A 72,089-nucleotide genomic window follows, 5' to 3' on the forward strand; every position below is an offset into this window, starting at 1 on the left:
AACAACATCTTGAAGCATACAATTAGAATTCAAAAATAACTTCATATTCCTATATTTTCAAACACTCTAAGAAATAGTAATGAATCGAGGAAATAAAGTGGAAACAGATTGCATCAAAACCTATACCAAATCAAAATAATTACCAATAGTCCTAAAAGAAGATAGAACAAAAGGACAACATATTGCTAGCAAGATTTTCACATCTGGGCAGCCCCAAAAAGTGTGACACTAATCTTCTACTATCAACATACAAAGAGCACAAACCACACTAGAAAGAACGCTCCCCCTTCAACAAATTCAATTTTGTCGGTATCCTTACAAGTACGGCATCCAAATTTTTTAACTTTATTTGGAAGATTTATGATGCTTGAGGAATAAGATGAGATGAGAAATTTGTGAATAGTATTGAAAATATTTGAGTTATAATTTTTTTATGAGATTTTGTGAAAGAAGAGAAAAGTTGAATAAAAATATTATAAAGTTAAAATATTGTTAGAATATAAATTTTTAATATTATTTTTGTTTTAAAATTTAAAAAGTTGATTATTTTTTATATTTTGTTTGAAAGTTTGAGAAAAGTATAATGATTAGATGAAAAAGTTAAAGATTTGAAATTGAAGAATATTTGTGTTTGAATAATGTTTGAAAAGGAAATGAGATGAGATGAGATAAAATGAAACCATCCCATCTTCCAAAGAAGCCCTTAGATTCCATAATTGACACCAAAAGGGTGAAGAACAATGATGATGAGAACTTTCATCACCAATAGTAGAATAAAATAATCTTACAACAAGATGATATCCTGATTTTGCCAAATATAAACCATTTTTAGTACATGTCCATACACCTTATCTTTCCATACTCTCGAAAGTAAAGGAAGCTGTATAATAGCATTAGCAATAAAATGAGGAAATATAGATTGTATCAAATCCACATCCTAACTCCATTATGCTGATGCATAAACATATTAACTTTCGAATCATCTTGAAGAACATGATTAGGCATAAGGGATTGTGGTAACCAGAAAATCAAGACCCATTTATCCTAATGAATTCTAACACTATTACCCTTCCTTATCTTCCAGATATCAAGAGAGATTTAGCGGCACAAATACTCTTCCATATATATGAGGGCTTCCTACCCAAATGTGAATGTAGAAAATCTGTAGTAGGAAAATACTTAGCTTTATAAACTCAAGATAATAAGGAATTATGATTTTGAATTATCCGCCAACCTTGTTATGCTAGCAAAACCTTGTTATGCACACATCTTTGACCAATGAAAACAATGTATCATCCGTTCAGATTGTTGTTATTCCCACTAGAATTTAGCAAACAAACCTTTAAGTCTTGACAAAAGGATTTTGGTAATAAAAAGCAACTCATAGTGTAGGTAGATAAAGCCTGCACAATAGCTTTTATTAATACTTCTCGGCCCGCTTGTGAAAGCAACTATTCCTTCTAGCCTTGTAACTTATTCCAAACCTTATCTTTTAACTCCTTAAATGTTTTTCATTTTGACTGTCCAATGAAAGAAGGAAGACCCAAATACCAATCATGAGGTTGTAAATAATTCATATTCCTAATTGCCATAATTGCATCAATTTCCTTAGGTTTTGTTTTAGGACTAATAAAAAGTTCAGATTTGTCCATATTTATCTGTTGTCCTTAATCAAATCCATAAAACTTGTAGTAACTGCTTCAAACTTCCATTTGGGAACAAGTAACCTGGCAAAATAATAAATTGTCATCTGCAAAAAGCAAATGAGTAACAGCAGGAGCTTTAAGACAAGTTTTGAAAAATCAATTTCTTGTGTTCAACAACCTGAAAAAGAGAAGACAACCCCTTAACACATAGAATAAAACAAGTAAGGAGATAATGGATCGTCCTGATGCTAACCCATAGATGCAGTAAATAAAGAAGTAGGCACACCATTAATCAGCACCTTATAAGAGACTGAATTAATGCAAGATAATACAAGAGACACCTATCTTCTACCAAAACCAAGCTTCAACAGGATATTCTCAAAAAAACTTTATTCCACCTGATCATACGCTTTACTCATATCCAATTTCAATGACATCACACCACTATGCCCCCTCTTCCTTTTATGGATACAATGAACAATTTCAAATGCCACAAGAACATTATCTTTTATAAGCCTACCCAGGACAAAAACACTTTGATTATCTGACACCACAAAGGTAAAATGGTTTTAAGCCTTTTAAGAGCATTCTCATTGGCCTAGGCAAAGGCAAAGCTAAAATTTGACTAACATCACATGTTTTGTCTTTTGTCTATTCCATTCACGAGACATTCTTATATTAGATTATCTATCTATTAGCCAAAATAATAAAAATATATTATTAATTTACTATTTTTTATAATTTTTTTTATCTAATTTATTTTTCTCATATTTTGCAATTTGAACCCATTTATAAATTGTATGAACCCAAGCACCTATATATATATATAATAATTAGTGATGCAATTGTTATGTAGCAACAAAATGAGAGAAATTAATATAAATTATTCAATTGAGGGTGAACAGTAACCATACAAACATACATAGTTACTATAGCTAGCAAGCAAACTATTTGCCTTTTACCTTTTCTAATATAGACCATTTTAAGGGATTGTTAGCCAAATTTTGGTTTGCATTTATATTTGGCTAAGCCAATGAAAAAGCTCTAACAATAACTTTTGCAATGATTTTGTAAATTATATTGTATAAGCTAATAGGTCTATATTTTGTAATTTTTTCAAGCCTATTCTTTTTTAGTACAAGAACAATAAAAGTCTCATTTAAGGTAGGTGGTACTACATTATTGTTTTAAGAGTCTAAAATTGGCCGTGTAACCAAACTTTCTACAATGTGCCAATATGTTGGGTAAAAAAATCGACACAAACCATCAAGTCCTGGTGCCTTAAAAGGGTGCATTTGAAATAAAGCATATCGTATCTCTTCAGTTGAATAAGGCTTCTAAAGATCACCATTCATTGCTGCCATGACCTTTGGATTGACAGCCTCAAGCACAAACTCCATACATGTTGGATTAGAAAATGCAAATAAGTGCTGAAAATATGATAATACCAAAGAATCTAACGCCCTTCCATTTGTTGAGCACCCACAATCATCTTGAAGCTAAGAAATAAAATTTTTGACCATCTTTGAGAAGCTTTTCGATGAAAGAATTTAGAATTCTAATCACCCAATTATAACCATAATGTCTTTGACCTTTGTTTCCACGTTAACTCTTCACGTTTTAATAAAAGATGAATGTCATGTCTAAGGAAAGTCAAACAAATCTGAAAAATAAGGATGGAGGGCCCGCTATTAAGTTATTTAATTCATTCTGCTTAGATTGTGACTGAGATTGAATTGTGCTAAAGCTTCAAATGTCTTTTTTTTTTTTAAAAAAAAAAAAAAACAGAAACCTCCATTCTATATTTCATAAAAAACTAACGATTACACAGTTTGTCCTGACATACAAAAGTATATATGCCCAAAGGCCCTTCTTCTACCCAACTCTTCCCTAACAGTGAGCTACTTTGTTAGTCTCTGTATAAGTATGTCTTATTTTCCAATCATGTCTATTGTATAAAATCTGTTTTATATCTTCAACTATCTGTCCATACCATTCCTAGCTGCTTCTTGAGCTATTTACAAATTTAATCACTGCCAATGCATCTCCTTCAAATATGACATTTGTCCAATTCAACTTAGCACACAACTTTAAAGCCCTCCATATAGCATGTAATTATGCAAGAGTTGGGTTACTAACCTTCTATTGCCTTGCACAAGAATACCAACACTTCTCCCTCTTCATCCCTCATCACTACTCCCATACCCATTCTCTTATTTTCTGAATCCAAAGCCACATCCTAGTTTATTTTCACAAAACCAACTTCTGACATCTTCCAACTAGCATCTCCATTTTCCACTGTCCTGCCATTTCTCTCCCTTCTACTACCAACCTGCTCTTGTTTGAACTCTAAGAGGTTTTCTTGAGCTTGTATAAACAACTCAGTAGGCCCTTTGAATCTACATTCAAACACATAAGTATTTCTTCTCAGCCAAATATTTCTCATAATTGTTGCCACAACATCTAACACTTCACTTTATAACTTTTCCTCCATCAATTGCTACAGACATAGGAAATCCCTTCATCTCGGTGCCACTTTTGTATAGGACTAGAATTCTCAGCCAACACATCTGCAGTTGCACTACAACTCCATAATACACGACAGACAGACTCCTCTTCCAGACCACACACAGGACAAAGTGAGTTTTCCACCACCTTTCTTGTATCTAAATTTTGTCTTGTAGGCAAGCTATTACTCACTACTTACCACATAAATATCTTCACAATCTCTAATGTGTTTAAATTCCACAAAATCTTCCAGCCACCCTTCCAACCTTAGAATCAGATGGACCCCATTTTCCCGTCCTCTTTCTGCACATCTCAAGGTGGTATGCATTTCTCACACTATAGATCCATTCTTTTGTGAAAGCCTAATTCATTTTATCTTGAGAATTAACTGACTAATAGAAAGACCAAACACAATTTCTGCTTCATCTTCCAACAAAGTATCTCTTACCAGCTTGTAATTCCACATACCATTCTCAATCAATTCTTTCACTTTTGCATCTGCATTAAAATTCTTAATAGGAGATTGAATTCTTAATAAAGAAGGCCTAGGAATACACTTATCTCCCCAAATACTAATTTGCTCACCATTCCCAACCCTCCAAACTAACCCCTCCTTCAACAGCTCTAAAGAACCTCACAGACTTCTCCAGGCTTTTGAAGGACCACCACCAATCTTGACATTTAAAATCTCAGTATGTCTGAAATATTTTTCCTGCAGCATCTTTGATGCAACTAAATTAGGAGTGGTAAACACTCTCCAACATTGTTTAGCAAGTAGAGCTTGGTTGAAACTTTCGAGCTCTCTAAAGCCCAGGCATCCATCAGACTTTTTCATCCCCAATTTTGTCCAGATCTTCTATTAGATCCTTCTGTCATTTTTTTTAAAGCCCCACCAGAATATGCCCATCAAAGCTACTATCTCCTTACAAAACTTTTTAGGAAGTTTAAAGACATTCATATGGTATGTAGGGACTGCTTGTATCACTGCCTTCAAAACACTTCCTTCCCCGAGAGAGAGAGAAAGAGAGAGAGGAACTGATTTTCTAGTTATTTATCTTATTCCATACTCTATCCTTTATCCCTCTAATGGTATTATATTGAGACCTCTCCGCCATTATTGGCAGCCCTAAATAATTCTCACAATTATTTTGCACCCCTACTCCAACATTCTTAACTATTTTAATTCTCTCATCTTTTTGAGTATTGGAACTGAAAAACAGGGAAGCCTTCTGTTTGTTTAAGCTCCACCTCGAGGCTTGGTCATACAACTCAAGCACACTCTTCATCCTCCTCCATTCTTGCCAGTTAGCATGTCCAAAGACAATGCAGTCATTTGCAAAGAGCAGGTGAATATTTTTGTAACCCCTCTAGCCACTGACACCCCCTTTAAATCCTCTCTAGCTTCTACTTGGCTAATCAAAGTACTCAACCTCTCTGCACAAATAAGGAACATATATGGATACAAAGGATCCCCCTACCTCAAACCCTTTGTTGGTAGGATTGTAACTTCTGGTTTCTCATTGACCAAAATTGCATACAACACATATGACACACACTGTATTATCAACTCTACCCATCTATCTCCAAAACCCAACTTGACCATCACTGCCTTCAAATACACCCACTCTATTCTATCATATGCTTTAGAGATAACATGTTTTAGGGTCATACTCCCTCTTCTGCCCTATTTGTGGAATGCAAATAGGGGCTTCGGTGGGAAGAGTGCTGGAGGTGGATGTGGCGGAGAATGGAGTGGGGTGGGGGAAGTATTTAAGGGTAAAGGTTGAATTACCTCTTCAAAAATCTATTGCTAGGGGTAGATTCATTAATTAGTATGGGAGGAAATTGTGGGTGCAATTTAAATATGAGAAGCTGCCAAAAATCTATTTCAAGTGTGGTTGGTTGGTGCATGAAGCTTCTGGTTGATTAAAAGATAGTATAGGAGTGGAGAAGGAGGAGAACTCAGTCATTCAGTTTGGTGCATGTTTATGTGCTGAGAATGGTTTCTGGCATAAGTCATCTCCTACGTCTACTGCTGCGAGCTTTGGAGGGAAGGAGGCATGCAATATGTCATTCTGTCAAGAAGAGGACTGTCAAGTGGTGTAGGGGTTCGTCAGAAGCACAGATCACGGTAGCTAGTTAAAGGTGGTAGAGAAGGAAGCATTACAGAATACACAGGGTTGTGGTAGTTATGACAATTGCGAAAATGTTGGCATTAATTTAGATTTGGTTGGAAAAGGTGGATCCGTTATGGAATTTGAAGGAGGGGAAAGAGTGGAGGATTTAGTGCGAGATAATGAAGGGTGTTGTGAGAGAATTTTGATGAATCCAGTTATGAAAGATTCTACTGTAGCTGTTTTGAATATAGCCTTTACAAATGTTTGGCGAGATAAGGGGGAGTTGGTGGGCTCTATTGGGCTTGACCTTATAACTCAGTCTACTATAAGGCCTGTTATCGATGAAGGGCCCAATTTGCAGCCTTATATGGTAACTGTCTTAACGGCTAACCAATTGAATTTGGCTCCTAACCAGAAGAAGGAAAAGGTGAATGTGCAAGCAATATCTCATAAAACTTAGAAAGGAGAAGGTAAATGGAAGAGGAGGGCATGATCTCAAGGTAAGCATATCTCTGATTTGGGTCCTTTGTCTGGTCAAAAAAGGCTGATTGATGAGACAGAAGAGTTGTTATCTGATTTGGTGTGTTTTAAGAAAGGAAAAAGTGAGGTCCATCAGAATGATGGTGATCATCATAAGGTGTTGGTGGTGGCTGGGTTCCATCCCCACCAAGTATTATGAAAATATTAAGCTGGAGCTATCGGAGGCTTTGGAACTCCGAACAGTTCAAAGCCTTCGCTTCCAAGTAAAGGCCAAAGTGCTCGAGGTGGTTTTCATTATGGAAACCAAGTTGTCTTCTAATCGTGCCAAGTTGGTTGCTAGAAAAGCCAAATATGAAGGCTGTATTGTGGTGGATGTTGTTGTTAGGATTGGAGGTTTAATGCTTATGTGGAAGCAAAATATCAAATTAGAATTGGTGAATTAATTTCAAAGACGTGTTAATGCATTTATAACTGCTAAGCTGTGTGGGACATGATGGCTTCTTACATGTTTCTATGGTCACCCAGAAGTAAGTCAAAGGAAGGTTGTTTGTGATATGTTACATTCCTTTAAACCTACTGATATGGGCTGGTGTGTTATTGGAGATTTTAATGAGATATTGTCTAATGATGAGATGATGAGGGGGGTTGAATGAGTGAGGGCCAAATGGGTTTGTTTAGGCAGGTTTTAGAGAAGGGCAACTTGTTTGATTTGGGGTGGAGAGGGGAAAAATTTATCTGGAGTAATCGACACGAGTATGCTACATTCACCAAAGAGAGACTAGACAAAGTTTTGGCTAATAAGATGTGGTTGGATAATTATGTTGAGTATCAGGTGGATAACTTAACTGCCATATGTTCAGATCATAGACCTGTTTTTCTAAACTATGCTTCTAACTGAGGTATGCAGATGAAGGGGCTTAGCAATTTCAAGTATGAAGCTAATTGGAGTAAAGAATAAGGATGCAACATTATAGTGGAAACAGAGTGGCAGGAAGGGGGAGGGGGGGTTTGTCTCAGCTAGAGAATGTGTAAGCTAAACTAGAAGCTTGTAGCAAAGGACTTCAGAGGTGGAACAAGCATATTGATAGGGAAAGAGTAAAGGCTATCAAGGAAAAGTCTAAACTTTTAAGTCTACTACAAAGGGATGAAGGGCCGAATACCATGCATGCTTAGAAACATTTGCAAAAGGAGATTGGGTATTTGTTGGATCAGGGATATGAAATGAAAGCAGAGAGCAAAGAGGTATTGGTTAGAGAAGGGTGATAGAAACATAAAATTCTGTCATGCTTGTGTTAACCAAAGGAGAAAGAAGAACATTATTAAGAAGGTGAGTGATGGTAATGATGTGTTATTGACTGAAAGTAAGGAGATTGCTTATGGGTTTTGGCAGCATTTTGTCAAGGTGTTTCTTTCAACTTACCCTTCCAAGGAGAACATTAATCAGTGTCTAAGTGGGGTGGAACCAAGGATTTCATAGGATATGAGACTAAGTTTGGAAAGGAAATTTACAAGGGAAGAAGTTCTGATAGCTTCGAAGCAGATGTCCCCTCTTAAAGCTCTTAGACATGATGGTTTTAGTGCTGGGTTCTATCAAGATCATTGGGAGACTGTTGGCAGTGATGTTTCTCAAGCAGTGTAGGATTTTATAAGAAGTGGGAGTATGCCTAGAGGTCTTAATCATACTCACATTGCATTGGTTCCTAAGGTAAATTCTCCAACTTCTATGCACGAGTTTAGACCTATTAGCTTATGCAATGTGTTGTATAAGTTAATATCCAAGGTTTTGGCTAATAGAATGAAGGTGGTGCTGTCTAAGGTTATTTCTTAGAATCAAAGTGCCTTTATTCCTGGTAGGTTAATCACTGACAATATTATAGTTGCCTATGAACTTTTACATACTATGCAATCGAGGCAAAAGAGTAGGGTGGAAAGTATAGCCAAAGCATATGATAGGGTGGAATAAGATTACTTGGAGGCAATGATGCTAAGTTGGGGTTTGGTGAAAGATGGACTGGTTTAATCATGGCTTGTGTCAGGTCTGTTAGTTATTCAATTAAGGTGAATGAGATACCAGGAAAAACCATTTTTCCTTCAAGAGGTTTAAGATAAGGTGATCCATTATCTCCATATTTATTTATCCTTTGTGCTGAGGGGTTAAGCTCTTTATTTCAACAAGCTGAGAGAAATGGGATCATTAAATGAGTGGTAGCTTCGAGAGGTGGAGTAAGAATAAACCATCTTTTATTTGCTGATGATTGTGTCATTTTCCGTAGAGCTATGCAAGAAGAGTGGTATAAAGTAGAACAAATTTTGTGGAAGTATAAATGTGCCTCTGGTCGGACTATGAATAAACAGAAAACTTCTATTATGTTTAGCTCAAATAAAAACTCAGCAACTAGAGATTTAATAACTTAGTCCACTAATGGTGTGCATTGTGGTAATTATTATAAGTATTTGGGTTTGCCAACTGTGGTAGGCATGTCTAAATACAACGCATTTAGAAGCTTAAAAGTGAAGATCTGGAGGAGAATTAGTAGTTGGAAAATTGACTTCTTGTCTTCAACAGGTAAGGAAATTCTTATCAAAAGTGTGCTACAAGCTATTCTTGCTGATATTATGAGTGTGTTCAGATTTCCATGTGTGTTGTTGAAGGAGATTAAAGCCATGTTATCTCAATTTTGGTGGAGCCATAACAAGTTTGAAAGGGGTATTCATTGGAGGAGATGGGAAAGGTTAGGCAAAGTGAAAACTAAAGGAGAGTTAGGGTTCAGGGATTTGAATAACTTTAATAGAGCTTTATTAGCAAAACAAGGGTGGAGGCTAAGTCAAGAGCCTTCATCCTTGGTGGCTCAAATTTTTAAGCATAAGTATTATCACAACTGTCAGCTGTTGGAGTCCAAAATATGGTCTTCTCCCTCTCACATTTGGAGATGTATTTGGTCTTTTCTAGAACTGGTTAAGGAAGGCACTATGTGGAGGGTGGGGAATGGTAAAAGCCTTAGTGTTTGGTATGATAGATGGCTGCCTCGACCTTCTACTTATAGGGTACAAACTCCTATGAATCTGTTGGGGCTGAAACCAAAGTTGAAGACCTGATTGATGTTGAAACTCATGAATGAAAGACAAATTTGGTGGAGGAAGTTTTCAGTCAAAATGAGGCCCAATTAATCTATAGTACTCGAATTAGTAAGAGGGGAGTAAATGACAAGTTGATCTAGGTGAAGATTGCCAAGGGAGTTTTTACAGATAAAAAGTGCTTATTTTGTGGATTGTATGATGAAGAAACAGGCTCGAGGACAGGCTTCAAATGGTGAGGATGCTGATGTTCAGTGGATGAAGCTATGGCAGTTGCAAGTTCCTAGAAAGGTGAAGCAGCCAATATGGAAGGCTCTTAATAACATTTTACCTACAAAAGGTAATTTGGCAAGAAAACAGATTATTAAAGAGGGTATGTGTCCCGTTTGCAAAAGAGAAGATGAGACAATTATTCATGTGTTATGGACATGTCCTATTTCTGTGGATGTATTAGGGGGGGGGGGGGCACATCATGCGTTATGGACATGTCTTGCTCCTAATCGAGATTGTTCATTGAATGGGCAGCTGGTTGATGATATTTAGTTCTTAATCTCATGACATTCAGGTTGGAAGCTGGTTTTTATTAAAAGAGCTGGTAATAAGGCAATGTCTCTAGATAGTGAGTCTGTTCGGTTAAAAGAAGGACCAAATAAGGTTATTTACGTTGTTTTGAGTGATAAGGCTTGTATTGTTTGATTGTGGAGCAATGAAATTTAATTTAATTTAAAAAAGAAAAGAAAGAAAAGGAAATAGATTTAAAGAGTAAAAAAGCGACAAAAAAAAAAAAAAAAAAAAACCGAAGAGCTCCTAGATGAGTCCTCTAATGAAAGTAATCGTAAAAAGCATTACGAGAGGATTCGAACAAAACCATAGCACAAATTAATCTCCAAATGTATAATAAAAAGTAAAACAAAGAATTTGATAAATAGAAAATATTCGTAAACAAATTTTAAAAATAATAATGATTCTACTTGAAAAAATGAAAAAACCGAAATTGTAAAATTATGGCACACATATAAAGCAAATCAAATGTTTAGAACTCATTATATTAACACATTAATAGGAAATGCATTAATCCATATAAGACCAATCAGTAATATAAAAAATAATACTTTTACTTTTCTTAATAAAACAAAATAAAATAAAATAAGCAATATAATTGCTTAATTCTTTGAGAAAACTACATGGAAAAAATTGGTATTAGACTAATAAAATTAAAAAAAATTATTAATATTAGAATTTGAGAATAAAAATTTTATTTTCCAAATGAAAATTATAATATTAGTTTAAGAAGTATTATTTAGTTTGATAAGAATATTATGAATAATAATTTCATGAAGATAAGTGTTATTTTTTTCAAATAATGTTTTATATGAATAGTGATATTATTTTTTAAGTCTGAAGATAATATTTTCATTTTTAAATTTAATCATAATATTAATGTTTTTTAAAAATTTCATCTAATTTTAAAGAAAAAAAAGTAACATAAAAATGTTATTTCACACCCATTCAAATGGTAAAACCGTATTTTAGGCCACATACTGCTAGGCCCAGACCTTAACTTAATTAGGCTTTGAAAACAGGACGAAATACTAATAACGGAGCTATATAATATATATTCCAGTTCTACTCTCTTCCAACTAAGACAAAAGCCTGAAAATATAGGCCGAAATGGAGAATCACCTGCTCTACAATGTTTTTTTTAAGTAATGATACAGTTTTAATGTATACAAATACTACGTACTTTTTTTTTTTTTTTTTTTTTAAATGAGACTTAGGTTGCATTTAGATGTTGAGTTGAGTTGAGTTGAGTTGAGTTGAATTCTTTATTAATATTAGTGAGTTGAGTAGTGAAGAGAGTTATGTGAGACCTATTTAAAATAAGTTTAAAGTTTGTTTGGATGTTAAGATGAGTTTAGATATATTTATGAGAATTTGTAAAGTTGGCGGAACCCATGACTGTTCACTGGCAGTGCTTGTCCCCCATCGCGCCAACCTACAGTGATATTTTGAAAAAAAAAAAAAAGACTTGTGCTAGTCGGAAGAAATAAATGAGAGAGAGTTGACGGCTTGATAGAGAGAGAGAGAAAGAGAGAGATGATGCTTGTCAGTAGAGAAAGAGATAGAGTTTACTGCATAGAGTTACGAAAAAAAAATTAAAGCTGGAAGATCAACTTTTATCAATCTATCTACAGGAATAAAACTCACCGACTTCATGTATAAAAGCAGTTTACTAGGTTGTTTGGATGGTTGAAGGAGTTTAAAGTGGAGGGAGTTCAGCTGAGTTTAGAAACCAAACACAACCTTAATATTAAAAAGTAGATTTTTAATGTGAATTTTGAATTTATCCACTAAAAGTGCAAAATTTACACGCTTTATAAACTATGATTGTATCTAACATAAGTGATTTATGTTAGACATAATTTTAAAAATAAGTAGCAAATTCAAAGCACAACCGGTCAGACATGGCTTTCCACTGTGTTTTTCCACAGCGATATCCTTGATCAGAATGGTCTAAAAAATGTGCTAGCTCCAAAATAATAAGAAAAAAAAAAGCTAAAATAATCTCCATATTATATTTCTCCAAATCCATTGTCTTGTACATGTTGACGGATATTGTACAAGGCGACGGATTTTTCTTTGCTTAATAAACTTGATCATTCGCGAGATTTGCATAGTTTAAAACTGATTACGATTATTATCACATTGGTCATGACCTTAAATTTGCTCTATAAGAAGTGCAAAACTTAGATTTACTACATAAATAAAATTGGCCACAATACACACGATGTAGGAGCACAACTTACAAAACCATGACCTATGTGATAGAGGGTTCTTCTCCAAGTAAAAGTTCCCTGAACATGGCCTCACACAAACCAGACTCGTGAATCATTAGATGACCACCATCGGAAACTTCATGATACCTTATCCAAGGAAGCTTCTTCGCCACGTATCGTTGCAGTTCATACGGCACAAGCTTATCTGCATGGCCTTGCCAGAGGTGGACAGAGGCCTCCTTATTAGGGAATGGATTTTGGAGCTCCATCGGGTCGAATTCCCAGTTTCCAAAATGCACTATGACGTCTCGATGGAGGGATTCATAGACACCTTGTTGTCGCACCTTGTACTGCAAAATAGAAACCATGCCCTTGTCGTAACTATAAGAGTCTCGGTAATAAGTCTGTATCAAGACACGAGACTGGCTCTCTATGCTGCCGAATTTGCTTTATAAAAAGATTTATCACATCAACATCGTGAAATGTGCACTATCTACGTCAGTTTGCAAATATAATCTTTTGTACCCACAAGTACACCTTTACAATTGAAAAATAGACTCTAGCAAGGAAGGGAAGTTGTACCTCATCAGGCATCCGTACTTCGGACATTTTCTGTATAGTTTCCAAGTCGCGTTTGTTAAACAGAAGAGGGAGCCTTTGCAAGTTAGAAGAGTAGGGAAACCATTTCTGGGTCAGCCACCAGTAGACAAGTCCAGGGGCAAAGTGTGCTATGCGGACTTTCATTTGCTCTATCTTTGGTTGCTTCTCGTAGTTCTCACTGACTAGTTTGGGAGGAAAAGAGGGCCACCAGAAGTTGATGACTGGAACCACAAGAGTGACACCAGCTAGCCTGCTAATTCAATACAATTTCAAAACAAAACAAAAAACAAATGAAAATAGAAACCTTTCGATCATTAAAGAAATGAATAAATATAGATATAAGTTACTATTGAGAGTATTTATTTTACATATATAATGCGGTAACACATTTAGACTACACATCTCTTCAAGTAAATGTTCAGAACAATCAACTAAAAGTAATTATGTAGGAATATAAAGTGTGTACTGTTATAATAACTTCTCTCTAAAAAAATAAGGAGAGGGGGGAATGGATGCCTGTGGGGTATGTATTTGAGGCAAGCCCAAACTGGGTAAGTTCCAATAGACATTCCAATGAGATAGAAGGTGGAGCCAAGATCCAATCTGTCGGCCAGTTCTTGAATATCAAGTGCTTCACTCTTCACCGAGCGCTTTGGGTTGGGATCACTTTCACCGTATCCAGCTCTGTCAAACGATAGTATATACACATCCAGCTCCTCCATCCTTTTCTGCACCGCTCAAAACCAATTTATGTACGCGTCCATTTCTCCGTACATTGAAATCTATTTAATTTATAATGGCAACATATTTTGTCTCATTAAATCTATGTTTATTGAATTTCCAAAACTTTCATTCACGCTGCGAGTACTGCGAGTATATATTGAATTGAGTTGAGTTGAATTGAATTTTCTATGAATATAATGAGTTGAGATGATGGAGCGTGAGACATTCTTAAGATGAGTTTAGATGTGTTTGGATATTAAGATGAGTTTAAATGTATTTATGAGAAGTTAAAAAAAGTTATAGATCTCATATATAAAGAAGTTTTCAATTAAGATGAGTTTAGTGATTTAAGAATTTGATATTTAAATATTAAAAGAAGTCTAAATCTGAACCGAATTCAACTAAACTGATTGCTGTCAAGGAGCGAAGCAAACCCACCATTTTGCAATTTTAAAAATAATCGTGTACCTACAAAGAGTACCTGAATTAGCGGAGAGGATATTTTTCTTTTTAGATGATATTAAAGAAAGTAACTTTATTTTTGGTATTTTTTTTAAAAAAAAAACTTGCACAAATCGTTAAATAGAAATTTTCTGAGTTATTCATTTTAGAAAGAAAAAATTTAAACCAAAACGGGAACCTTCGAGTGACAAGCAAAAGGGTTGGCTTGTGGGGAGATGAGTAGTCCATACATACCTCTGAGAGAGGCAAATATACATCTTTGGAGCTGTCATAGCCATGAACAACGATGACTTTGTACTTGGCATTTTGCTTAGGAACACCCCTCTCTCTGTAGGCCAAATGCCTTCCATCACTCAGCCTAATTCTTGGTGAAGTAATAGGAGGACCATTTGGTGTCCCACATATCTTGGGAGGTGGAGGCTTTGTGCTTTTATATACATATATCACAACACCCACTAGAAACAACGATGCTGCCATTGTAAGCATCTCTCTGCAAACAGAAAAAGAGATTATAAATGATCTCAGATAGATCTGTGAATCTATGAAGAGCCAACCATGGACAGAAACAGAGTAGTTTATCTTTATGACAGATAGTGGTTGTGGCTGTCATAGATGTGGGTTTTTGTTTATATACTCGTATATAAAAATAGGGTTTGTTGTTTTCGTACAGTAACATCCTTGACTTTCACTTAATTGCTATCTGATAAGCTAACCTTCTTACGTGCACTTAACAACAACATAATAATAAAATGGGGATAAAATCATCTTCTTCTGCATGATATGATTTCATTTCTGGGATTTCATTTCTGGGATGTAGAAATTCTTACCTTATACGAGGATTTCAAGAAAATTTAATTGTTCCGTTGACTAATTTTTTTTTAGATCATTACATGTATTTCGTCAAATTATAAAATCAAGATAGACTTGTAATCAAATTTTGTTGGTATCTTGTGTCGCATGTGAAGTAGTACTTCATGAATTTTGGGTGTTGAATATTTGGTATTGAACGTAGAAGAACTGAAACTCCTTGTAGCTGAGCAGTGACCAGTGACCAGTGACCAGCATGATTTGTTGGTGACTACTAGATACAAGAAGAACTTTCTTTGCATTGATTACATTTGAAACTCCTTGCATTCCTACCCAACTTAGGAAAAAAAAGACACATAAAAATAGAATAGGCATGAAATATCCATTGTTGTGATTTCAGCAAGGGCGCAATTAATATATAATTATTGATTTCTGGAAAAAGTTTAATCTTCTCGAGAAGAGAGAAAATTTATATTTGGTGTTACATTAAAACTAGGTGTATAGTTTTTAATATTTTTCTAAAAATATGATTTTTTTTAAATGTTTGGGTAGTTAAAGGGAGTTACTTAAAGTTTTTTGGGACAAAAATAATTTTTGAAATATACTAAAAGCAAAGTTCTTATCTTTTAAAAAAATTTGGGGCCTCTTAATTAATCCTCTGCTTAAAAACTTCCGAAGATAAAAATGAAATCTACTAGTTATAAGAGTTTTTGCCCGGTTTGGTAGTTAGTAACTTGTACAACACACTTTCAACTTGAGAAATGAAGCATTCTTGGATGCATATTATAAGGTACAAGGTTCAACACCTTGCAAATAATCGTTTGATTATTTGGGACTCTTCGGATGAAAATTCAGTGATTTAATCAATGTTGATTTGGTAGATGTACATTAATGCCAACCATCTAAGTCCCACATCCTCGTCCTTAGGCCGAAAGGTTTGTCTGCACTCAGGTTTTGGGATTGTATGGTCTAGTTTGGTTTTATAGATAATTTCATCGCATCTTATTTAATTTTTTATTAATATTAAAAAATATTTAAATATAAATACCTTTCAATTTGAAATTTTTTAACATTTTAACTTTTTCATCTAATCATTATAACTTTCTCAAACTTTCAAACAAAATATAAAAAATAATTCAATTTTTTCAAATTATAAAATAAAAATTATATTAAAACATTATATTATAATAATATTTTAACTTTATAATATTTGTTATTTAACTTTTTTTTTTCTCATTTTAAAATCTATTAAATACTTAATTTAAAATATCTTATTATTATTCACAAACTATCTTATTATTATTTATAAAATTTTATTTTACGTTTAAATGTTAAACGAAATTGAATTAAATTGAATTTTTTATGAATAGTAATAAGTTGAGATAATTAAATAAATTTTGTAAAATTTATTTAGAATGAGTATAAATATATTTAAATATTAAGATAAATTTAAATATATTTATAAAAAATTATAAAATAATTAAGCCCTATTCTGAATTTTTACTGTTTACTTGACATTGTTATCAGCCTACGAGCCCGCCAAACCTGCAAAAGAAAAAAAAAGTTTCTACAATCTTGCACTTCATTCCGGCGCAAGGATCAAATGTCAGTCGTGACTTTGAGTTGTGGGAACCAGTAAACACGTGCAAACTTGTATTGCACTCACTTGTGGGGCCCAGCCAATTTCAGTTGTCAGTTCTTCCGGTGCAAGGAATCCATTGAGTTCCTTTTGGTATAAGTTGCCGGCGCTATTCACGATTCATGGGTTTTGGTGAAGTGGATTTGTCAGTTGTGGGGCCAACCAATGGATTCAAACTTGAACTGATCCCCTGAATCTCAATTGTTTTCATTATACCATTGTACATCTGTCAGACTGTCCTTTCCACGTGGCTCATAACTAATATAGCCCTTCACACACACCGAAAGGGGTATGTCAAGGACTGAAAAAAAAAATAAAAATAAAAAAATAAAATATTATAGAGGGACGTCCCCATCAAATGGGGTGGCCATATCCTTAGAGATATAAAAAACAAAAATGCTAAATGTAATCGTCCCATTCAATCGCTGCGCAACCGACTGCCACGTCAGTTAAATGAAACGACCGTATTTTATAAAACGAGATATAATGTTTAATAAATCATTGTGTTTTACCAAAATTCAAAACACACCGTTTTGATTCTACTCCTCTTTTTTTTTTTACCTCATTCTCCTTTAAGACAAAACCGTTACTCCCATTTATCGTTAACTCCATTCTCCTTTGACGAGCCTTCTCATTCCCAAAGCCCAGCGACCTCCTCTCTCTCTCCCTCCTTTGAGTATCACATCGAAATGGTCCTATTTATAAGTGTTTTCCCCTTTGGTTGTTAGGTAATTACAAGATTGCGGTGATAGAAAACTTGGGTGCTACTGAGATGATCAATTTTTTTCCCTCTGAATTTCCACTTCCCCACATGCTAGCGATCCAATTAAAGATATCGATTCTAGTGGATATTTTTCGTAAATTTTCTGCTTGCATTATACGGTTGACTGAAGTGGATTTTCTCAAAATACGTACACTTACTCCATATTACAACAACCATTTTAAATTTGGGAGCACTCCTAGCCGGCCAGCATAAACAAACGAAGGTTTATCTAGAAAGATTAACAAGAAACAACAGAAATGCGTTAAAAATGAGTTTGGCAAAAATCTAAGAAATGGATTTGGAAAAAATCTTGAAAATGAGTTTGGGAGAAATATGTTAATGATAAAATCTAAGAGATAGGTTTTTTTTTTTTGGTAGAGAAATGCTTCAACATACCATAAATTTTGGTTGTGCTTTGATTTGTTACTCGTCGAAGAAAATCTTAACTTTTTACTTTGCTTCCCCTTTTTTTTTTTCTTTCTTTGCCTTTTCCATTTGCATTTTTGCTTTTTTTTTTTTCCCTTCCACGTATGCTAGCCGGTTACCCACGTTTCCACATGTCGGTTGTACCTAGTAGTATTGTATAAAAAATGCTATTTTTATCATTTATTATTATTATTTAGAGTTATTATTGTAAATTTTTATTTATTTTTACTTAATAATTAAGAAATTATTTTTTAATAATATTTTAATAATTTTTTTATTTTTTTAAATATTTAAAAGTATTAAAAATATATGTAAAAAAATGATAATATAACTAACGAACCAACAGGAAGCGGTGACTATAGAGTCACCCTTTAAGTATTCTCGTATATTTTTTTTTCAAACATAATATATTTTAAATTTTAAATTTTCAACTTTTCATTTAATCATTATAAATTTTCTAAACTTTTATACAAAACACAAAATACAATACATCTTTTTGAAATTTCAAAACAAAAATAATATAAAAAAAATTATATTCAAACAATTTTTTAATTTTATAATATTTTTTTAACTTTTTTTTTCTTATTTTTCAAAACCTAATAAAATATCTTAACTCAAATAATTTTACTACAATTTATAAACTATTTCACTACCATTTTTTAATGGTAGTGAAATGGCCTTTTTATTTTTTTTTTTCATTTTTTTTTTCATTTTAAGATATTTTTAAAAATATAAAAAAAATATTAATACGCTAATAGTTACTTCCTTAATCATTAAATAAAAAAAAAGAATTAAATAAAAAATTAAAATAAAGGATGTGTCAAAATGAGATGTTAAATTTAGGTGTCAAAGTAACATTTTTCATTTTGAAATATTCTAAGAGAAATAATAATTGCAGTCGTGAGTGTGCAAGTGATATGCAATCACTTTGAAATAAATAAATAAAAATGAGACTTATATGAAAAAAATTAATATTTTAATAGTAGATTCTACTCTTTTTTCAAAGCGATTGCATGACACTTATGTACTCCATAATTATATGTAGCATTACTCATATTCTAAACATCTAGACGATCCTATCTCTCTCCAACTCTCTAGATGCTACACTTTGGCCAGATATTTTAGGAGATTAATATCCGTAGTTTAGCATGCCTCACTTGACTCTTGAGTTTATCAAATTTGGGAAACTTGAATGGACTTTTTTTCGGGTTTGGTCATCCTAATGTGCAATTCCTGAATTTTGTATTTGACCTTACAATAGGGTTAGAGCAAGAATAATCTTCAGGCCCGGTTTGGATTAAAACTCACCTCAACTCATCTCATCTCATTATTACAACTTTCTTAAATTTCTACACAAAATATAATAAACAATTCAACTTTTTAAAATTCTATGATAATAATAATATAAAAAAATAATATTCTAACAATAATTTATTCAATTCATCTAAAATCATTTATATTCATCTTTGAATCCAAACGAGTAAAAACTAAGATGCTTTATTTTCTTCTGATTATTAACATGACTCCACAAGAAGAAAATTTCTCCATTTACATTACCACCATAGCAGCATTAAAGCAAGATCTAAGTGCTGAACATCAATGGTTTCACTTCATCCAAGCAAAAGTGATCTTATAACGGCCTCACATATATCGCTCCTGAAGAAAATTAGATGCCCTCCTTCAAGAACCTCGTGATAATGAATCCATGGAAGCTTCTCTGAAAGATAACTGTTAATCTGAAAGAGAATGACCCTGTCTCCATTGGCTTGCCAAATGTGAACGGAGACCTCATTTTTAGGGAATGGATTGGTTATGTCAGTAGGATCAAATTCGCATTTTCCATAGCCAGCTATTATGTCTCGTTGCAACGATTCATATTCCCCTTGCTGCGTTATCTTTTCCTAATGCAGAAACATGATGGATATTAAACTGCTGAAGCATTTTGCTATTTTTACTCCTTCCTCCTCATCCCTTACCCCCAGAGGAAAACTTGAAAGCCTTTGGACAGGTAACTACTCTTTAAATAGTAATAGATGGACACTGATATATGGATACTTCCATAGTGTATATTTTGGTGTCTTCTATGAGTTTTTAAGATAAAATTGCAAATTCGATGAGAAAAATACAGTTTTGCAGTTTGTGAAAAAACTTTAACAAATGCTAAATTAAAGATCGGAAATGTTTTCTAATAGAATATATTGACCCAAGAAAAGCAAACAACCAAAGAATGTAGACTACTTCCCAGATTCTGGGTTTAATGCATTAGATTTTTAATGTCACACAAGTGTATCAACACACAAGGAAATTTGAAAGTAAAAACCATGTCCGATGTGACGTCTTTATCAAAAGATATTGATGTGGTGTGGTAAACCATAAGTGCATCGGGCATGTGATTACCTGGCCATTGCTTGGGGCTTCTAACAACCTTTTCAAGATCTCAATATCGTGGTCATTGAACATTGCTGCACCCTCCGTGCTCAACGTAGGGAACCATTTCTGAGTCATCCACCAATGGAATAACCACGGAGTGTAGTGTGCAATTCGAAATGTCCATTGGTACGATGGACGCAAGCTCCCAAATGCCTTTCTTGAAAGATTGGAAGGTACAGATGGCCACCAGTAGTGCACAAAAGGAGAAAGGAGGGAAGCTCCCAACAACCTGCAATAATGTCTCAGTAACACATAGGAAGCAACAAATCAGAACATAATAATAATAATAATAAAAATAATAATAAAAAGAACATGGTAGTTGGAATTTGAAGAAGCAAGGTTCAGGGCAAGGCCTGTGTGGTATGTATTTCAGGCAACTCCAAACAGGGTAGCCTCCCATGGAGGCTCCAATTACAAAACCAGCTTCTGGCATCTTCCAACTAGCCTCTCCTCTTTTCACTGTCATGCCATTTCTCTCCCTACTACTATCAACCTGCTCTTGTTTGAACTCTGAGAGGTTTTATTGAGCTTGTATAAACAACTCAGTAGGCCCTTTGAATCTACCCTCAAATACATAAGTATTTCTTCTCAGCCAAATATTTCCATAACTGTTGCCACAACACTAACTCTTCACTTTACAACTTTTCATCCATCAACTGCCACAGACAAAGGAAATCCCCTTCATATCGGTGCCACTTTTGTATAGGACTAGAATTCTCAGCTCACACATCTGCAGCTGCACTACAACTCCATAATACACGATAGACAAACTCTTCTTCTAGACCACACACTGGACAAAGTGAGTTTTCCACTACCTTTCTTGTAGCTAAACTTTGTCTTGTAGGCAAGCTATTACTCACTACTTTCCACATAAATATCTTCACAACCTCTGGTGTGTTTAAATTCCACAAACTCTTCCAGCCACCCTTCCAACCTTAGAATCAGATGGACCCCCTTTTCCCCTCCTTTTTCTACACATCTCAAGGTGGTATTCACTTCTCACACTATAGATCCCATCTTTTGTGAAAACCTAATTCCTTTTATCTTGGGAATTAGCCTGACTAATAGAAAGACCAAACACAATTTCTGCTTCATCTTCTAACAAAGTATCTCTTACCAGCTTGTAATTTCACATAACATTATCAATCAATTCTTTCACTTTTACATCTGCATTAAAATTCTTAATAGGAGATTGAATGCTTAATAAAGATGGCCTAGGAATCCACTTATCTCCCCAAATACTAATATGCTCACCATTCCCAACCCTCTAAACTAACCCCTCCTTTAACAGCTCTAAAGAGCCCCACAGACTTCTCTAGGCTTTTGAAGGCCCACCACCAAGCGTGACATTTAAAATCTCAGTATGTCTAAAAGATTTTTCCTATAGTACCTTTGCTGCAACTGAACAAGGTGTGGTAAGCACTTTCCAACGTTGTTTAGCAAGTAGAGCTTGGTTGAAACTTTCGAGCTCTCTAAATCCTAGGCCTCCATCAGACTTTGCCATCCCCAATTTTGTCCAGCTCTTATACTGGATCCTTCTGTCATTTTGTTTAAAACCCCACCAGAATCTGCTCATTAAAGCTTCTATCTCCTTAGATAACCTTTTAGGAGGTTTAAAGGCATTCATATGGTATGTAGGGAATGCTTGTGTCATTGCCTTCAACAACACTTCCTTCCTCGAGAGAGAGAGAGAGGAACTGGTTTTCTAGTTATTTATCTTATTCCATACTCTATCCTTTATCCCTCTAAAGATATTATATTGAGACCTCTCCGCCATTATTGGCAGCCCCAAATAATTCTCAGAATTATTTTGCACCCCTACTCTAACATTCTTAACTATTTTAATTCTCTCATCTCTTTGAGTATTGGAACTGAAAAACAGGGAAGTCTTCTGTTTGTTTAAGCTCTGCCCCGTGGCTTGGTCATACAACTCAAGCACACTCTTGATCCTCCTCCATTCCTGCCAGTTAGCTTGTCCGAAGACAATGCAATCATTTACAAAGAGCATGTGAGTATTTTTGTAACCCTTCTAGCCACTGACACCCCTTTTAAATCCTCTCTAGCTTCTACCTGGTTAATCAAAGTACTCAACCCCTCTGCACAAATAAGGAACATATATGGATACAAAGGGTCCCCCTACCTCAAACCCTTTGTTGGTAGGATTGTAACTTTTAGTTTCTCATTCCCCAAAATTGCATACGACACATATGACACACACTGTATTATCAACTCCACCCATCTATCTCCAAAACCCATCTTCACCATCACTGCCTTCAAATACACCCACTCTACTCTATCATATGCTTTAAAGATATCATGTTTTAAGGCCATACTCCCTCTTTTGCCCTTCTGCCGCTTTTTCATATTGTAGAATTTCATAAGTAGATATAATGTTGTCAATGATGAGTAGGGATGAAAGCTCTCTGATTCTTGGAGATGACTTCATTGAGAACCAATTTCAGTCTATTAGCTAGAGTCTTAGCAATAATTGTATAAAGCACATTGCATAAACTAATTGGCCTATAATCTCCCACTGTTTTAGGCTCCTTAACTTTGGGTATCAATGCAATAAAGGTATGATTAACAGACTTCAACATACCTCTACCTCTCAGAAAATTAAGAGCAACATCACACACATCCTCTCCCACAATTTTCCAATATGTTTAATAAAAGCAGGTCTGATAACAATCTGGCCTTGGAGACTTCAAACGGCCAATTTGGTGTAGAGCAGCTTCCACTTCCTCTTTAGTAAATTCTTTCTACAGTGCTTCATTTATAGCCCTTGTCACTCTAGGTTCCATAGATTGCAGGCAGATTTCAATAACTCTAGTCGATGGTGCAGCTGTTTTATATACTTCTGAGTAGTGATAATTAAAAGCCCCTGCTATGCCTTCTTGATCCTCCCATAATTTGGTTTGAGAATCCATCACTGCTTGAATCTAATTTCTCATTCTTCTCTAGGTTGCAGAGGCATGAAAAAACTTGGTATTCTTATCACTCAATCTATACAAGTTCCTCTTAGCCTTCTGTCTCCATTTGACATCTTCTTGCACCAGCAACACCCTTACCTCATTCTGTAACTCTCTAATTTCCTCGACATTTTCTAGTCCTTCATTATCTTGCAGCTTCTTGATCTTCATAGTCAATCTCTTTATCTCTTTCCCTCTATTACTATCTTTATTTTTAGCCCACTTCTTCAAGACCCCACTACAAGAATGTAATAGCTTCAAATGTTGATTACACGAAGAGATATCACTCATTATCTCTGTAACAGAATCAAAATGGTCTATTGATTGCCAATAATTCTTGATAATGTCCTCACACCCTTTAGCCCCTACCCACGTAACCTCAAAACGAGAAGGTTTATTGACTTGTAAAATAGTCATAATTTTTTATTTCGACGTCAAATTAATGCATGAGTGGTGGCATTGGAAAGTTGCTCGCCTTGAACTTAACAATTTAATATCACACAAAATTATTTAGATTGGAAAAATAGCTTGGTAATGAACTTCGCTAGACATCTCGCGTCTTTATCAACCAATTATTGCATTGATGCGTACAAGACTTCTCGATCGAGCAAACGGGATAGGCTGCAATTCCAATTAAACGTTTTTTAACATTAGCTATTGATAGACACAAAAAAATTTCACAAAATTAAATCTATAAGCTGATATAGACTCATATGATACGTTAGATATACTTTATTTAGACAGAGTGTTGTCTCATGGCCGTTTGTCTGTAGAGAATATTAGCAGTAGTGAAGACTAGACCAATCCTAAAAGGAAATAGTGTACTGGTAGAGCTCCAAATGCATTAATTGGTTTATGGTAATGGTTGATATGAGGATATCCCTGCATGTATCCGGTCATGTTTCTCTAATCAATGAATGATGACAATTTCCCTTTAAAAAAAAAAGTAGCAAATAGAGCATAGATAGGTTAAATGAAAACCCAAGGGACAATTTCAGTGCTTCATCACAAAATCATGCTCTAAAGAACAATGATCAAAATTTATATAACCAGATAAGTTGAATCAGTGGGCCTTAAAGGCTGCCCACATCATAAATTATATGTCCTATGTTTTCAGGCAATTTTCCGTGAGAGGTCACAACAATCACATTTTTTTTTATTCTCTCAACAATAATAAAAATATATGCCTTCTTTAAGAAATGAGTTTCCTTTTACTCACTAACAGAGAAAAGGTTCCAAGTGAGTTTGCAATCCTTATTCCTAGCTACATGAATTTGTTGTGGACCTTATTTGTATACTGAATATGAGATCTTTACAAGCTTTATCAGTTTCAGTAACAAAATCCACCTCCATTGCCCAATAAATGTTTTGCCATAAGCTTATTCGTTTTTCTCTAAATTTCAATTAAGTACATTCTCAATCACTTTTATTTTTTAAAGAAAACACATCACTTAAATAGTGCACCACCAAGGCCTTTATAAATATCTCAGTCTCTCAATCATAGTGATTTGGGAGTAAATGAGTGCAAGAGAAAAGTCAGCAAGAGTTCATGGAAGATTGAAGGCTTGTTATGCAATGTTATAATAGAGAAAGGGAGGACAAGACATGAAACTGAAGGACCTAAGGCGTGAATGGATATAAAGCAAAGATAAGACATAAAATTGGAGGAAAAGAATAAAACAAGGGAAATAGAATTAGCAGTCTCCTCTTTGGTCTCTAGGAGACTCCAGATGTGGTGTTTCAGTTGAAACTGAGAGTGTGTTTTGTGAAGGGTGTGGATTGTGATTGTTATGGATGATATTGAAAATAGGTGGAGTCAATTGCAATTGTCGGAGGAGGAGGAAGTGGTGCTGGATATCCCTTATGGGGAGGATGAGGAAGTGAAGAAGAAAGGGGAAATGAGTCTCATTGGGAAATTCTGTATGGATCGAGTAGTAGGAAAGAAGAATGTAGCAAATACTATGGCAAAAATTTGGCTGATCAACAAGCGTGTTAGGTTTCAGAGAATTCTTGACGGACGACCGTGGCTTTTCAAAAATGCTTTGTTCCCTCTACTGCCTTATGACGGTGTTATGCAGCTTGGTCAAATTAAGTTCAAATTTGAAGTGTTACAGATACACAATTTACCATTGGAACAAATGATGAAGGATTGTGGAATGCAAATAGGGGTTTCAGTAGGAAGAGTGCTGGAGGTGGATGTGGCGGAGGATGGTGTGGGGTGGGGGAAGTATTTGAGGGTAAAGGTTGAATTACCTCTTCAAAAATCTATTGCTAGGGGTAGATTCATTAATTCGTATGGGATGAAATTGTGGGTGTAATTTAAATATGAGAAGTTGCCGAAAATTTGCTAAGTGTGGTTGGTTGGTGCATGAAGCTTCTGATTGCACGAAAGATAGTATAGGAGTAGAGAAGGAGGAGAACTCAGTCATGTAGTTTGGTAAATGGTTATGTGCTGAGAATGGTTTCTGGCGTAAGTCATCTCCTACGTCTACTGCTGCTTGCTTTGGAGGGAAGGAGGCATGCAATACGTCATTCTGTTGGGAAAAGGACTATCGAGTAGTGGAGGGGTCCGTCGAAAGCACATATCACGGTGGCCAGTTAAAGGTGGCAGAGAAGGAAGCATTACAAAATACAGAGGGTTGTGGTAGTTATGGCAATAGCGAAATCGTTGGCATTAATTTAGATTTGGCTGGAAAAGGTGGATTCGTTATGGAATTTGAAAGATGGGATAGAGTGGAGGATTTAGTGCGAGATAATGAGGGGTTTTGTGAGAGAATTTCGGTGAATCTAGTTATGAAAGATTCTGCTACAGTTGTTTTGAATATAGCCTTTACAAATGGTGGGAGGGATAAGGGGGAGTTGGTGGGCTCTATTGGGCCCAAGCTTATAACTCAGTCTACTATAAGGCCTGTAATCGATGAAAGGCCCAGTGTGCAGCCTTATATGGTAACTGTCTTAACGGCTAAGAAGTTGAATTTGGCTCCTAACCAGAAGAAGGAAAAGGTGAATGTCCAGGCAATATCTCAGAAAACTTAGAAAGGAGAAGGTAAATGGAAGAGGAGAGCAATATCTCAAGGTAAGCATGTCTCTGATTTGGGTCCTTTGTCTGGTAAAAAAAGGCTGATTGATGAGACAGAAGAGTTGTTATCTGATTTGGTGTGTTTTAAGAAAGGAAAAAGTGAGGTCCATCAGACTGGTGATGATCATCATAAGGTGTTTGTGGTGGCTATGTTCCAGCCCCGCCAAGTATTATGAAAATATTAAGCTGGAGCTGTCGGAGGCTTGGGAATCCCTGAACAGTACAAAGCATTTGCTTCCAAGTAAAGGCCAAAGTGACCGATGTGGTTTTTATCATGGAAATTAAGTTGTCTTCTAATCACGCTAAGTTGGTTGCTAGAAAAGCAAAATATGAAGGCTGTATTATGGTGGATGTTGTTGGTAGGAGTGGAGGTTTAATGCTTATGTGGAAGCAGGATATCAAATTAGAATTGGTGAATTGTTTTCAAAGATATGTCAATGCATTTAAAACTGATGAGCGATGTGGGACATGATGGCTTCTTACATGTTTCTATGGTCACCTAGAAGTAAGTCAGAAGAAGGTTGCTGGGGATATGTTACAATCCTTTAAACCTATTGATAGGGGATGGTGTGTTATTGGAGTTTTTAATGAGATATTGTCTAATGATGAGAAGATGAGGGGGTAGAATGAGGAGTGAGGGCCAAATGGGTCTATTTAGATAGGTTTTGGAGAAGGGAAACTTGTTTGATTTGGGGTGGAGAGGGGAAAAATTTATCTAGAGTAATCGGCACGAGGATGCTACATTCACCAAAGAGAGATTAGACAGAGTTTTGGCTAATAAGATGTGGTTGGATAATTATGTTGAGTATCAGGTGGATACCTTAACTGCCATATGTTCATATCATAGATGTGTTTTGCTAAATTGTGCTTCTAACCAAAGTATGCAGATGAGGGGGCTCAGTAATTTCGAGTATGAAGCTAACTAGAGTAAAGAAGAAGGATGCAACATTACAGTGGAAATAGAGTGGCAAAAAGGGGTGGGGGGGGGTTGTCTCAGCTAGAGAATGTGCAAGCTAAACTAGATGCTTGTAGCAAATGACTTCAAATGTGGAACAAGCATATTAATAGGGAAAGAGTAAATGCTATCAAGGAAAAACCTAAAGTTTTAAGTCTGTTGCAAAGAGATGAGAGGCCGAATACCATGTATGCTCATAAACATTTGCAAAAGGAGATTGGGTTTTTGTTGGATTAGGGATATGAAATGGAAGCAGAGAGAAAAGAGGTATTGGTTAGAGAAGGGTCATAGAAACATAAAATTCTATCATGCTTGTGTTAACCAAAAGAGAAATATGAATATTATTAAAAATGTGAGTGATGGTAATGATGTTTATTGACTGAAAGTAAGGAGATTGCTTATGAGTTTTGGCAGCATTTTTCCAAGGTGTTTCTTTCAACTTACGCTTCCAAGGAGAACTTTAATCAGTGTTTAAGTGGGGTGGAACCAAGGATTTCAGAGGATATGAGACTAAGTTTGGAAAGAGAATTTACAAGGGAAGAAGTTGAGATAGCTTTGAAGCAGATGTCCCCTTTTAAAGCTCCTAAACCTGATGGTTTTAGTGCTGGGTTCAAGATCATTGGGAGACTGTTGGCAGTGATGTTTCTCAATTGGTATTGGATTTTATAAGAAGTAGAAGTATGCCTAGATGTCTTAATCATACTCACATTGCATTGGTACCTAAGGTAAATTCTCCAACTTCTATGCATGAGTTTAGATCTGTTAGCTTATGCAATGTATTGTATAAGTTAATATCCAAGGTCTTGACTAATAGAATGGAGGTGGTGATGTCTAAGGTTATTTCTTGGAATCAAAGTGCCTTTATTCCTGGTAGGTTAATCACTGACAATATTATGGTTGCCTATGAACTTTTACATACTATGCAATCGAGGCAAAAGAGTAGGGTGGAAAGTATGGCTATTAAATTGGATATGTCCAAAGCATATGATATGGTGGAATGAGATTACTTGGAGGCAATGATGCTAAGTTGGGGTTTGGTGAAAGATGGACTAGTTTGATCATGACTTGTGTCAGATCTGTTAGTTATTCAGTTAAGGTGGACGGGATACCAAGGGAAACCATTTTTCCTTCAAGAGGGTTAAGACAAGATGATCCATTATCTCCATATTTATTTCTCCTTTGTGCTGAGTGGTTAAGCTCTTTATTTCAAGAAGCTGAGAGAAATGGGATCGTTAAAGGAGTGGTAGCTTCGAGAGGTGGACTAAGAATAAACCATCTTTTATTTGTTGATGATTGTATCATTTTCTATAGAGCTATGCAGGAAGAGTGGTTTAATGTGGAACAAATTTTGTGGAAGTATAAATGTGCCTCTGGTCAGACTATGAATAAATAGAAAACTTCTATTCTATTTAGCTCAAATACAAACTCAGCTACTAAAGATTTAATAACTCAGTCCACTAATGGAGTGCTTTGTGGCAATTATCATAAGTATTTGGGTTTGCCGATTATGGTAGGCAGGTCTAAGTACAACACATTTAGGGCAAGTTTGGGGGTGGGATGAGACACAAAATTCTCATCTCATCTCATTATTACACATTTTTCAAATCTCCATACAAAATATAAGAAACAATTCAAATTTTTCAAATCTCAATTCAACTTTTTCAAATCCCAATACAATAATAATACCAAAACATAATATTTTAAACAATAAAACAAATCACAAAATTCTTATCTTACCTCACAAACCTGCCCTTAGAAGCTTAAAAGAGAAGATCTGGAGGAGGATTACTAGTTGGAAAACTGACTTATTGTCTTCAGCAGGTAAGGAAATTCTTATCAAGAGTGTGCTGCAAGTTATTCTTGCTAATATTATGAGTGTGTTCAGAGTGCCATGTGTGTTGTTGAAGGAGATTAAAGCCATCTTATCTCAGTTTTGGTGGAGCAACAAGTTTGAGAGGGGTATTCATTGGAGGAGTTAGAAAAGGTTAGGCAAAGTGAAAACTAAATGAGGGTTAGGGTTCAGGGATTTGATCAACTTTAATAGGGCTTTGTTAGCAAAACAAGGGTGGAGGCTAATTCAAGAGCCTTCATCTTTGGTGGCTCAAATTTTTAAGCATAAGTACTATCACAACTGTCAGCTGCTGGAGTCCAAAGTAGGGTCTTCTCCCTCTCACATTTGGAGATGTATTTGGTCTTTTCTAGAACTGGTTAAGGAACGCACTATGCGAAGAGTGGGGAATGGTAAAAGCCTTAGTGTTTGGTATGATAGATGGCTACCACGACCTTCTACTTATAGGGTACAAACTCCTATGAATCTGTTGGGGCTGAAGCCCAAGTTGAAGACCTGATTGATGCTGAAAGTCATGAATGAAAGACAAATTTGGTGGAGGAAGTTTTCAGTCAAAATGAGGCCCAATTAATCTATAGTACTCCAATTAGTAAGAGGGGAGTAAATGACAAGTTGATCTAGGTGAAGATTGCCAAGGGAGTTTTTACAGTTAAAAGTGCTTATTTTGTGGATTGTATGATGAAGAAACAGGCTCGAGGACAGTCTTCAAATGATGAGGATGCTGATGTTCAGTGGATGAAGTTATGGCAGTTGGAAGTTCCTAGAAAGGTGAAACAGCTAGTATGGAAGGCTCTTAATAACATTTTACCTACAAAAGGTAATTTGGCAAGAAAACAGATTATTGAAGAGGGTATGTGTCCTGTTTGCAAAAGAGAAGATGAGACAATCTTTCATCTGCTATGGACATGTCCTGTTGCTGTAGATGTGTGTGTGTGTGTGTGTGGGGAAACGTCATGCGTTATGGACATATCCTGCTCCTAATCGAGATTGTTCATGGAATGGGCAGCTGGTTGATGATATTCAGTTCTTAATCTCATGACATTCAGGTTGGAAGTTGGTTTTTATTAAAAGAGCTAGTAATAAGGCAGCACATGCTGCTGCTAGAGTAGCAATGTCTTTAGATAGTGAGTCTGTTCGGTTAGAAGAAGGACCAAATAAGGTTATTTATGTTGTTTTGAGTGATAAGGTTTGTATTGTTTGATTATGGAGCAATGAAATTTAATTTAATTTAAAAAAAGAAAAAAGAAATAGATTTAAAGAGTAAAAAAAAAAAAAGAACAAAGAATTTGATAAATAAAAAATATTCGTAAACAAATTTTAAAAATAATAATGATTGTACTTGAAAAAATGAATAAACCGAAATTGTAAAATTATGGCAAAAATATAAAGCAAATCAAATGTTTAGAACTCATTATATTAACACATTAATAGCTAGCAGGCCACATACTGCTAGGCCCAGACCTTAACTTAATTAGGCTTGGAAAACGGGACAAAATACAAATGACAGAGCTATATATTCCAGTTCTACTCTCTTCCAACTAAGACAAAAGCCAGAAAATATTGGCCATATGGAGAATCACATGCTTTACAATGTTTTTTTTTTTAAAGTAATGATACAATTTTAAGGTATATAAACTCTACGTACTTTGTTTTTGAAAAAAATGAGACTTTGGTTGCATTTAGATATGGAGCTGAGTTGATCTCAATTATTTATGAATAGTACTAAGTTGAGTAGTGGAAAGAATTATGTGGAGTTTATCTAAAATGAGTTTAAAGTATTTGGATGTTAAGATGAGTTTAGATATATTTATGAGAATTTGTAAAGTTGGCGGACCCATGACTGCTCACTAGCAGTGCTTGTCTCCCATCGTGCCAACCTACAGTGATATTTTGAAAAAAAAAAAGACTTGTGCTACCAGAAGAAATAAATGAGAGAGAGAGTTGATGGCTTGTTAGAGAGAGAGATGATGCTTGTCAGTAGAGAGAGACATAGAGTTGACGACATCAAGTTACGAAAAAAAAATTAAAGTTGCGAGATTAGCTTTTGTCAGTCCATCTATAGGAATAAAACTCACCAAATTCATGTATGAAAGTAGTTCACTTGGTTGTTTGGATGGTTGAAAGAGTTTAATGTGGAGGAAACTCAGTTGAGTTTGGAACCAAACACAATCTTAATATTAAAAAGTAGAATTTTTAATGTGAATTTTAAATATATCCACATTTTTTTTTAAATGCGCAAAATTTACCCACTTTGTAAGCTATGATTATATCTAACATAAGTGATATATGTTAAATATAATTTTAAAAATAAGTAGCAAATTCAAAGCACAACTGGTCAGACATGATTTTCCACAGCCAAAAGTGATATATATATATATATATATATATATTATTGAACTGCATTGATTGTTGAAAAAAAATAAAAAATAACAAAAAAACTGACTTGACACAATTTGCTTGATGATTATATCTTAATAAAGGCTATAAATCATAATTTGTTTTGGTAATTAAAAGATGTAAGGTGACAAAGTAAGTAGTTTGGAGTCTTTAAAAGGGAGATATGCTGGTTTGAACTTTGGGGTGCTGTACAAAGAGGCCAGGAAAGTAGTTTAGAGTTGTAAAGTATAATTTTATTTTTTATTTTTGAAGTATTATAGATATCCTTGATCAGAATGGTCTAAAAAATGTGCTAGCTCCAAAATAATAAGAAAAAAAAGAGCTAAAATAATCTCCATATTATATTTCTCCAAATCCATCCTCTTGTACATGTTGATGGACATTGTACAAGACGACGGATTTTTCTTTGCTTAATAAACTTGATCATTCACGAGATTTGTATAGTTTAAAACTGATTACGATTATTATCACATTGGTCATGACCTTAAATTTGCTATATAAGAAGTGCAAAACTTAGATTTACTACATAAATAAAATTGGCCACAATACACATGATGTAGGAGCACAACTTACAAAACCATGACCTAAATGATACAGGGTTCTTCTCCAAGTAAAAGTTCCCTGAACATGGCCTCACACAAACCAGCCTCGTGAATCATTAGATGACCACCATCGGAAACTTCATGATACCTTATCCAAGGAAGCTTCTTCGCCACGTATCGTTGCAGTTCATACGGCACAAGCTTATCTGCATGGCCTTGCCAGAGGTGGACAGAGGCCTCCTTATTAGGGAATGGATTTTGGAGCTCCATCGGGTCGAATTCCCAGTTTCCAAAATGCACTATGACGTCTCGATGGAGGGATTCATAGACACCTTGCTGTCGCACCTTGTGCTGCAAAATAGAAACCATGCCCTTGTCGTAACTATTAGGCTTCGTTTGGTTATCAAACTCCTCTCAATTAATCTCAACTCATCGTTACAATTTTTTCAAATTTCAACATAAAATATAATATTAAAAAATAATATTCTAATAATATTTTATCAACTCAACTCAACTCAATTCAACTCACTTCAACATCCAAACACAACTTTAGAGTCTCGGTAATAAGTCTGTATCAAGACACGAGACAGGCTCTCTATACTGCTGAATTTGATTTATAAAAAGATTTATCATATCAACATCGTGAAATGTGCGCTATCCACGCCAGTTTGCAAATATAATTTTTTTTTGAAAAATAGACCAGCAAGGAGGGAAGTTGTACCTCATCAGGCATTGGTACTTTGGACATTTTCTGTATGGTTTCCAAGTCGCGTTTGTTAAAAAGAATAGGGTGCCTTTGCAAGATAGAAGAGTAGGGAAACCATTTCTGGGTCAGCCACCAGTAGACAAGTCCAGGGGCAAAGTGTGCTATGCGGAGTTTCATTTGGTCTCTCTTTAGTTGCTTCTTGTAGTTCTCACTGACCAGTTTGGGAGGAAAAGAGGGCCACCAGAAGTTGATGACTGGAACCACAAGAGTCACACCAGCTAGCCTGCAAATTCAATACAATTTCAAAACAAAACAAAAAACAAATGAAAATAGAAACCTTTCGATCATTAAAGAAATAAGGAGAGAGGAGAATGGATGCCTGTGAGGTATGTATTTGAGGCAAGCCCAAACTGGGTAAGTTCCAATAGACATTCCAATGAGATAGAAGGTGGAGCCAAGATCCAATCTGTCGGCCAGTTCTTGAATATCAAATGCCTCACTCTTCACCGAGCGCTTTGGGTTGGGATCACTTTCACCGTATCCAGCTCTGTCAAAGGATAGTATATACACATCCAGCTCCTCCATCCTTTTCTGCACCGCTCAAAACCAATTTATGTACGCGTCCATTTCTCCGTACCTTGAAAGCTATTTAATTTATAATGGCAACATATTTTGTCTCATTAATTTACAATTTCAAATCAATGTTTATTGAGTTCCCAAAATGGAGTGAATTCTCTGGGACCCACTCAAGATTCAATTTCACTTTCATCAAGGTGGAGTAAGTTCTGTGGAATCTACTTAAAATGAGTTTATATGTATTTAAATGTTAAAATAAATTTAGATGTGTTTAGATGTTAAAATGAGTTTAGATGTGTTTATGAAAAGTTGGAAAAAATTGTGTCTCCCGTATAAAATGTTTTCAGTTAAGATGAGTTTAATAATTTAAAAGTTGAATATTTCAATATTAAAAGAGATCTAAATTTAAACCGTACTCAATTAGACTGAGTGCAGTCAAGGAACCAAACAATCCCACGGTTTTGGAATTTTAAAAATAACTGTGTACCTACAAAGAGTACCTGAATTAGAGGAGAAGATATTTTTCTTTTTAGATGATACTAAAGAAAGTAGCTTTATTTTTTGTATTTTTTTTTTTAAAAAAAAACTTGCATAAATCGTTGGATAGAAATTTTCTGACTTACACATTTTTTCAAAGAAAAAATTTAAACCAAAACAGAACCTTCGAGTGACAAGCAAAAGGGTGGCTTGTGGGGAGATGAGTAGTCCATACATACCTGAGAGAGAGGCAAATATATATCTTTGGAGCTGTCAAAGCCATGAACAACGATGACTTTGTACTTGGCATTTTGCTTAGGAACACCCCTCTCTCTGTAGGCCAAATGCCTTCCATCACTGAGCCTAATTCTTGGTGAAGTAATAGGAGGACCATTTGACGTCCCACATATCTTGGGAGGTGGAGGCTTTGTGCTTTTATATGCATATATCACAACACCCACTAGAAACAACGATGCTGCCATTGTAAGCATCTCTCTGCAAATAGAAAAAGATAAATGATCTCAGATAGATCTGTGTATCTATGAAGAGCCAACCATGGACAGAAACAGAGTAGTTTATCTTTATGACAGGTAGTGATTGTGGCTGTCATAGATGTGGGTTTGTGTTTATATACACATATATAAAAGTAGAACAGTAACATCCTTGACTTTCAGTTAATTGCCATCTGATCACCTAACCTTCTCACATTCACTTAACAAAACAACATAATAATAAATTGGGGATAAAATCTTCTTCTTCATGATATGATTTCATTTCTGGGATGTAGAAATTCTTATCTTTTACGACGATTTCAAGACAATTCAATTGTACCGTTGACTAGTTTTTTTTTTAGATCATTTCATGTATTTTGTCAAATTATAAAGTCGAGATAGACTTGTAATCAACTTTTGTTGGTATCATGAATTCTGGGTGTTGAATATTTGGTATTGAAAGTAGAAGAACTGAAACTCCTTGTAGCTGAGCAGTGACCAGAGACCAGCATGATTTGTTGGTGACTAGTGGATACAAGAAGAACTTTCTTTGCATTAATTACATTTGAATTTGTCAGTGGCTGGGCTGAATTCCTACCCAACTTAGGAAAAAGAGACATAAAAATAGAAAAGGCATGAAATATCCGTTGTTGTGATTTCAGCAAGGGTGCAATTATCAGAGTTTTTGCCCAGTTTGGTAGTTAGTAACTGATACAACACACTTTCAACTAAGCATTCTTGGATGCATATTATAAGGAAAAGGAAGCCACCAAAGTAAGAAAAGTAATAATTAAAAAATTAAAAATAGGGCAATAAAATTGCAAGAACTGTTGAAAATCTGAAAAATAGTTTCAGATGTCCCCAAAGAGTTTAATTTATTAAATGAAAGATGTTATATGTCATCAAGGTAACATACCCCCATTACCTAGTGAGATGTTATAAGTCTCTCAATGTTAACACCTAGAATTACAAAAATAAATAAATAAATACAAAATGTAGGTTTGGTAAATGTAAAATTTTTTTAAATTTCTAAATAAAATATAAAAAATAATTCAACTTTTTTAAATTGTAAAATAAAAATAATATTAAAAAATAATATTATAATAATATTTTAACTTTATAATATTTTTTTTTAACTTTTTTTTCGTTTTTCAAAATCTAATAAATATTTAATTCAAAATATTTTCTTATCATTAACAAACCATCTTATTCCTACCTACAAAATTCTCACTCAATCTCACTCCTCCCAAGCATCCCTTAAATCTCAATTGTTTTCATTATTCCGTTGTATATCTGTCAGACTGTCCTTGCCACGTGTCTTATAACTAATATAGCCCTTCACACACAGAAAGGGGTGTGTCAAGGACTAAAATAAAAAAAGAAAAAAATAAAATTTTTAAAAAATATTATAAAGAGGACCATGCCCAGAAATGAAAAATAGAATTTTGTTATGTATAAATAAGTTTACGTATTAATCTGCATATTAATGTTATTATTTTCATATTCTAAATTTAAATTAACACTGTTTTCAATAAAATCTACTTTCTGACCAATCATAATGAATGGATACGCGTATTAGTGCACATAATCACTTACAATTAGATTTTTTCTGAAAAATATTACTCTGATCATTTATTTATTTTTTAGAGTTATTGTTGTGATTTTTTATTTTATTTTATTTAATAATTAAGAAAATATTTTTAATAATATAGTAATTTTTTAAAAAAATATGTAAAAATGTTAAAAAGTACATGTAAAAAAAATGATAATATAACTAACGGACCAACGATAGCTCCTATGAGTGATGGTTGTAAAGCCACCATTTGAAGTATTCTCGAATATTTGTTTTTCAAACATCATTCAAACCTAATACATTTTAAATTTTAAATTTTTAACTTTTTCATTTAATCATTATAAATTTTCTAAACTTTCATACAAAATACAATACATCTTTTTGCAATCTCAAAACAAAAATAATATAAAAAATTATATTCCAATAATTTTTTAACTTTTATAATATTTTTATTCAATTTTTTTTCTTATTTTTCAAAACCCAATAAAATATCTTAACTCAAATAGTTTTACTACAGTTTATAAACCATTTTACTACCATTCATATATATTTTGAAATGAGTAATGCTATATACCATACTTCATCCTATTTTAGGTAAACTAAGATGCTTTATTTTCTTCTGATTATTAACATGAGTTCACAAGAAGAAAATTTCTCCATTTACATTACCACCATAGCAGCATTAAAGCAAGATCTAAGTGCTGAACATCAAAGGTTTCACTTCATCCAAGCAAAAGTGATCTTATCACGGCCTCACATATATCGCTCCTGAAGAAAATTAGATGCCCTCCTTCAGGAACCTCGTGATAATGAATCCATGGAAGCTTCTCTGAAAGATAACTGTTAATCTGAAAGGGAATGACCCTGTCTCCTTTGGCTTGCCAAATGTGAACGGAGACCTCGTTTTCAGGGAATGGATTGGTTATGTCAGTAGGATCAAATTCCCATTTGCTGTAGCCAGCTATTATGTCTCGGTGCAGCGATTCATACTCACCTTGCTGCGTTATCTTTTCCTGATGCAGAAACATGATGGATATTAAACTGCTGAAGCATTTTGCTGTTTTTACTCCTCCCTCCTCATCCCTTACCCCCAGAGGAAAACTTGTAAGCCTTCAGAAAGGTAACTACTCTTTAAATAGTAACAGATGAACACTGATATATGGATATTTCCATAGTTAGTATATATTTTGGTGTCTTCTATGAGTTGTTAAGGTAAAACTGCAAATTCGATGAGAAAATTACAGTTTTGCTGTTTGTGACAAAACTTTAACAAATGTTAAATTCAAGATCGGAAATGTTTTCTAATCGAATATATTGACCCAAGAAAAGCAAACAACCAAAGAATGTAGACTACTTCCCAGATTCTGGGTTTAATGCATTAGATTTTTAATGTCACACAAGTGCATCAACACACAAGGAAATTTGAAAGTAAAAACCATGTCCGATGTGACGTCTTTATCAAAAGATATTGATGTGGTGCGGTAAACCAAAAGTGCATCGGGCATGTGATTACCTGGCCATCGCTTGGGGCTTCTGACAACCTCTTCAAGATCTCAATATCGTGGTCGTTGAACATTGCTGCACCCTCTGTGCTCAACGTAGGGAACCATTTCTGAGTCATCCACCAATGGAATAACCACGGAGTGTAGTGTGCAATTCGAAATGTCCATTGGTACGATGGACGCAAGCTCCCAAATGCCTCTCTTGAAAGATTGGGAGGTACAGATGGCCACCAGTAGTGCACAAAAGGAGAAAGCAGGGAAGCTCCCAACAACCTGCAATAATGTCTCAGTAACACATAGGAAGCAACAAATCAGAACATAATAATAATAATAATAAAAAAGAACATGGTAGTTGGAATTTGAAGAAGCAAGGTTCAGGGCAAGGCCTGTGTGGTATGTATTTCAGGCAACTCCAAACAGGGTAGCCTCCCATCGAGGCTCCAATTACATAAAATTTTGATCCAATCTGCAGCTGATCAGCTAGTTCTTGAATATCAAATGCTTCACTCTTCACTGAGCGTAAAGGATATGGATCACTGTCTCCATAACCCGCTCTGTCGAAGAAAAGCAAATATATCTTTAGCTCCTTTATAAGTTCCTGAAAAGTCAAAACATACCAACAAATTTACTATATTCACAGCTCATCAAGTAGAACAGTGAAAAATGCATTCCAGTTCGATCAGGGTATGAAAAAAATTTGTAAAAATATAATGATAGAATTAAAGATGAGAAGTTTTAAGGAAAAAAAAAAGGATATAATTGTCCTCCAGAAAGTTTCCTCCAAACCACCTACAAAAATGATAAGCGTCCCTTGAGCATGTGACATGCACATGATGTTTTAAAATTTAAGTTAAAAAATTGTCAAGTGTCCGTTTATTAAAATAACATGTGCTTCTCGCATGCTCAAGGAACACAACAAATTTTTAGTAAACTTCCTCCAAAGTATAAACATCCAAGTAAATCCATTAACCAATGCATCTTTAAAACTGAGGTAGTAGAAGATAAAAATGGCAGCTTGATTTTGATCATTTTTATTTCCAGTATTAGCTGTGTCATACAAACTCAGCGTTGCATATAAAGTCTACATAGCATTCTAGATAATCATCAAGACATGTGCAATTGTTTATGCTTGGTGCAAAGGTAGAAGTCTTGAGCAGCCCCGTGCAAACAGCATGGATCTATTTATTGAGAGCAGCCACTTCAAGTAAAAATGCTGAACCTCAGAGCCATATCTAGATCTCCTCAAAGGATAATAATTTGACAGCAATGACACTAGTGACTAAAATACTTAATTTTGTTTGCATCTGAACATACTTTACTGAAATACATCTTAAGTGTGCATGCATTAATGCTACATGAGCTACAATCGTGGAATGGGTAAATCGGAGTTCACCGAGAGATTAAAGGATAAATATATATAATATAAATTTATTTCATTTTCATTCTTAGCCCTATCAAGTGTCTTGATGGTAGTTAAATAAAATAAAAACAACCAGCTCAGATAGCAATTCTTTTTCTCCCCTCACATTTACCAAAAATCAGATATTAATGCTAAATTTTGCACAGTCCTTCAAACAGGAAAATCAACCACAACTTTGGACTATAAAATAAGTGTTGCATCAATTAAAAAGTAGAATTAAAGAAGTAGAATTATCACATACTTGCGGAACAGGTAGATCCAGATCTTTTGAGCTGTTGTAGCCATGAATGAAAATGATCTTGTACTTTGCCTCTTCTTTTTGAACTCCAGACTCCCTGTAGGCCAAATGCCTTCCATCACTGAGTTTCACTCTAGCTGAAGTGACAGGAGGACCATCTGGTGATCCACATATTTTTGGAGGTGGAGGCTTCAGTGCCTGATAAGCCCACCCCAGAAGACCCACGGCTAATGCTAGTGCAACTGGTGCAAACATTGCTGGGAAATCTCACTACCATGTCAGTGACTAGATAAAAGAACCAATCATGAAGAGTAAACAAATTCTCAAACTATAGGAGTTCTAGAGTTGATGAAGATATAATATTTCTGTGAAATACAAATGAAACATATCGATGGTAACAGTCAAATTCTCCTTATAGTTCAAGAGGCTTCAGCTGTTGTGCATTCTATAAGGACCTTTATTTTGGGTATTAGAAATCATTGCCCCTGTTTCACAAAGTTAACATCCAAAATGCTTCATTTCTAGAAAGCAGCTTGGGCAACAATTATTATTTTCTCTTCTACATGATTAACAAATTGGCTACTTGCAAAAATAAGAATGCCAATGGAAAAAGGAAGATTGGGTTTAGGAGGGAGTTTGAAACCACATCTGTCAGATTACCACATACCTTGCCAAGTTAATAAGAAAATTTAGCTATTAAATGAATCCCAGCCATATATTTCAATGCTTTCAATAGCCAGATCTTTTGTTTACCTAACGTCTTTGTCAAAACAAGACACCTTTAAAATATAGAAACCACATAGAGGAAATGAAAAACAAACGAAAATTACAAAGCCACAGACTGGTGCAGTCCTTTGATGTTGTGATACCAACTACTAATACAAATAACTCATTTTTATTTTTAATCAGGTGCTTAAATGTATGGCTTCAAGGGTGAGATGCCTTCTTTATTTAAGGAAGAAGAGACAAAGAATGTTCGTAATACAATTCTGGAAAATTAGGTGTAGCAAGATAATGGTAACAGCTTGGAGTACCAAGATGCAACATTTGAATACCTTGGATTGATTCTCCGCATTGGGAGAATATTAAAGAGGTCCTCGTAAAATAAAGGAAATATGAGGTAGGCTTATGAGGATTGTGTGGTGAGGATACCATCCATACCAAAGGGCTAAAACCAAAGGCAGATAAAATAATTTCAGATAAACTATAATTTCCAAAACCATTTTTATGGGGGATTAATTTCAGAGAAAGTAAGATGGCTTGCCAACCCCAATTAGCTGATTTGTAGAGAATTCTTAGATTGGGTTGAGTTTACAAATTATGAAGTGTTCAAACTTAGTAACCTCACTTGTCGCCTGGCATTTACAAACACTCAATTCTACTCAATCAACCAAATATTTTTAAAACTTTAACCCTATTACAAATTCTCAGCTATACTGTCCTCCATGCAAGTTTGTGCCAGATATTGTGCAGCCTCTCAATTGAATCAGACAAATCGGCAATTCTATTTGTACTGGAGAATTTAAGTTGCCATAGGTATGGCGACGGGATAAATTTATGTCAGATCTGCTAAAGATTACAGGAGATCTATTTCTTGACAAAATAAGAACAGTGCGTCTTACAATTTCATAGCTACAGAAGAAATCCAAGGAAATAGACCAGATCAGCTCCAAGAATATTTATGAATCTAAAACCCAACATAATCTCGTTAAACAAGCTTTAGAGTTTACAGTTATTTAAGATTCTTTAGAAGTGAAATTGGTACCTCCAAACTAAGATCAACATTTCTAAAAAGCAGTGTTAAGTGTAACTAACTAGGCAGCTATGAATTGCCATAAAAACTGAGAACATAGAGGACTGAATTTGCACTCTATCAAATCCAAATGAGTGATATTTCAGCAAATGAAAAGAAACCCAAGAACAACATCTGCAACTCAAACAAAATAAGATCGAAAGTTGAAAGTTTTGAGAAACCCACCTGAAGGAATTTGGACTCGGATTTGTTCTTGCTACTTAGAGGTCTGGCCTGGGCAGCTGAGACTTAGCTGCTTGCGTTAGCTGCCATTCAAAATTTCAAGTAGCTAGCACAATCACTTTCGAAAGGACAACTAAAGAAGGCCCATTGGAGGATGCTAGCCGTACACGTACACAACCCAGAAAGTGCCGAAAGAATATTGTACCCCGCAATTAGCTGTTCTCTTCTGCATACGAAAACGTGCACAGTGCACACTATAAATTTCGATCAAGACTTCGTAGAAAAGAGAATTCCATTTAAAAAAAAAAAGTGTAAAGAAATAAGTGAGATTCATTTTCATTCACTTTTTACAAAAATTCTGCACAAAACTTATCTATTTATACGTTGTCCTTGACATTACTCATAAATAGCAATGCACCAATGCAGTGAGGCTCTCGAGCTTTTTAATTTTCAAGGCTCCAAAGGCGTCACGAGGGAATTAAACGGAATGAGTTTGAAGGAGCACCACTGGGTAGTCAACAATTTTTTGTGCGGATGCAGTGCGTTAGATTTTACGTTTATAAATAATTTAGTGAGTTCGAGTCTGTTCACATATTTTCTAAAAACTATATATACATATCAATAATTATATTTATAATAATTCAAGCAACATATTTAGTATTTAGAACATAATTTTCTCAAGTTTTTTAAAATGTTAAAAATATTCTCATTATAAATATAGAGCAATACTATAAAATGCGAGTCAAATCAAACTTTATAAGAGTTACACCATTTAATAATCTATCATAATTTTGTATTTTCGAATTGATCATTTAATAAACAAATTGAGTGAATGAAGTCTTCTCTTGTTCGTCACTTTGGCGAAAGAGGAGAAGGATTTTGACTCTTTACTCCCATTGAGTAAAGAGAAATAGTCCCATTGTGTGTGGTAATTTCCTCCTGTGATGGAGAATCTGAATGAAGAATGGGAGCAGTTGAGCCTCAGTGAGAAGGAGAGAGTAAAAATAGAGGTACAATTGGAGGATTTGGAGGAACTGAAAACCTGTGGGAAGAGGAGTTTGGTTGGTAGAATTTTTGCTGATAGGCGCATTAGAAACGAGATGCTTCGTTCCACCATGCTAAAGGTGTGGAGAGTTTATAAGAAAGTGAATTTTAAGTTGTTTTGAGATAATATGTATGCCATAGTTTTTGCAATTGGTAAGGAGTGTGATCGAGTACTGACTGGAAGACCTTGGCTTTTTTATAACAATTTATTTGTAATGAAGCCATTTGATGTGACTCTACAACTTGATTAGATAGATTTTTATTTTGAGATGTTCTAGATTCAACTACACAATTTGCCTATGGCTTGCATTACTAGGAGGGTTGGTGAGCAGATATAGAACTCCATTGGTTGGGTGGTGGATGCTGATGTCCCAGAAAATGATGTGGGGTGGGGAGATTATCTTCAAGTTCAAGTGGATGTTGATGCGAGGAAACCAATTGCGGGTGGAAATGTAACACCCGGGCTTTAGGCCCAGCCCGTTTGAAGGCAACCAGATGCATGAAGCTAGCCCATGATCTCTTGATGAGGGACGGACGGCGTCGTTTTGGGGAGGGATTAATTTCCCTTTCTGCTTTGCACTGTTTTTCTTCTTCTGCTGATTTCTTCTGTCTGCAGTTCTGCGATTTTCTCCATTCCCTTGCAACTGCTTCCCACGTCTCCTCGGTTTTTAATTTTGGTTCCGAACTCGAAGTGTTTCCTTCACCACAATTTCGAACTACTCAGACTCTCTCTTGCGCGGACTTGTGATTTCACCTTGGCTGGCGTTTTCAGGATTCCGTGGGTCTCAACCTTCTGGTTCTTCGAAGGTGAACAATCGTCCCCTCTTTCATTCTCTGTTTTCTGTTCCTGTCTTCACCTGCAGTTCATGAATTATTTCTTTGGGCTTTGTCACTTTACAGCATATTTGTGGGTACCGAAAGTCTGTGTGCCGTGGTTGGGATTCCTTCTCTGAGTTCTTGAGATTATTTTCGGTAACTTCCGCCCACCCATTGAATCCTTAGTTTATCTTAATTCTTACTTGCTGTTACACATTCCATAAATCATTTTATTTCTTTCCTTCGGTTTGTCTATCGCACACACACACGCTGCTTTGTTTGGCCGTGCATCACACTTAGTCATAAATTTCCCTTTGCGCAGACCACTAGTTTCTTTTCAGTAGAAGATTTTGTGAAGTTTATTTTTGGGTTGATGTATTATTTGTGAAGCGGTGGAGTGTGTTGGAATTATGGATGTTGAGGAGTATAATTTTGGATGATTTGTGAGATTGTTTTTTAATTATTATTTGAGACTTTTTGGTATAAAATGATGGGTGTTTTGGAACTAGTTGTATTGAACTGTCGTGCAAGTTTTGAATTGTTGAATGATTAGAGTATTAATGCGTGCACTGCAATTGTTCTATTCGAAGGTTGGAAGTGAAATTTGAGTTGGGTTATGTATTAATTATTGGAGTTGCTATTGTTGGTTTTGGAAATAATTATAGTTGGTTTGGTGTTAATAGAGGGTGGTGGCTGTTTTGGGTTTTAAATGCGAATGGTTTGAAGAGAGAGTTGTTCGGGTTTAATTGTTAGGATACTTATTGAGCTGTGAAGGGACTATTTTGATTTATTACTCAATAAATAGCAGCCTACTAGATTGGTTATTAAATGTTGGATATATGTTCTTTTTGTTTAGGTGGTGTTACTATTAGAGTTCCGACTCAAGGTGTTGATAATACGAAGAAGTCAGGTAAGCGGGGTTTATATACTAGTTTTGCATAAAAGAAATGAAATGAGGTTGACTTTGAAAATATGCATGTTTGTTTTTTTTGAAAAGAAATGATCTGAAAACAACCTCAGATGTTTATTCTGTATATGCATAAATTCAATATAAGAGAAAATATTTTTCTATCATGACTGGTGTAGACATGAGCTAGTTTTGTACACTTTATTTCTGAACTATGCAAAAGAGCGAATAAGGAATTCTAAAAGTTTTGTTATGAGCCAATGAAAATATTTTGATTCTGTTTAGTCGAACATGTGAAGCGATCTAAAGCAATTAAGTATTTTGTTTTGATATGATGAGTCATCTGAAAACCTTGGCATGAAGTTCTGATTCTGTATATGATCGTAATCGGATTTTCGATGAAATCTGTTCTGTTTCTGTTAAGGCCCAGCCTCGGGTATAATGGTGGTTTATAACCCTACCACGGGGGTGAAACATGGAATATGGCCCAGCCACGTGTATAATGGTGGTTTATAACCCTACCACGGGAGTTAAACATGGTATTGTCCCGATGTGATATTAAACGATGATATGCTTATAATGTTTCAGTTTATAAATGCCAACGGATTTTCTTTTTGGAATAAGTTTATTTTCTGGAAACTTCGCTCTAATGCTTTTGTCCAAAGTTTTGTTTCTGCATTCTGAAAGTAAATGTTTTGTTCTGCTTATTAAATGTTATAAATGCTCATGTTTACATGCTAGTATATGTTCTCTGCTTGCTGAGTTTTTGATAACTCACCCTGTTAATCTTCATAATATTTCAGATGACATCGATGGTTCAGCTGAGGATCAGTATTAGAGTCTATGAAGAAGATTAGTAGTGAATTGTTGTTGGGTATCTCATGATATTAGTGTTGATGTTGGAGGTTAATTATTTTTCTTAAGTTTGCTTCAATGGATTTAGACGGTTTATGGAGCAATGTTTTGAATACCGTACCGGACGTCGTACCGGTCAAGGCACTGGAACGAAATATTTCGGTACCGGTACCGTTTCGGGATAGCGTTTCGGGATAATGTTTCGGGATAGTCTATATATAAATAAATTATATATATAAATATATATAAAAATTATATTTCAAAATAATAGTCTATATATAAATAAATTATATATAAATACATATATATAAAAATTATAAATAGTCTAGTCTAAATTAGGGGTTAAAAAATAAGTTTATACTTTGAAAAAATGAAAAAAAAAAAAACATACAGGTCGAAATATCGGCCGGTACTGGCCAGTATCGGCCGAAATATAGGCCGGTACAGGCCGAAATTTAGTCCGAAATGACCGGTATTTTAACCGGTACAGAACAGATATAATACCTGTACCGGCCGGACGGCTGAAACGAAACATTTCGGCCGTACCAGCCAATATGGTACGAAATTTAAAACACTGTTATGGAGACTTATGTTAATGTTATATTATTTCTAGTTGTTATTTGAGACAAGAAGAAGAGTTGATTTTATTTGGGTTGTTGGATTGAGAATTAGATAAATGAGTCTATGTGGTTTATTTAATTGAAGTATTTACGGTTGATTTGAGGTTTGGGAAAATATATATTCTTGAATTTGGAAGTATTCTAGCCTTGTTAGAGTTGATTATCAAGTTACATGAGTTAACTCTCCGGACCCTCGGGGACGGGACGTTACAGGAAAACTATCACTTTAAACTTGAGAAGCATGTGGGTGCCGATTAAGTACGAAAAATTGCCCAAGATTTGCTTCAAGTGTGGAAAAATTGTTCATGGTGTGACAAATTATGAAGGTGGGACTGGTGGAAACATGAGGGGTATGGATAGGAATAGGAAATTTGGGCATTGGTTAAGGGCAAATAATGGAGGTTGGAGATGAAGTGGGGGGTAGTCCACAATGAAGGGTGGGCCTTAATCAAATTCAGGAATGAATGACAATCACATGGAACATGGTGTTAGACCCCCACGTCGAGTTGCCTCTAGAGATGCCGCACATGCCCTAGTCATGGTGGGAACATGTACCTTGGCTAGCCCACAACCATGTCTTGGCTCGTGGGGTGACATGCACGGGGCGCCCAGCATGCATGCATACCTTGGCCCGCGCGATGGCACTTACAGGGCACCCAGTATGCGGGCTAGCGAGACTAGTATGCGCTTGTCCATGCACGCAACCATGCGCAGAACACAACGCCGCGCGCCCTTTTGCATTCCAATGCGCAAGCCCATGAGCACGCTAATGGGCCGTGTGGCCCTGTGCGCACCCATGTGCGGCAAGGACATGCGCCGCACGGCCAACCTAGCCAGCGCACGCCCATGCCCACCATCCTGCCGCACGCCAGCGAGGTTAGTGGCATGCCGCACGGCATGCCATCCAGTGCACGGCTCTAGGCCGTGCCTTGCGGAGCAGGCCAGTGGCATGCCAATCAAGCAGGCCATCCAGCGCACGGCTCCAGCCCATGCCTTGCAGAGTAGGTTAGTGGCATGCCCATCAGGCATGCCATCCAGCTCATGGCTCCAGCCTATGCCTTGCAGCCAGCGCCTAGGCCACCAGCCTGGGCCATGCAGTGCACCCACATGGCTCACCATCAGCAAGCCATGCCGCACCACCTAGCCATGGACCAGCCCGAAAACCAACATGCAACCACTTAACTCACCATGGGTCCATGCATGTCGCGGCCAAGAGTGGTCCATGCTATTATCTTATTGCTTTTTTATTTATTTAATTATTAATTATTTCCAAGGGACCTATTAGGGGTTTGCAAGTTGTAACTCTTATAAATAGGAACCTTAGTAATTTCTTTTACATTTTTTGGCAAAACTCTTAGAGAGAGGACTATTGTTTGAGAGATAACAAACAGTGCCTTTGCACTTGGGCTTTTTGTGTGAAATTCGTGAATCCTAAAGAGAAGATTACACATTGCAATTCATTGAATATGTGTAATTCATTTATCTTGTTTCTTTGTAACTTGGTGAAATTCATGAATCCAAGTTGTGTTCATCAATATATGCGGTTTATTAAATTCTTGTGCAATTCGTGAATCAAATATTGGATTATTATTGTTTATGCTTTTGTTCATTCAAGTTCATAAGTATTTTGCTTTTGTTCTTGAGTGTTCTTCATTGTTCTTGGAATTTTTCATATTTTTGTTCTTCCAATCCATACAATCCATAAAAGTGGACTTTCCATAGTTTGTCAACTTTCCATATTTGATTTGCCTCTTTAAACCCTAGCCTAGCCGAAACACACTTTCCCTCTTGGTGCAAAGTCTTATTCGGCTACTACTTACCTTATTTGGACTTGACCTAGCCGCCCACTCCAATTGTCAAACTAGTGTTCCTATAATTTAGGAACCCTAATTGACCCAAACATTTCACCATACTCGGCCAAGTCCTTTCCAAATTGAGTTCCTAGATTTTAGGAACAACTTCCTAGAATCACTCTCTAGCCTTGTTAAGCCAACCCTAGCCAACCACATTCTTACCCTAATTCCAAAACCCTAAACACCAACCCTAGCCGTCCATCATCATCATCATCTTCCAACCCTAAACCCTAATCTCAAGTGGCGCCAACCATAATTCCTTCCATTGCCGTGCATCACTTCTCACCAAAGTAGCCCTACACTTTCCCAACCTTTTCCACCACTCCAAGCCTTAAGGTATTCTGCCGCCCCAAGCCTTAAGGTAGTTCCGCCCCAGTTTGCATCGTTGCCCTTCACGTCCATGCAGGAAGCAACCGACAAGCCACCTCAATGTACACTCAAGCCTTCGTCAGCCCTTCCCATGGCCTTAACCTTGCATCAAGAACCCCACGACACCGAAGCTCAGTCGTGCCCTACCAACCATTACCAACTTTCGTGGGAAGCAGAAACTGAAAATACTTTGGTTTAAGCCCATAGAACAGAGCAACGCCGCCCCAAGCATGCTACACGTCTCCTCACGTACCACCATGCATCACCGAGCAGCACCACCGTGACACGCACCTTACATCACCCCGAACCACCATACCCAACCTAGAGCCGTTGTGAGCCACCATTACTGCACCTTCACCCCTCTCGGTTACTCCCTGTCAGCATGGCCTTCATGCTCTCTCCCTCTCTTTGAACTCCACCGCTTGCCACGGAGGAGGCTACCATGATTGTATCTCGCTAGCTCAGCCCCCTGCTCCTTCATGTATTCCCTGCTCTCCCTCAGTGAGTGTTCTTTTCTTGTTATGCTGTGCTCTCTCTCTCTCTCTCTCTCTCATGCCGCACCCAGATTGCCGCGCTTGCCACCGTCGAGCACAACTCAACCACCCACGTTGCACTGCCTTCTCCCTTGCAGTAGGTCCCTCTTTCATGCAACTCAGTTACGCAGTGCTACTACACCTGAGATGGGTGGATCGTGGACCACAAGCCCATGTGTTCTCATGACTTTACCAATGTGCTTTTATAATTTTAGTAGTCTGGGCTTTCACATGAGTTTATTTTAAATTCTTCTTACTGTAAGATGTTTAGTTTTAAATGACTTGAATTGCTTGGTCTCTAAATTAGATTTGTTAAATTTTATAGATATTGTATTAACATTTTTTAAATGGGCTTTAACTTTTTTTTTTGTATTAATAAATTAATGTATTATTTTAAAGTGGGTTATGTTCAGGAGATACCAATTTCCTATATTGGGCTTCCTTTTAATGTAATTAAAATACTATTATATTATTTAAAATTAGGTTGTGTTTAATATTTTTATCTATCCACATTCTTACATGGGCAATTATATTAGCCCATAAGCAATGGTTTACACAAAAAGAAATTACGGTTTTAGTTGTATAACTAAGTGTTAAATTTTGACTAGACTATATATTATAAGTTTACAAGGATTTTATTTTAACATTAAAGTATTATTAAGGATATTTTATGAACTACTATTGTTTAAGAAATTACAATTTCCTACTATGTTATATGTTAACAATATTAAATTATCGTTTCAATAATAGTTATTAGATATATGAGTCTTAAATATGATTAAGTTAATTTCTGAAATGAATTTAAGTTGTTTTGCCATATTCGATAAAATTATATTATGATAAGTTAAGAATATCCTTTTAATGATGATAGTTTTTGTTAGATTTCTTATAACTAGATATTTATTGAAACTATTTCTATAGTATATATGAATTTAAGTAGATGGACAGTTTTAGCAGTCCTTTTAGAAATTTAGTAACCTTTAGTATTCCATATAGGTGACAATTGGTATTCATCCTGGACGATTGTGGAAAGATTCAAAAAAAGCTAAAAAGTTTAGGTAAGCGGTCCTATGTTAGGCTTTACATGAATTATTGAGACTGACGTTGACTTTTTGAAAACTTTGCATATTTTGTGATGAAATGAGAACTTGAGAAAAACCAACCTCGGTCTCTTATTTACATTACTTATGAAATCTGTACGAAAAAGGGAGAATATTTTCTAGTATGCATTGTGTAGACATGAGGTTTATTTTGTCATACTGTCTCTAAAATGTGAAAAAGAGCGATATTGAAAATCTAGAAATTTGTGCATTGATTAGAAAGATGCCATGACTTTTGTTTTTAGTATGTGAGAATGATCTGAATATGTTTCGATACTCTGTTTTATTTTGATATGGCATCTGAAAACCTTTGGAATGGTGTACTGATTTTGTATCTGACTTTATCTCTGCTCTGCTCAGTTATGATCTGCTTTGCTCTATTTGGGTTGGTACCAACTTCTCTGTCTCTGAGTGCACCCACTTTGAAAATAAAGTGGTTCTATGTGGTCTTTCTTGTATGCACACTTGAGGCTCCGAGAAGAATAAGGGAAAAATTTGACCTCTGTTTCTGCCTGGTTTGGCCACCGAGGATAGCACAGCCCTACCAAGGTGGTGAAACATAGTCTCTGCTCTGTGAGATGCTCTGTTTTGATGCTCAGATTATGTTATGCCAAAGTACTCTGGATTTTATGTGTCTCAAAACTATCGCTCTGTTATGTTTGAAAATATGTTTTGTTCTGCAAGATAACTCTACACTCTTAGTCTATTACATACAAAGAGGGTACTTGTTATTAGAGAATTTTATTGAATAATTTCGTTTTGCTCTGTTGACTTAGTACTTTGAGAAAGTTGGCATTTATTTTGAGATTTTGTCGTATTCTTAATTATTTATTTTGGAGTAGATGGTTTAAAGCAATGAGGTCTATGAGTAAATGAGGAATTGAAGTTTATATTTGTACAATGAGATATGATTTTAAGTGTTAAGAGTTAACTCTCCTACCCATCCGGACCGGAGGTGTTATAAGAGTAATGTTGGTTTGATAGCTATTGAGAAATAAATAAAAAATAAAAAAAATCTTGCTAATTTGGAGCAATGGTCGATCCAACATGTGCCCAAGAAGATTAATTATGTGGCACATGCTGTAGCAAAGAATGCTCTAGGCTTGATAGAAGAAACTCTTGTTACAGATTTGATTCCTGATTGGATTCTTCCCTTTCTTTAAGTGTGATTTTTTAATAACATGATGTTCTCATCGGGACAAAAAAAATCTTAATGGGATAAGTAGTAATTTCACATTGTGTCAGAGTAGAGTTTCTGAACTCAAATCTTGACTAAACACTTCACATCATTTAATTAAATATTCTACATGTTACACCCAGTTATTGAGAAAAAACCTGATCGAGTGTTCAGGATATAATATAAATCTTCTCATCCGTTTAAACTTTTGTAACAAATATATATATATATATATATATATATATATATATATATATATATATTGATTTCACATAGACAAATTGGATAAGACACTAACACAAGTAGGATACTGAGAGGCGAAGACAGTGAGAGAGGGTGGCGCTGAATGATCGGATCGACCGAGGTTTCTTCTACACTGCATATTCGAGGATGGAACACAGCTGTTCTGTACTACAACTCGGTTTTGTTTCGAATTTGGGTTCCAAGCCTAAGCAACTCAATTTGTTCTGTAAAGTTATAGGAGTATCAACTATCAATCAACCTCCCATTAGATGGTGTAAAACCCGCGTTCCGGATCAAAGTTGGAAATACAATTATCTTTAGCATGTAAACTATTTTTTTTTCTAACCAGCAAGCAAAAGAAAAATGTCCTACAAAATAAATTACTTCTTTTCTTTCTCTCTTTCATTATTTTTATTTTTGTGGCAGTGCAGGCTACATGTATTAATCACATGCTTTAAATACTGAAGCTGTACAATATCTTAATTAACATGCAAAATCAGGCTACATAAATCTATATTACCAATATTCTTTGCAGGAGCAGGAACCATTCTCAAAGTGATGGAAACGGTTTTGGTCTCTCACAACTATACGACGGCTGTAAACCCTCGAAACCAGCTTGATAAAGGAATGACAATCACAGCAAATCCTTAAGTTCTTCACAATATGAATAGGAGCACCATTTCTAATGTTTATAAGTCCGAATGCAAGTGCCATCTTCTCACTATGAAGACAAAGCAAGCTTCTTTTCCCTTCCTCATCAATATCTAATAGAACTTGAGTTAGGTCAGGCTCATAGCCTTCCAACTTTAGCCTAGCGACTACTTCATTTATCTTTGAGAGAACCTCACCACTAAATTCAACATCCATTTCCTTCCTTGCAAGGAACCCATGAACTTTCCCATTTACAAGGATTGAACTGCAGCCTGGAATCTTTTTCACTCCTCTCTCTTTCATGAGTAATCTGACCTTAGCTACATCATCCCATCTCCTGGCCTTCGCATAGATATTTGAGAGAAGAACATAAGAACTTGAGTCTTCTGGGGCAGAATCCATTGCTTTGAGGGCAGCATTTTCACCAATCGCAGCATTGCCATGCTTCAAGCTGGCACTAAGAATAGCCTTCCAAGCTAAAACATCAGCCTCCATGGGCATATTCTGTATAACTCCTAGTGCATCCTCAAAGCGACCTGCTCTGCCATAGAGATCAATCATACATCCATAGTGTTGAATCTTGGGAACAATATTGTACTTTTCTTGCATTATTTTAAAATAATATTGACCCTCATCAACCATTCCTGCATGGCTACAAGCACTTAAGAGTCCTATGAATGTAATTTCATTGGGCTCAATCTCCATTCTTTCCATGTCAAGGAACACTTCAAGAGCATCTTGACCAAGACCATGAGTTGCAAGACCAGAGATCAGAGCATTCCAATCCCCAATGTTTCTCCTATGAGATACACATCTAAAGACATGATAGGCATTTTCTATATGCCCGCATTTTGCATACATGTCAATAAGAGACGATGCGATAAACCCATGACTCAATTCTATCTTATTTGTAGATATGTGAGTATGTAACCATTTACCCTCCTCGACAAAACCCAAGTCAGAAATGGCTGAAAGAACACTAACAATAGCAGGGCCATCAGCTCTTACTCCCACACTCAGCATTTCCCTAAATAAATCCAAGGCTTCCCTTGGACGATGATTAAGTACGTATGCAGATATCATCGACGTCCAAGAAACCACATCCTTATCACTCATCATCCTGAAAACCTCCTCAGCCAGCTCACACTTTCCAAACTTGCCATACCCATCGATCATTGCATTACAAGAAACTATGTCTCTTTCTGGCATTTCGTTGAATAGCACACGTGCCAACTCAATCTCTCCAGCACTCAAGTAACCCGTAATCATCGAATTCCAAGAAATTACATCTCTTTCAAGCATTTTTTCAAACACCATTCTCGCCAGCTCAATCTCATCAAGCTCCATGTACATCCGAATCAACGAATTAGAAACAAACGGGTCAAACTGAAAATGGGATTTCAAGATTTGCCCATGAACTTGCCGCCCTTCCTCTAACGAGCGCGATCTGCCGCACGCTTTGAGTACGGATGGAAGAGAAAACTCAATACCATTCAAATCTGTCAAGCAAGAAAGCATATGGGCATAGAGAGTTATAGACTCTACAGGGTTCCAGCTGCCAGAAAAACCATTAATTAGTGTGAAGAAGATGAAGGCATTGGGGTTTCGGATTTGACGAAAGACTGTCAAAGCGTAGTCTAAACCCTCGGGGAGACGGGAGAGGGTACAAAAGGTGACGAGTTTGCTTACTGTGAATGTGTGGTTGACAAGATCAGTCTTGATCATGTGGGCGTGAATTTGGCGCATTTCATGCATGGTCTTGCATTTTTCCAACGTTGAAATGATTGGGTTCAAAAGCAAGGTTGGGTGGCCTGAGATGGTTGCCATTGCGCCTACCTTCCCGCTCTCCGTTATCTGTTCACGGAACCACGGATAGGCAAGGTTGGATGGCCTGAGATGTTAGCGCCATCCTCATATTATTATCCAATCACGTGGTATATAATTATTTTTATTTACAAATGGATGTGGAGAATATTATATATATATATATATATATATTTATATAAGAAAATATATTTATAATTGTGAATTGTATAATCGTCGTGTAATCGTTTTGAAAAAAATAAATAAAATATTAGACTTATATGAAAAAAATTAATATTTTAATAATAAATTCTATTTTTTTTTAAAACGATTATATAGTATTTACGCATTTCATAATTATATGTAGAATTACAAAATATATTTATATATATATATATATATTCGTAAGATTCGTAATTTTTAGGTGCGAAGATTTGATTTGCAAGAGATGGTAAAAGGGGATGTGTCATCTACGCTGTCTTGTACATAATTAATTTTTTTAAATATGTCAAATCATGTCATGTTAGTAATATGGAAGGTATATTCTCTACACCAATCATTGATAGTACTTTGGTATAAATGGATCAACAGATAAAAATAAGAGTTGTGTTACACCCATCGAGGGTGTAGCATAAGAGATGTCATTGATAAAGTTAAATGATTTTTTTTAATCATTTTTTTTATACATTTTTTTATACTCTTAAATATTTAAAAATAAATAAATTCAAAATATTATTAAAAAAATATTTCCTTAATCATTAAGTTAAAAAAAAAAGAAATCGATGACTATCCTCGAGACATTTTATCGGTGACTCCAACATTATTATAAAAATAAACTCCCTAATTATTTGATTTCAAAAACCCACTCATAAACAGTGTTTTCAGATAGTTATTAATCTTGTATACGTTTATTTGGAGTTACTTGCTAGTAGTGCCAACCATCACTTTATTGTCATTTTATACTTCGCATGCCTTGTGCACAGTGGACATGTATTTTTTTTTTTTTGTAAGTTTGAGTTGTAAAGAGTGAAAAGTTCATGAAAAATGAGGGTAACTCCGATGAAATTAAAATGGAATTTAGCATGAGATTTGTCATTTATTGAAATAGTAACATAATTATAAAATAGCATTATAACTCTATTTTAATTTGTTTTTTAATTTCAAAACCCATTAACACAAAATAACGTCGTTAGTAAATTACCTAAAGAAAAAGTTTATTTTATATTACTGTTAATTTTTGTAATATTGCTTGAAAATGGGATAAGATGAAAAAGAAAGAGAGTTCTATGGATAAGGTTTATCTTAGAATTCAAATTGTTTTAAGTGGGTTGGGTTCAAATACAAAGGTCTAAAGCCCAAACATGTCCCAAATATCTTGGCCCAAAAACAAAAATGTCCCAAGTCTCTGAATTTTGTATATTTTTTTTGGAATCAAGGATTTTGATATACATCAGTTATTATTCACCTCCATACTTCATATTTGATAATTTTTTCATTTTTTTTATAAGGTGTGAGAGTGTGGGGTAGTGAATAGTGACTAATAGAAAGATTAATTCTTTTTGGAAAATGCAAAAGTGATTGAAAATATTAAAGGATCATCTGAAAAATAATATTAATAATTCTTTTAATTATTATTCTTATACCATATTTTAATATGACACCAAAGTAATTAACATAGAAATAAAAATTACAAATAACCTTTTAATCATTTGCTCCATCATTTATAAATAATGTTGTTATGGCCTCAAAGGTTCAATAAACGAGCTGTCTCACCATATTAATCATTTTCTGCCAAACCATAAGACCAAAATTTCTAAGAAACTTGAGAAAATCCCTAAAACACTTCGGACATGACCCTCAAGTCCCTACAAATATGTAAGAGTCCCCAAAAATGATCTGATTAATTTAAAATTAGGCTGAATTGGTGTATTAGGTACTTTTGGGGTTTATCCATGAACTTGGAGAGAGAGAGAGAGAGAGACAGATAATTAAGGTATTCTATATATATATGCGCATTGTCAAGCACTAATTATTATGATTACAGATCAATAGCAAAGTACTTATGATTGCTCTCATTTATATGGAAATGCATATATATATATATATATATATATTCATTTTATATCTTATTCTTACGGCCTGCACTTAGTCAATTCATTATGTGTGTAAACATGGTGGTGGCCGGTGTAGTTGGTGGCTGGTGCTGCTGTTTTCGGCTGAATTTAGTCAACTCATTTCTCTATTATTATTGAATAAATTAATTAATAACTTTTAGATCTTTTTCTTGGTATGGACTTTTGTAAAATTGTAATCCCTCGATGGAAAGCGGCCCCCATGCATGCAGGTTTTGTAAAAAAAGTATACACTTTGACCCAATACATTTTCTATGATGGGACAGATAGAGTTGACTGTCGATAAATAAATAAAATATTACGAGTTTTCACTCAAACTATTATGAGTTAAATCTTAAATAATTAAGAAATTGTATACTAACTATTAAGATTAGAGCAAACCACTTGCAAATTTCAAGTTTTTTTAGGTTATGTTTGGATATAGAAATACTTTTAATTCATTTTATTTTATTATTATAATTTTTTTAAATTTTTATATAAAATATAATAAAGAATTTAATTTTTTCATATTCTAAAATAATAATAATATCTTAATAATATTTTATTCAATCCATTTAAAACCATAACATTTTATCTTATTATTGAGGTATTATAGTTTGAGGATGTAATTTATAAAGCCAGACCAGAACTAGCTAGAGGGGGCTATAATCCCTTTCCCCTCCGGTTTTATTTTTAAAAAACCATATTACTATTTTAATTATAATATATATTACCTATATTTTAACATTTAATTTATATTTCCTACACAGTTTATTTTATATAGTTTTAATATTCCTTGCATAACATAATATATATATACATGATATATATATACATAACTTCAAAATAATATATATATTCTGTAAATTAATAAAGTTTAGTCCATATAAAAAACTAGATTTGGGTCCAACTAATATAATATGAATTAACCCAAGTCCATTTATTTTTATAACTCATGACAGCTCATTTAAATAATAGAAATAGATAATAATTAAGAATAAGATGGTATTGATCATCAATTACTTTTATTTGGATATATTGACATTGTGGGTTTTCTTAATTTCTCCATATTAATATTTCCTTTCAAATATATAATTTCTGATTGACTGATCGATCTTGTAAATCAAAAGAAAAAGTTTTCAAAAATTTTTGTAAAAATTCACTCATAGATATATAATTTTCAAAATCTAAAAGAAGCCGAGCAGGCTCCATTTTGACAGTTAAATAATATTTTATTTATATATTAATATGTAAATCATGTTGTGTTGGCCTCTCTTTAATTAAATACGTTAGTCATCATATCTAATAAGAAGAATAGATACATGTACAACCCTAAGACATGCATGTTCCATTAATTCAATCTGATCTTTTAAACAAAGTGGGGCTCATTAAAAAGTTGGTGTTTTTATATGGGTCCCAGGCGGCCGTGTGCTCCATTTATTTTTTCAAAGAGACTGTATAAAACTTGCACATGACTTAAGACTATACAAATTATTTTCTATATGGTAAGACTAATTAATTACTCAAGGAAAATGCTGGAGCTCCCGCTGGGGGCTCTCGCTGGAGCTTTAGTGTATTTTATATGTGTATTTTTTAATTCTTTTTTTATATAGATGTTTTTAATAATTTTTAATATTTTTAAAAAATAAAAAAATTTATAATATTATTAAATAATACTTTCTTAAATAATTTTTATTTTACTTTATAATTAAGGAAGTATTTTTTAATAATTTATTTTTACTTCTTGATTAAAAAAATATTTTTAATAATATTTTATATTTATTTTATATTTTAAAAATATTAAAACATATTAAAAAAATTTATATAAAAAATAATTTAAAAAAAAAATACAAACAAATACATGCTACAGCCCCCAACGGGAGCCCCCAGCGGGGCTGTAGCACTATCCATTACTCAATGTAACACTATGTAACGTTGTTGATGTGATAAACATATATTCGAGTCATGATTTGATATTCTTTAAGTTTTTATTACTAACAGATCATGTCTGTCACATCAGTGATGTCCCGTGAGTGTTAAAATTGGTAGAATTACTTAATTTTTAATTGCTTTTAATTTATTCTTGAAATGACCTCTTTCTCATGCATGTCAATATATCCTTCTTCCATTCTATATAATTGGTTGAAAAGTCTATACTTTTATAAGAAATGGAATAAGTCAATATCGAATACAACTAATTCATATATATATATTGGTTGTGGTTGAATGATAAAGGGAAACTAGTGCTTAAATCATTCGAAAAAAACTAAATTATCCTTTGGCAACCTACTCATGAATTGAGCATATATATATATTCTAATCATTTTCACTAATATATATAAATTTGACACTAAGATCTCATCATGTTTTACTTTTCAAGATTCCCAACTATAGCTACGTGAGTACTATGGTAGACAGCAAAACTAGGTTTGATACGACGTTAATGGAGGATGTATACATAAAATAATGTACTAGGAAGGATAATTATATATATATATATATATATATATATATAGACACACACACACACATATATATATATATATATAATAATCAAGAACAATAGTAGCTAGAAAGAGGGTATAAATTACTTTCTAGTGTTCCTAAATGAGCCCTAATATTATATTAATGATCTAATTCTCAAACCCATAAAACATAGCGTGATCATTCATGCATTGATCTACCCTTCCTTCAGTTCCTTCACTAATCGGCCTTGTGGTCCGACAGCTTTTTCCCGTTGTACTACTGCATGCAACATCGAAGGGGAACAATGAGTTTTTGGTTGAAAACGAAAAACTATTATCTATAGCTAGAACTGATCATGATGATCTTTCACGGCCATTATATATATATATATATATATAGATGCACACCCTACAAATCGATCCTATGCCGTGCCATTAATGATATATATTATACTATAAAAAAATTGCTTAATTGTGATCAGTTATTTCCTGTAAAAATGACTATTTTTTGTCAAAATGAATTCATTTTCGTTGTAACTAGTCATTCTCGTCGCAAATAATCCGTCACAAATACTCGTACTTATATTTGTATATAGGGTTAACATTAATATGATGACCTTTATAAGAGCTTTCACACTAGTACTAGTTTAGCCATTTTGCATATACAAGCAAATAGTAATGTTAGATAGAGTTATGCATGGGTTATGTAACCATTGTGTACTTGGCCTTTTGAAAAAGAGTGTGGTCTATCATTAAAAAATTAATTTTTTTTATGTAGATCTTATATTTACTCATTTTTTCAAAAATAGTGTGCGACACTTGCGCTCTCTATGTGTCAACATGGCTAACAATGTGTCAACATAAGATCTTTAATAAAATATGTAAAACACAAAACTATTACGCGCATGTTATGATATATACACCTCTAGCTAAGGTTTGGATGTTTTATTCATCTAGCTAAACTTATAATTAATTCTTTCCTTTTCCAGCCCTCCATTTCTTTAAATTTCTCATATTCACACTCTCATTAATAAAAACATCATAATAAGTCTATAATATTATGAGAATATTGCATTTTAATAGGAAAACAAAAAAAAAAACTCATGCTTGAAAAAGGGTAAAAAGCTCCCAAAAACAAAAATATATAGAGAGAGACATTGTAATCACATTAGTATAGGTGGGATATTATTGCAAATTAATATTGAAAGATATATATGAGGATATTCAAATTTATTGGGAGTTAGGAGATAAATATACTTTTTAATTAAAATGAATAAAATGAATAAAAGAAATATATAAATGATGTATATAGAGAAAAAATAAAAAAAGCTGATCATGTAGAGTACATGTCAAAATTAGTTACTGGCTAAACTTATTATTATATAGTTAGGTATTTTAGATGGGAATTTCAATGAAGTAGTAGTAGCTAGCATTGTGTGCTCTTACTCCTAATTGCAGTAAATGATTCTTACGAATCCTTTGACTAGTCTTGAATAGTACTTTTAAGTGTTAGGCCTCGTTTGGATAGTGAAAGTATTTCATCTCATCTCATCATTACAACTTTCTTAAATTTCCACACAAAATATAATAAAAAAAATTCAATTTTTTCAAATCTCAAAATAATAATAATATTAAAAAATAATACTCTAATAATATTTTATTCAACTTTCAATTTTCATTTGATACATCTTATCTCATCTCGTCTCATGACTGTCCAAACCGCACCTTAGTTAATTTAGGAGTGGTTTGGATTTAGAGATGAGTTGAGATGATTTGTGAATAGTAGAATAAAAGTTGAATTATTTATTATATTTTGTGTGGAAATTGGGAAAAGTTGTTTTGAAATTTGAAAAAGTTAAATTGTTTATTATATTTTGTGTGAGAATTTGAGAAAGTTGTAATTATGAGATGAGATGAGTTGAGGTGGGTTGATATGAGTTACGAATACAAACGAGACAGTTGAAAATGTAGTATTGTGGTACAAACGAAATAACTAATTTCTCATGTTGATCTACTCGATCATTGGCCTGGTGAACTTTCTGGCCTTATAAAAATGCACTATAAAATTGAATAATTTATGCAGGAAAAGGAGGATGAGATGCTTGGACAAATAAAAATAAATAAATAAATATTATTGAAATGTATAATTAATTTAGATTATCAAATTTAATTAAGCGATATATAATAATTGAGAGTGGAATATGGAAAAAAGAGAGAGTGGTCGGCCCTTAATTCAGATATAGAAAGCCACTACTGATCTCCCGCTTCTAATTCAAGAATATGTAGATAAAATTATTGAATCGATCGCTTTACTTGAAAATGACCAATGAATACCACTAGCATGAACAGTCGATCGATCACTATTATTTGTGGCATTTAATTTGGTGGTGGAATTCCTTTATACCACAACCTCTCCTTATATTAATATGATCTGTTTATAAATAATAATTAATTTGTAAAATGATGATGATCATCAGATACATAGATAGATAGCTAGCTAGCTAGGTAGCTAAGCTAAGCTAAGCTAAGCTTCGAACATATATCAATATACCCATGATCGATCTCATGAGGAATTTATCCTCTTTTTTACCTTAAATATAAAAGGCCATGACTCTTTTCTGAGCTTGGGAAAGTCATAGGTAGCAGGATATGCTAAACATGCAGATCTCTCTGTTATTCAATTCAAAGGCGGAAAAAAAAAGGTCCCAGAAAATGAGAACTCATTTCAGTGGAATCCCACGTCATGAATATCAATGTTTATCCTTCTGATCAAGCTCTGGGAACAAACACAACACAGATATGATCACATCACACACACAGAGAGAGCATGATCATCCTTTAATTATAAACTTGAATTCTCCAATATTTCTGCCTGCCGGTTGCTTTCAGCTGGTTTTCGAAGAAGTGATGATCAGTCTTTCTAGTTTTTCCATTATTATGACGACACATGATATAGCTAGAGGTCGTGAAAAAAAGCCAATGATCAAGTCTGTGCATCAAATCCATCTTTTCTTCATTCTTAATTTGTTTTTCATAAAAAAAGAAAAAGAAAAAAGAATGGCCTGTTGAGGAATAATCTCACATTAGCTGTAGACAAGGTCTTGGACATGTTTATAAGTAATGAACAATCATCTCTTGTAGAACCGGTTTTATGAGATAAGTTAGGCCATGAATTTCTTCATGACCTTGCATTTCTCACTTTTGGCGTACGTAGTTCATCAACCTTGTCAACTGAGTAACACATTGCTCGCGGAGATCAGCCCTAAAATAAGAAAATATACTCAACCATATATACCTATTTTTATTTTCCAATTGGATCTTACTTGATTATTATTTGATCTTTCGAAGTGGTTTGGAGCTTAAAAAATTTATTTTGATCCAGGCGCATGAATCTATTTATTTTAATTTTCTGAAGGATTCTAAACCATAACTCATATACATGATCATGTACAGCTCCTTATTTATACATGATTATTGTAAATTAGTTCGTGGCCATTGACTACGGGATCCCATAGCCTACAAGAAAAATGGACTTTTGTGACCAATTTATTACAATCAAAAGACTATTCGCAACTAATTTTAGTTACAAATAGTCATTTTACTATAATTAACTGATCGCAAATAAGCAATTTTTTTGTAGTACTCAAGAGCTCAAGGCCAAAACAATCTAGTGCATGCACAAGAATTACTTCAATGCTTCTCAATATATCGCATTTTCAGGCCTATGTATAATATTATTTAGTTTTGAGAAATACTGCAGCCACAAAAAAATTACATAAAAATAATCTTACAAACTGACGTGACATGACATGATTTGTCAAATCGTAAAGTTACTTTTATTATAAAGTAGATTTAATGGATGACATGAAACTACATCAATTTGTGAAATTATTTGTATGCAATATCTTTATCATGCCTATAGCTTTTCTCTTTAGTTTTTGTATGGCTTAAAACTTGTAAATGCAGAATTTCAAGTTCAGTATATTTCATTTATATGGCATTGATCTTTTGGGTTGATCAACTATTCGATTGACAAATGATGGCTTAATTTCAAGCTCAAACTTTTGTCTCTAATATTAATTGTATACGTGATGAGTGGCCGGACATCTGTCGATGAACTTGTGCTGAATGACTTTGCATACCCATTACACCGACCTTCTAAAAAATTAAAACGTTTCACTTTTTGACTAAGTATTGAATTGACCAGTTACTCTATTATATATATATATATATATATATATATATAAAGCTTAAAATTACTAGAAACGAACTGTTTGATTTATATTTTACGTGTCCCCATCATCATATCATTCTTTTTATATGAGCCACACTGACCAATGTTGGGAAGTTTGAGAGAGACAGAAATTTTCATAATATATTTATGTAACCCACTCCTGACTTTTATGAACTCCATGAATTAAGCAGCTTGAGGATCGGTTCTCACCATTATAAATATGGGGACGTTACCATTTCAAAGCCCCACAAGACTTTTGAAGAAAAAGCTCTACTATTGCACAACATATCAAGTGATCTCAATTGATCACCACTCTCTAGCTCCCTTCTCTTTCATGGCAAACATGTCAGATCCTCTTCTAATTGGGAGAGTTATTGGAGATGTTGTTGAATCGTTCTCCCCTACTGTGAGAATGACAGTGACTTACAACAGCAACAAGCAAGTATATAATGGGCACGAGCTCTTTCCTTCGGCAGTATCCATGAAACCTAAGGTTGAGGTTCATGGAGGTGATATGAGATCTTTTTTCACGCTGGTATATATATAGATTCATGTATCCTTTCTTTTTATGTTTCAATCTTAATTAATCTCTGTGATATGATCCACTTCTATGCTTGAATCTTGTTTTGTATGCATGGCAGATCATGACTGACCCAGATGTTCCCGGTCCTAGTGATCCATACCTGAGGGAGCACTTGCACTGGTATTATTCTAGAAAACATATCCCACCAGAGATATAAAAAGGAAAATTCTGCATTTTTTCTTTTTATCTTTCTTTTCTTTTGGTTTTACAGAAAAGAAAAGAGACTGTAAAAAGGCAGAACCCTTTAATTTCCAAGTTATGATGGAAAAAGACTTCAAGGCATGCATGATGTCAATTAATTGAGCATATCCACCCTAACACAACGATATTTATAAGTATTAACTGAAATTTCTGTGGCAACCAAAACACTTCTTCAATCAGTAAAAGGCAAAATAAAGCATATATCCATGAAATTTACCAAATCTCGTTTTTATAATTATTTTCATGACTAAAAGATTTCAGAATTTCCTGGTTTTTCATTTTTTTTACTACTCGCGCGCGTACACCAAACTGGGATGAAAGAAACTAATTAATAGTTCTATCTTTTCACAACTATTTTTAACTTGATCATCTTTGCATGCAGGTTGGTGACAGACATCCCGGGCACGACAGATGCTACATTTGGTAATTAGTTCTCCTAATTGAGAGAGAGAAAGAGCATATGCTTAAATAATAGTAATTAGTACTCTTGGTTAATTTTTGGGTTTTAATCGATACACAGGAAGGGAGGTGGTGAACTACGAAATGCCAAGGCCAAACATAGGGATACATAGGTTTGTGTTCCTCCTATACAAGCAGAAACGCAGACAGACAGTACTGATGAACCCTAATATCCCTCCTGCAAGGGACCGCTTTAACACCCGACAGTTTGCAGAAGAAAATGAACTTGACCTTCCGGTGGCTGCTGTGTTCTTCAATGCCCAAAGGGAGACAGCTGCGAGACGACGTTGAAAACAAGCTACCACAAATAAAACAGCTAATTAAGACAAGTACTACTACATTCAGCATCGATGTACAATTATTTTGGAAGCCAGCAATGATCGATGCTTGTTAGAATAAAGCAGCTAGCAGGAGTGTCAGTTGATCAGAGACTGTACGTCTTAATACACACTAGATCAATAACATACCACAAACACAGTCCAGCTGGTTTTGACTCTACTTCCACCACTCTTCTTCCAGCTTTATGCCTTTATATATATATATATATATAGCCTTTATATATATATATATATATATATAAAATATATATTATGGTTTGTAACGCTTGGCCAATCCAAATATATAAATATTTATATTCTTATTGACTTGTTTTATAGTTTTTGGTGGGGGATGAGGAGGAGGCTGATCAGTGGGCGGGGGCGGGGGCGGGGGCGGTGGCATAGTTATCACACACCTAGCTATGAGTGCTAGTTTTACTTCTCACAGCTTTGTATAAATGTTTTGTCTTTGACAGCCTAGCTAGAGATCTTGGGCCGGGGTCAAAAAAGTACCATATCATGCGTCTAATTTCAGGGGAAAGGAAAATGATATTTTGTATATAAGACTAGGGCTGTAAGTCGGCCGGTCCGGACCGAGAAAACCGACCGGTTCGGTCCGGACCGGACCGGACCGAGAATAGGCATTCTCGGTTTCGGTCCTCACAAAATGGAATTTTCGGTCTTTGGTCCGGTCTCGGGTTTAGGGGTTTTCGGACCGGACCGGACCAGACTGGACTGAATTGGATTGGACCGGATCGGACCGACAAAAAAATTAAATTATATATATATATATATTTTATATAATAAATTATATAATTTTCATCTAACCTACCACATGGTGCAATTAACCTATCATCAATTCACCACTAACTAATTAGTAGACATCTACAAATACAAGACTACATCTATCTAGATTCTACATTATTAGATAACATTTTTTAATATATCTAAATTGTAAGTAAGTATAAATCAATTAAAAGTAACTAATGTAAATTATAATTAACTCCATGATTCATGTATGACATGAATATCAATTAACTCACCTATGAGTCTATGACTAATTCACCATTAACTAATTTATAAGTTAGAAGTTAGAACTATAATAAATTGTAATACATTGACATACTCTAAATTAGTAATAAAGTAACAATTAATATCATCAATATAATTATAAGTTTATAACTAAACTAAATTTATAACTAAATCAATGTAAGTCTATAAGTTATTATAACTAGTAACTACAAGTCTACAAGTCTATATATAGTATCAATACAACTAATACTATGACTAATGACTAATGAGTATTACTAATGAGTATGAGTAATGAGTCTATATGATATATCACTGATTCACTATGACTCTAATTTACTATTAGTAATTTAGTATAGTATAGTCCATAATTTAGTATCAATGTGTTATTATATAATATATATTCCATAATATATAACATATATAATTATATTATTAGTATCACTATTACTATTAGAGTATAATATATAATATTATCATTAATTATTTTTTCAATGAGTTAAAAGAATAATCACCATTAAATAGTTTAATTAAATTTACTAATTTAAATAATTTTTTTAATTAATTTATGTGCCAAAAAGATAAAAAAAATCACAAGTTTAAAATTAAAACACATCAAGTTTGGAAAACATCAAACGGCGCCGTTAAAAACAAAATTGGACGTGCCGTTTAAGTCCCAACCGGTCCGGATATGCATTCACTGGTTGCGTGAAACAACGTCGTTTCACGCAACCTTTTTTTTTTTAAATGAGTGCAAGCTTACTTAAACGGCGCCGTTTGGGTTCAAATTTGAACCCAAACGGCGCCGTTCTCATCAGTTACCTCCCACCCACCTCCCCCAACTCCACGGGCCAATACGAAATTGGAATTTTGAGTTTCCCAATTCCAACCCTAGCACCGACAACCTCTCCAGCAGCCCAGCCCCTCCGTTGGGTCCCTTGAAAATTTCAACCGGCAGTCCATCGTTTGAGTTGTCTTCGTTGGGTCCCCAAAAAATTACAGCCGACAGCCCCACTCAACCGCTCCGGTGCTGCCTCAGACTTTAAAGCCTCACTCTTGGTATGTTTATCTCATTGCATCTACCTGTAATTCTCGGTATCTTGAATATTGTGGGGGTATAAAATTTCGGATGCCCTAATATGAAACCCTTTTTTCCTCTTGATTTTGTTTATTTATTGGCCCTCTTGTTTGGTTGGTTAGAAAAGTTTTTAATGGTGATTACAGAAAAATCTCTCTTTTTAAATCATAGTTTATTATGTCTTAATAACCTGAGCTTCTAATTTTTAAAATTAGGTAGTAAAGAATCTAAAGATCCTTTTCTGTTTTTGCTATTTTTCATAACTACTAAACAAAGCGTAAGATTTTTAGTTTATTATGTATCTTCTTCGATTAATTAGCATCTAGAGGTGAGGTGTTATGATCGTTAGCCTAGCTCGATTATATCTTCTGCCCTATATGAAATAAGATGAGAAACCCCTTGATGTGATCACGTTGAGTGTGAAGGGAATGGATTCAATTGATTAATTCTTGGTTTCGCTAATCACAAAAACCTTTCTTATAAAAAAAAGAATTATAGAAGGCAGCACTTGAATTTATGAAGTTACAGGTATTGTTTTAAAAATTTCCAACTGTGAAAGTTCTATTTATCGGATTGAGGTTGGTATATAGAGAATATTTGGCGTGATTCGGTTTGAGAAGGGGATGATTAATGTTGTTCATGTAATGCTGAAGTATCTTTACTTTTCGTTGTTAATGCATTTTTACTTTCTTTCGTGGTTATGTTAGTGATCCTTTGAATATCTGAGAAAATTCTGTCTTCTTTTCAGCGATAAAAATTCTATCTTCTTGCAGTTTTCTTTTTGTCACTGCTCTTGGTTTACCAATTAAATGGAATGAATTTTTGGTTGTGTTCTTAATGCTTCATTGACTTTCTTGTATCCCTTTCTAGCTCCTTTTTATATAACTAGGTGTAATATGTCTACTATTTATTGATTATATGTTATTTTTATTTAATTCCATTTCTTTCTTTTCTAGATGAAAATGATTCCAGAATTATTTCCACATGATTCTACTACAGATGATGTAGAGTCAACACAGGTTACACATGGGCAAGGCATTCCTCCACTCCCACCCAATGTAAGTGTTAATACTATACAGAGTGGTAGTGGTAGACATAGGTCAATAGTTTGGGATCACTTTACAAAAATACCAAAATGTGATCCAAGTAAACTTAGGGCTGCATGTAATTACTGTGGTGCTTCGTATGCATGTGATAAGAAGACCAATGGTACAAAGTCCATGAAGTATCATATTGAAAAACAATGTAAGAAATGTCCATTGAGACAGACAGATAAGTCTCAAACTACTATCGGTTAGAAGGCAGGTGTAGGAAGTGTTAGTGGGGGATTTGTGCCTATATCATTTAGGGTACGTTTGGATAGTGAGAAGTGTTAAGAAGTGTTGAGAATGTTTGTGAATAGTTATGAGTAGAGATTGGAGTGAGTTTGTGGGTCCCATTGAGAGTATTTTGAGTTGTTTGGATGTGTGAACTATGTTGAGTTGTTGACTTTTAAGTAGGTAGTTGAAAAATGTGTGGGTCCCATAAATATTATAGTGATTTTATTCTTGGTAATAAATATTATAATAATTTTATTATAGTGATTTTTTAATATTAATAAATATTGTAGTGATTTTATTTTTAATTTATATATAATAGTGATAAATATTATAATGATTTTATTTATATATATATAATAGTGATAAATATTATAGTAATGTTATTTTTTATTTATATATTATAGTGATTTTATTTTTAATTTATATATAATAGTGATAAAATTTTTTATTTATATATAATAGTGATTTAATTTTTTATTTATATATTATAGTGATTTAATTTTTTATTTATATAATATAGTGATTTTATTTTTTATTTATATATAATAGTGATAAATATTTTTTATTTATATATTATAGTGATTTTATTTTTTATTCATATATTATAATGATTTTATTTTTTATTTATATATTATAGCGATTTTATTTTTTATTTATATATTATAGTGATTTTATTTTTTATTCATATATTATAATGATTTTATTTTTTATTTATATTTAATAGTGATAAATATTATCGTGATTATATTTTTTATTTATATATTATAGCGATTTTATTTTTTATTTATATATTATAGTGATTTTATTTTTTATTTATATATTATAGCGATTTTATTTTTTATTTATATATAATAGTGATAAATACTTTTTATTTATATATTATAGTGATTTTATTTTTTATTTATATATTATAGCGATTTTATTTTTTATTTATATATTATAGCGATTTTATTTTTTATTTATATATAATAGTGATAAATATTTTTTATTTATATATTGTAGTGATTTTACTTTTTATTTATATATTATAACGATTTTATTTTTTATTTATATATAATAGTGATAAATATTTTTTATTTATATATTATAGTGATTTTATTTTTTATTTATATATTATAGAAATTTTATTTTTTAATATTATATATAATAGTGATAAATATTATAGTGATTTTATTTTTTATTTATATATAATAGTGATAAGTATTATAGAATGTTTGTGAATAGTTATAAGTAGAGATTGAAGTGAGTTTGTGGATCCCATTGAGAGTATTTTAAGTTGTTTGGCATGTGAAGTATTTTCAAAAGTACGAGAATACTTGGAAAGTATTGAGAGTTGTTTGGTACCCAAACATTAGTGTTGAGACTTGCAGACAAGCCTTAGCAGAAATGATTATTCTTGATGAGTTGCCCTTTAGGTTCGTTGAAGGGAAGGGTTTCAAGAAGTTTATGCTCATTATTTGCCCTAAGTGGGTCGGGATTCCATCTCGTGTTACGGTTACGAAGGATTGTTTTAGTGTGTATATAAGGGAAAAAAGTAAGTTGAGAAGTGCTCTTCAAGGGTAACGAGTTTCCCTCACCACGGATACATGGACATCCGTGCAAAATCTCAACTATATGTGTCTCACTGTACACTTTATTGATGATAATTGGAAACTACACAAAAGAATTCTTTCTTTTTGTTTGGTTGAAAATCACAAGGGTGATACACTTGGTAGAGCCATAGAGATGTGCTTGCATGATTGGGGGAGACCGAAAGTACTTGCAATCACACTTGATAATGCAAGTTCTAATAATGGAGCAATTTCTTATTTGAAGAAAAAAATCAAGTATAGGAAGGACACTGTTTTTGAACATGAATTCTTGCATGTTCGGTGTTGTGCCCACATCCTAAACTTAATTGTCCGTGAGGGGTTGAGGGAATTTGATGAGTCTATTGTGAATGTGAGATGTGTTGTGAAATATGTTAAATCCTCACCTCAAATGTGGACTACATTTAAGAAGTGTATTAGGTTGAAAGAAATTGCAAGCAAAAGTGGCATTTGTTTAGATGTACCAACTAGGTGGAACTCCACCTATCTTATGTTGGAGGGGGCTTTAAAATTTCGAAAAGCTTTTGAACTGTTGGAAGAAGAAGATTCAGGATTCCTTAGTAGTGTTGGAGACGATGATGTCGATGATGATGAAATTGGTGATATAGTGAATAGGAGAACATCAAAGAAGTTAGGGCCTCCCAATAATAATGATTGGGAGAAGGTAAAGTTGTTTATAAGGTTTATTGAACTATTTCATGATGCAACTTTATCTTTTTCGGAGAATCAATATGTAACTTGCAACTCTTTTTTTTTCTGGAATTAGTTAAAATATCTGATGCAATTGAAGTAGAGTGTGAAATAGGAAGCCCTGTGGTGAGATTAATGACCACAAATATAAAGAAAAAATTTGAAAAATATTGGGGCGACTTAGATAATATGAATATGTTGTTGTTTGTTGGGATTATTCTTAATCCTCGGTATAAGATGCGATATTTTGACTTTGCATTGGAATGCATGTATGCCAATAACCCCACGGAGGCAACAATTCTGATCTACAACAGCAGCGCACAAGTCCCCCACGTGAAGAAGTAAATTCTACAAATGGTAGTGGTAGTTGTAGAGTTGATAGGATGGTAGAAAGAATGGCCATATTCAAGCAGCGGTTACAGTCGGAAAACACTTTATGGAGCAATAATGAGGTTGATAGATACCTAGCTAAAAGTTGTGATGAGGCATTCCCAAGTTTTGACATTCTTATTTGGTAGAGGGTTAATTCAGTTAGATATCATGTACTTTCAAAAGTTGCACGAGATGTATTCGTAATACCGGTATCTACAGTGGCCTTTGAATCTACATTTAGCACGGCGGGTCGTATCCTTGATCCTTTTCGAAGTAGTTTATCTCCAATGATGGTTGAGGCTCTCATTTGTACACAGAATTGGTTTCGTTCTTCTTCTATTCCGATCAACCTTAAGACTTTAATGAATGAGGTGGAGGATTTTGAAAGGCAGTTGGGTATGTTTATTAATTACTTTATTTTATAACTTTTTTTTATAAGTACATCATTTTATAACTTTTATGATCTATAATACTATATGTTATGTAAATTTATATAATTTGTTTTATTTCTTTATTGTATAGAACTTGTTCGTGACAGTGACAATTCTATGGAGGCTTCAAATACAATGTCTACAACCAATGCAAGTTAATGAGGTGAATCTATTTTAGCTTGTTAGTTTTCAATTTTCACTTTTGTTATTTCCTAATAATTCCTTTGTTTATACTTTACAGAATACTGTGAAAACTGAAAAGTATGCCAAGCCAAAAGATGTAGAAAGCTATGGCTTATGAGCTGTCAGGAGAATAATTATCTTTATTGTAATTTGTATTTAGAGTTTTTAATTTTTCAGTTATTTGGGAATTGTATAATTTTTAATTTTCATTATAATTTATCTATGCTTGGGAATGATTTCTTTTTTCTTTCTTACTTTTAGAAGCCAAATCTGTTTGGAATGTTATTTCAATTTTCTTTCATTATCTAGTATAATTTTTAGTTTAACTATGTTTAAATTGTTTGGAATCTTTGGATGGATTAGTAGTAAGAAAATCAAGTAGCTATTCCTTTTTTAAAGTTTTTTATGGATATGGACAAAATTTATTTTTTGTACTAAAACCTTTTATTCAAATTTATTCACTGTAATTTAGTTAGTATATTGCTTGGCAACACAAGTATTATTAATTTATTATATTGACAATTTTTTTATGATTATTTTTATTTTCCCTTTAAGTTCTTTTGTATTTTTTGGCTTCAAATTGGATAAAATGTTAGTGAGCCTTAACCATTGGGCCGAAAAAACAGAGGAATAAGATTGGGCTTTTGGCCCATCCGGTTAGGATTGGACTGAATATGATCGACCAGACCGAACTGGACCGGTCCTTCTGCCTATTCGGTCCGGTCCAGGGTGAAAAAACCCTGGACCGAATTAGTCCGGTCCGGTCCATAATAAGACTAACGCATGTCTATCTTGTATAAACATTTTAAAAAAATAGTGATGCTAAAATATTAAAAAAAATATATATATATATATATTTTATGGTCACTGCAACATAACTGTTTTGGTTGGGCAAAATTTTTATAGCAAAAAAGTCATTAATTTTGGCCACAAACGAGCTAGCTAGTGATCATTTGCAACCAAAATAACTTTTTTGTGACAAGAATTCTAGTCCATTAATAAAAACAATTTTGTTGTTCAAAAGACTTTCGTACGTACATGTGATTTTCACATGAGCACAAATTTCATTGAATGGAGTAGTCTCAACAGGTAAAATTTTGGACATGCCATACAAAGAAATCCTAAATTGATTATGCCCAATAGGTGTGGCAATATGGGATAGTACTTGTGCACCTGATATAAACATGATGACACAAAATAAGCATGTTTGGATTTTATATAAATGAATTTGGATCAATATAGGTTGACTTAATAAGACACAATTAATAAACGGTCAATTATGAGTCAAATTACGAAACCCGCTTATAATCCGAATAAATTCTATCTTCAAGGATGACACTCAACTTCCATTTTCAAATTCTATAAATGTTTAATTTATGCCAATGTTGTTGTTATTGGAATATTACAATATTAATGATATTATTATTTGACTACTTAATATCTCAAAACATTAATATTTGTTGTGCTGGTATAATATAATTTTTTCTTGGAGATATTAACTATACTATTAATAATTCAGGATATTAATTTTCTTATATATTAATGGTTGGAATATTGATTAAAAAATAATTTATTACGAATCTAGTTGTAAGTATGAATGATTATATATAGTTATCATTGTCTTATACATGCAATTATATTAATTAGGTCCAAATAAATATATAGGTTAGCTCATCCCACTTGTATGAAACGAGTAGTGTTCAAGTTAATCCAATTGAATTTATTATTAAACGAGTTATACAATTATCTAGTGTTGTGCTATCTATTATTTATATGAGTTGTATTAGAATTTTAAAGTCTAGCCTATCTAATTACATTGAATAGACCACCTCTAAATTATCTGAACTATCTGCTG

General features: G+C 34.1%; 7 protein-coding genes across 9 annotated transcripts; 1 reads left to right on the forward strand and 6 right to left on the reverse strand.

The window, feature by feature from the left end:
* Positions 1-12,383: 12,383 nt before the first annotated feature.
* On the reverse strand, positions 12,384-14,983 carry LOC108985834. The gene is made up of 4 exons (XM_018958270.2): positions 14,623-14,983; positions 13,720-13,931; positions 13,186-13,453; positions 12,384-12,953 (listed from the first exon to the last, which is right to left on the reverse strand). Exons 1-4 carry the CDS (start codon positions 14,872-14,874, stop codon positions 12,645-12,647), a joined length of 1,041 nt encoding a protein of 346 aa, XP_018813815.1. The 5' UTR covers positions 14,875-14,983; the 3' UTR covers positions 12,384-12,644.
* A 4,552-nt stretch (positions 14,984-19,535) lies between these two features.
* LOC108985842 lies at positions 19,536-22,107 on the reverse strand. Its single transcript, XM_018958282.2, has 4 exons — positions 21,844-22,107; positions 20,807-20,946; positions 20,421-20,682; positions 19,536-19,924 (listed from the first exon to the last, which is right to left on the reverse strand). Exons 1-4 carry the CDS (start codon positions 22,105-22,107, stop codon positions 19,634-19,636), a joined length of 957 nt encoding a protein of 318 aa, XP_018813827.1. The 3' UTR covers positions 19,536-19,633.
* A 1,303-nt stretch (positions 22,108-23,410) lies between these two features.
* On the reverse strand, positions 23,411-23,839 carry LOC108985841. The gene has a single exon (XM_018958281.1). It carries the CDS (start codon positions 23,837-23,839, stop codon positions 23,411-23,413), a length of 429 nt encoding a protein of 142 aa, XP_018813826.1.
* An 8,368-nt stretch (positions 23,840-32,207) lies between these two features.
* Positions 32,208-34,604, reverse strand: LOC108985833. Its single transcript, XM_018958268.2, has 4 exons — positions 34,243-34,604; positions 33,330-33,541; positions 32,966-33,233; positions 32,208-32,595 (listed from the first exon to the last, which is right to left on the reverse strand). The coding sequence occupies exons 1-4, from the start codon at positions 34,492-34,494 to the stop codon at positions 32,287-32,289; spliced, it is 1,041 nt and encodes a 346-aa protein (XP_018813813.1). The 5' UTR covers positions 34,495-34,604; the 3' UTR covers positions 32,208-32,286.
* A 2,051-nt stretch (positions 34,605-36,655) lies between these two features.
* Positions 36,656-41,464, reverse strand: LOC108985852. The gene is made up of 5 exons (XM_018958296.2): positions 41,206-41,464; positions 39,231-39,484; positions 37,956-38,167; positions 37,581-37,842; positions 36,656-37,080 (listed from the first exon to the last, which is right to left on the reverse strand). The coding sequence occupies exons 2-5, from the start codon at positions 39,480-39,482 to the stop codon at positions 36,790-36,792; spliced, it is 1,017 nt and encodes a 338-aa protein (XP_018813841.1). The 5' UTR covers positions 39,483-39,484; positions 41,206-41,464; the 3' UTR covers positions 36,656-36,789.
* A 9,343-nt stretch (positions 41,465-50,807) lies between these two features.
* Positions 50,808-53,267, reverse strand: LOC108985835 (pentatricopeptide repeat-containing protein At5g48910-like). 3 transcript variants are annotated; one of them, XM_018958273.2, is made up of 2 exons: positions 51,240-53,267; positions 50,808-50,943 (listed from the first exon to the last, which is right to left on the reverse strand). In XM_018958273.2, coding segments are annotated over exons 1-2 (1,959 nt in total). In that variant the 5' UTR covers positions 53,198-53,267; the 3' UTR covers positions 50,808-50,942. The 3 variants fall into 3 exon arrangements, with proteins under 3 accessions (XP_018813818.1, XP_018813817.1, XP_018813819.1); XM_018958274.2 differs by lacking the exon at positions 50,808-50,943 and having other exon boundaries at positions 51,105-52,925; positions 53,060-53,150; XM_018958272.2 differs by lacking the exon at positions 50,808-50,943 and having other exon boundaries at positions 51,090-53,267.
* Positions 53,268-62,317: 9,050 nt separating this feature from the next.
* Positions 62,318-63,620, forward strand: LOC108985846 (CEN-like protein 2). Its single transcript, XM_018958285.1, has 4 exons — positions 62,318-62,518; positions 62,625-62,686; positions 63,150-63,190; positions 63,288-63,620. The coding sequence occupies exons 1-4, from the start codon at positions 62,318-62,320 to the stop codon at positions 63,515-63,517; spliced, it is 534 nt and encodes a 177-aa protein (XP_018813830.1). The 3' UTR covers positions 63,518-63,620.
* The last annotated feature ends 8,469 nt before the right edge of the window (positions 63,621-72,089 follow it).

This window comes from Juglans regia, chromosome 14 (assembly GCF_001411555.2).
Source record: "Juglans regia cultivar Chandler chromosome 14, Walnut 2.0, whole genome shotgun sequence".
NCBI lineage: Eukaryota > Viridiplantae > Streptophyta > Magnoliopsida > Fagales > Juglandaceae > Juglans > Juglans regia.

Coding starts and splice junctions, on each gene's coding strand:
- LOC108985846 (XM_018958285.1), top strand. CDS start 62,318: ATGGCAAACATGTCAGATCCTCTTCTAATTGGGAGAGTTATTGGAGAT. Junction 62,519..62,624: donor TGAGATCTTTTTTCACGCTG/GTATATATATAG, acceptor TATGCATGGCAG/ATCATGACTGACCCAGATGT. Junction 62,687..63,149: donor CTGAGGGAGCACTTGCACTG/GTATTATTCTAG, acceptor CTTTGCATGCAG/GTTGGTGACAGACATCCCGG.
- LOC108985834 (XM_018958270.2), bottom strand. CDS start 14,874: ATGCTTACAATGGCAGCATCGTTGTTTCTAGTGGGTGTTGTGATATAT. Junction 13,932..14,622: donor TATATTTGCCTCTCTCAGAG/GTATGTATGGAC, acceptor TGAGCGGTGCAG/AAAAGGATGGAGGAGCTGGA. Junction 13,454..13,719: donor CTCAAATACATACCCCACAG/GCATCCATTCCC, acceptor TTGAATTAGCAG/GCTAGCTGGTGTCACTCTTG.
- LOC108985852 (XM_018958296.2), bottom strand. CDS start 39,482: ATGTTTGCACCAGTTGCACTAGCATTAGCCGTGGGTCTTCTGGGGTGG. Junction 38,168..39,230: donor TGGATCTACCTGTTCCGCAA/GTATGTGATAAT, acceptor TTGACTTTTCAG/GAACTTATAAAGGAGCTAAA. Junction 37,081..37,580: donor AAGCCCCAAGCGATGGCCAG/GTAATCACATGC, acceptor TTTCTGCATCAG/GAAAAGATAACGCAGCAAGG.
- LOC108985842 (XM_018958282.2), bottom strand. CDS start 22,107: ATGACACAAGCATTCCCTACATACCATATGAATGCCTTTAAACCTCCT. Junction 20,947..21,843: donor CTTGTTCAGTTGCAGCAAAG/GTACTATAGGAA, acceptor AAACAAGAGCAG/GTTGATAGTAGTAGGGAGAG. Junction 20,683..20,806: donor CTGAAATACATACCACACAG/GCCTTGCCCTGA, acceptor ACATTATTGCAG/GTTGTTGGGAGCTTCCCTCC.
- LOC108985835 (XM_018958272.2), bottom strand. CDS start 53,197: ATGGCAACCATCTCAGGCCACCCAACCTTGCTTTTGAACCCAATCATT.
- LOC108985833 (XM_018958268.2), bottom strand. CDS start 34,494: ATGCTTACAATGGCAGCATCGTTGTTTCTAGTGGGTGTTGTGATATAT. Junction 33,234..33,329: donor CTCAAATACATACCTCACAG/GCATCCATTCTC, acceptor TTGAATTTGCAG/GCTAGCTGGTGTGACTCTTG. Junction 32,596..32,965: donor AAGTACCAATGCCTGATGAG/GTACAACTTCCC, acceptor TCTATTTTGCAG/CACAAGGTGCGACAGCAAGG.
- LOC108985841 (XM_018958281.1), bottom strand. CDS start 23,839: ATGACTATTTTACAAGTCAATAAACCTTCTCGTTTTGAGGTTACGTGG.